We start from the raw sequence: 72,089 nt of genomic DNA on the forward strand, positions 1-72,089 counted from the left end.
TATCAGAAAGAAGTTGTTCTTGCAAATCAACCAGTTTCTTTTCCCTCACCTTTTGAAGGAAACTTGCACCGTCAAAATTATGATGATGTTTGTTGAAAATGGCTTTTGCAACCGTTGTCTTACCCAGTCCGCACATACCCAAAACTCCAATTGTGCGAATATCATTTGATCCTTCAACATTTAAATGCTTACTAATTTCCCGCACACGAGAATCTATTCCAACTAGGTTGGTGGGTACCTCTAAGCTTGTGGTGATGCTCTGTTTTCCAGTGATCTGAGAAATAACGTTCCTGATAAAGTTTCCTTCATGCCTGGTTGTTAAAATTCAACAAAGCAAGAGTGAAAATTTATTATGCAACTTCAAGATTACATCAATCTTTCAGAAAATGACGAGTCAAACTCTCCAGATACCCTTACAATTTCTTAAACTGAAATCTTGGAAGTTAAAATTCAACAAAGCAAAAGTGAAAACTTATTCGGTTTTCACTTTTTTGAAAACTAAAATCTTATGGGAAATTTTATTTGAATCCATACAACCTCTTTCTACACCCATCTTACTCTTTACACCCAAATTATTTTTAATTAAAGAATCAATCTCTCTTTAAACCCAAATTTACTATCTAAACTACCTTTACAAACTCAATTCAATATAAAAAAATTCATCTTTACACCCATTTAGAAAATAAATCCTAAATGAGTGAACGAAGAATTAAGATTTTGTCATGGCAACCAATTGTTATAGATGAATTGATCAACAGCATCAATTTGTTTTTTAAACTTTTGCGACGTCGGTTTGGAGTGCAAGATTGTTAGGAAATGATCTTCGCCAACCTCTTAATATAGTCCAAGTAGCTAGCCTGAATGTGATTCGTGGAACTAAGTGATGAATTTGCAATTCAAGATTACACAGTTCAGTAGTTGCTAGGCAAGCAGATGAAATAGTACTTTTGGAATTTGAATCATGTAAAATTATGTGGACACCTTAGTGAAAGTAAATTTCAGTAGAACTTCTCATCACGTTGTCTTGAAGGATCATGGCAGTAATTTTCATTTGAGCGATATATGCTTTTACAGGCATACATAGTTCAATTGGAAGCAGAACTGAACAAATAACGAGAAGAGAACTCACACTTTAGACATGCACTCGTAATGACATGGAAAACATTTCGTTGTGTTGAAAGCTTTCTGACTTTTTTGTTTCTGGTGATGATATTGTTTGTAATTATTGCTCTTGCCAATCGAGTTAACATGAAGCTAGAGAGGAAATGAAAAGCAACCAGATTTGATTATTAGGTGATCGTAGGGCTTTGTGGCAGCTCTTAGGAATTTAGTCAGAATGAATGTAGGATAAAGATTGTGTGATGGTAGAACTTGATTATTGAGTACGGGTTTATGGATAGATTTTAGTTTTATTCTTAGTTTCATCTTGTTTTAGAATTTAAGTTGGATGTAGTAAGAGGTTAGATGGGTTCAAATAAAATTTCCCAAATCTTATTTGTTAACAACTTTCAATTTTCAGAAAAATGAGAACTGAAAGCAAAAAATAAAAACTGAATGCCAAATTGTAAAAACTAAAACCAAAACGAAAAACTTCCCCTTTTGTTTTTCAGTTTTTATTTTTTTATTTTTATATAAACTCAAAACTGAAAGTAAAAATTAAAAACTAAAACAGAAAATTAAAAACTAAATGGTTACCAAACCAACTTTAAAGCTTATAAGCCTGATTTAATCATTATATACAAAGAGATAAATAAAATGGACGGGAAATTTAAAGCGCACAAAGTAAAGAAAATAAAAGGGAAATAAGAAAAATAATTACCCGTCAGTCTCCCTAAAATTTAATCCGGCCAAAACTCCAGCTTCCCAAAGAGCCTTTCTCCAGAGACATACCTTGTCTTCGTTAATTTTCTGTTCGTATTTCTGAAACGCTTGCGCAAAACTACCACTCTGTTTCCGGACATCTGAGGGATCAACATCAAAGAAAATTGGAAAAAACATTTGACCCAGTGTTTCCCTGCACTCCATGATCTTCACCAGCTCCTTGAGACACCACAAGGACTCCGGATACCCTCTTGAGAAGACGACGACGGCAACCTTAGACCTTTCGATTGCTTGAATCAGATGTTCTGGTATAGCTCCATTACTTTCTTCTAGTTTGTCATCGTACTCGTCTCCGTACATGAATACGTTGACTCGGTGGTCTTTTAATGAACAGTAGAGGTGGTCCGTGAAGGTCCTGCGTGTGTCTTCACCTCCAGAACTCAAGTACACGTCGTACTTGCTATCGTCTTTGGAGGATGAAGCCATCAATTGTTACTCCAGGGATTTCTTGGCAGCACAGATCAAATTTGAGATCTACAGACAACCGTAAAGAAAAGGGTGAACTGGGAAGAACCGAGTCAATTGCAATCGGTCCACCCACCCATTTTTCTTTTTCATCCAACGGTATCAAAAAGCTCAGCAAGGAAGATAATGTTTTCTTTTACCATACGTTTGTTAAAGACAAAATAACAGCTGTCCTTCCTATAGAAAAATAAAATAACATCTGCCACCCAAGGGCCAAGACAAAAGGAAGAAAAGATGCGACAATTGTGAACGGGTGCTAAATCAACCACTTGTCTCAATCGTTATTCGGTTTAGTACTTTATATTATGAATATTTTGTTGTGTGGATACAAGTTGCGTTTCGAATTCTGGCAACAGTAATAGTCAAGGAAGGCTGACATGTTCCTATGTGTGTTCTGGGTTTGTAAATTAATAGAATGTTGTGAAATCATCAGCTAATAATAATTTATTTTTATATATTTTTTTTAAGAAAAAAACTACATAAGAAATGCTCCTGTGTTGGGTTTGTGAACCAGCACGTTGGCTTCTTCCCTCCCGTGACACCCCATTTCCTCGTGTTCCTTCCCTCCCATATCTCAAGCTCTCTCTCTCTCTCCCTCACAATCTCTGCAAAACACCCATTGTTTATTCTCCTTTCTCCCCCCGTGACACATCCCATTTTCGAGAACACCCTCTTTCTCTTCTTCCCGTGCTCTCTCCCTCACCTCACTTCTCTGCAACTCTCACGTTCAAACACACACACACACTCTCTCTCTCTCTCCCCCCCCCCCCCCTTATTCCCCTCCCTCTCGTTCCTATCAACTCTGCATGCATGGCATGCACTGTGGAACAACCACTTTCTGTTAAAGTCCCACGTTGGTGATGGGAAGAAAATCAAATGGGTTTAAATATGTTTACCCCACTCTAACTAATACCGAGATCTTTTATGGTAAAATCTCAACTAATACCGAAATCTTTTATGGTAAAACCCCACACCTGACAGATTGGACATGTGGTAAAGTTGGGGACAATATCAGTGTCGTTAGAGTGGGACGGGCCTGGCGATTCAAAAATTTCAACATGGTATCACAGCCCATAGTTGCGGGCCCATGCAAGCCAACGAGCTTGTGTGCAAGCCAATGAGCTTGTCACCACTAGGAAGGAAACAAGTATGAGCTCTTAACATAGAGACGACTGCTGAGTTCCAATTGAAAATAAGTGGGCCCAACGTGAGCCGACCTATGAGTTTCAATTACTGATGTGGATCTCCACGTGTGAACCACTAAATAAGGTTACAGGTGAGGGTCCCACATCCCACTACTACAAAATGGACTTATTGTGTCACTCGGTGATGTCGCTTTAATATAATATAGTGGCAGACAAGACATTTGCGACACCTACTGAATATGACGTCGGATTTATTGTCGCTTGTAAGCATCATAAAGTTTCTATGTCGCTTTTAACCAATGTAAACATTTAATGTCGCTTATAACCGACGTACATTTTAATAATTTTTAAATAATGGTGTCGTTTTAAAAAAAAAAGTGTCGCTTTAAAAAAATGTTGCTTTTAAGCGACATAAAGTATTGGTGTCGCTTCTAGTCAACACTGACACACCACGACCTAAATCAGGGCGTGTTGGCTGTCACGTGAGAGTGACGTAACCATGTGCACAGTGCGGAAGCAATAAAGATATAAGGAAGAGCGAATAAATAAATAAATAACCAAATCGGCTAGAGTACTAGCTAAAATAAGGTGCACGAGTGAGATTAAGTGTGAAATACACTATCAGAGCATAAATAGCCTAAGTGCAGTCAAGCAAGACAAGTACTAATTATACAACACCCAAAGGTGATCCTACATTTATGATGTTCTATCAGAACCACCGTCGAAATCCTTGTGATCCGCCAAAGCACTCCTACCTAAAACCTGGAAGGGCGCAAAACAGAAAGTGTGAGTGGGTAAAAACAAAGCTTTTCAAAGTCATTTCATTTCTCAAAAGTTCTAACCCCCCGCCGTAAAACCGTATAATTTCCCAGAAAAATAATAATAGTAGTAACATGCTATACCAGAAATCATGCTCAGGATGAAAATCCATAGAAGTATACCATGCCAAAGTATCTCAATGCAATGCCATAAGTAATCCAGATAAAACATATCGATGCCAGATATCACATCAGCCGAATCCCTTAATTCAATCTGTACAACTGAGTCTATAGCTCATAACCAATCTCAACTGTATCAAATCCTGCACACGAGTCGGAACCACCTAAAGTGGTCTGTACGACAAGGCTAGGTGTAAAACAAATATGCTCTAGTGCTACGATCACATGAAGGCTGTGCGAATGATTACGGGTCACCTACGAGTTGGAACCACCTAAAGTGGTCTGTACGACAAGCCTGTGCACCTAACTCGGAATCACGTGAAAGATTGTGCCTTAACTCTGGGCGGGAGCACTAACACTGGGGTGCAGGTTTATGAGCTCTCAATACATCACAACATATCTCGCATAACTGAAGTAATCTCATATCTTTAATTTATGAACTTACCTGGCACTTACCAGTGCGTCCGCAACACCAATCATAAATATATGCAACTATTAATGCATAAGTAAAATAGGCAGATACTTTGCATGGCATTTTAAAACGTATAATCATTCAAATTCATTTTTTGGGAAAAATACCAAGTATATAAGTATATACTGAAAACCAAAAGCTCACCCACTGATATGTTGAAGAGTCGTAGCCCCCAAGCTTCGATTGATGGCACTCATCCTCAGGATATATCTCACCTATATGCGAAATAACTGAATAAACGTTATTTAAAGCACATATACCAAACTAGGAAATAACTTCTCATACATTGCTCAAATGGGGTATTTGAATATACCATCATGACCTACTCAACCTCAGGAACATCCCCAAAATTTTAGAAAAATGTTTCATGACCCCACGCGCCGCCCAAAGCACGGCCAGACAAGCGGCTCATGCACAAGCACGTGCCTGGCACGCCAAATGGATTCCCTAACGGCGTTAGAGAATATTCCGTTAAAAAGTAGCATATGCCGTTAAAGCTACCTGACGGCGTCAGAATATTCGGTCAACTTTGACGGAATATTCTTCTCCTTCTTCCTTGGTTCGTCGGAGTCTGGCGCCGGTCACCGCTGCAATCGCCGAAAACTGGAAAAATTTAAAAACTTCATATCTTCTTCATTGCTCATCCAAAATTCACTAAATTTAAACCAAATTGAAGCTTAAGATGAGAAGAACATATTCATACCACTTTGGGGACCTAAAACCAATGGAAAAGTGCCTGAAAAACCTTCGATATTTCGGCCAAACCTGCAACTCACTAAACATGGGCTTCCTGACGTCCAAAACACTTCAAAATTACTCCCCGAGCTTCATGAAGATGTTTTAAGGCTCCCTATAACCTTAAACCTCCTTAAAAACTTCACGCTTACGTTTGCATGAAAAGTACCCATGATCGGGGTTCCTAGGTTCTTGAGTTTACGAAGGATTCACATTCAACTAAGGGTATGGATGAGTTCCTGAGCTCACCGGGAACACTAATATAGTCTCCAAAACCTCGATCCGTGAAGAAATTGTTTGGTTTGAGGTTTGTCAGTACGTATTGTACGGACAATGGAAGAAACTCGAGAAAGGGAGGAAATAGAAAGGTCAACGGAAGTTGGGTATGGGCGTGAGTGTGTGTGTGGGGTCCAGATTTGGGTTACTAACAACAACTAAACCCACTAACTTTAAGTTCCAAAAACTTAGGAACTAACTAAATTAGTTTAAAACCCAAACTCAAGCCACAACACCACATAACGTACTCGACGTCCAAGGGCAATTTAGTCATTTCATGCCATCGATAAAATAATTCAGGACGGGCTGTCACAGACACTAATTATTATTTTTAAATATTTTAAAGTATGCGTTAGTTTTGAGCGACATAGCTTTTTTTATTTATTAATATTTTAGGGGATACACAAAGACTATCAATCTGTCGCTTACAACCGACACCGGGTTTATGAGGTAGCATGCAACTAGGCCTAGCAAACGGGTCGTGTCTATCGTTTTCGTGTAACACCTGTTATCTTAACGGGTCATGTCGTGTCTCACCCATTATCTTAATGGGTCTTTAACAGGCGACCCGTTATGACCTGTTAAGAAATATATATTTTTTTTCTTAAATTTGCACATACCACACATTGCCACATAAAATATTACTTCAAAAAATTATAACACATTTGTCATTTAAGTATTACATCTACACTCGAAAATAAAAGCCTAACAAACAAATATCCATACACTACTACTCTATTACAAAATGTTAAATGTGCAAGGATATGCAAAATGAAAGAGTTTTTGTTTTCAAGGTTGTGAAATCTTTCTCAAAAGTTTAAACCTTGCCAATGGAACTCAAAGCTTGCATGTTATTCCTTTTACAAAATCCTCAATTTTCATCGATCATCATGACATAAGATTTTGTGGTATCCATTTCTAGAAATATTTTAAATTGATGATCAAATTAGTTCGTTGTATTCATATAGGATCAAGGAGTGTAGCTGTAAAAAATCATCAAAATCGAAGTTAAAATAACTGCTAAATCGTGATTTTTCGTTTATAACTATCGGAAAGTTTTGACTCGTTACTTAATCTCTTAATGTTTGTTTTTTTGCAATTTTTGGCTTATGCGATCTCAAAGCATATATAAACAAGTTTGACGGTTGGATCGTTGAAATTAGTTTCGTAGGATACGTATCCCATCAAAACAATAGATTCACTAACACTTAGAGTTTATTTATACTTTCATTAAGTATAACATAAGATTTTGTGGTATGCATTAGTGTAAATATTTTAAATTGAAGATCGAATTCATTATTGTATTCATATAGGATCAAAGAGTGTAGCTGCAAAAAGTAATCAAAATCGGAGTTAAAATAGCCGCTAAATCGTGATTTTTCGTTTCTAACCGTTGAAATGTTTTGTCTCGTTACTTGATCTCTGAATGTTTGTTTTTTGCGATTTTTGGCATATGCAATCTCGAAGAATATATAAACAAGTTTGACGGTTGGATCGTTGAAATTAGTTTCGTAGGATGCATATCCCATCAAAACGATAGATTCACTAACACTTAGAGTTTATTTATACTTTCATTAAGTATAACATAAGATTTTCCACTAGTGTAAATATTTTAAAATGAAGATCGAATTCATCCATTGTATTCATATAGAGTCAAGGAGTGTAGCTGTAAAAAATCATCAAAATCGGAGTTAAAATAACCGTTAAATCGTAATGTTTCGTTATAATCGTCAAATAGTTTTGTCCTGTTACTTGATCTCTGAATGTTGGTTTTTTGAGATTTTTGGCGTATACGATCTTGAAGCATATATAAACAAGTTTGACAGTTGAATCGTTGAAATTAGTTTCGTAGGATGCGTATCCCATCAAAACGATAGATTCACTAACACTTAGAGTTTATTTATACTTTCATTAAGTATAACATAAGATTTTGTGATATCCACTAGTGTAAATATTTTAAATTGAAGATCGAATTCATTCATTGTATTCATATAGAGTCAAGGAGTGTAGCTGTAAAAAATTATTAAAATCGGAGTTAAAATAATCGTTAAAATATTCATACAAGGGTTGGCATGGAAGAGACTCATTTTCATGAATCATTACCGTTGCCTACCTAGTTCGCTAGTTATGACAATGCCGACGACGACATAATAGATGATGACATGGAATAAATATATTAACTATTTTATGTGCTTTAAGTATTAATTAGACTATATTTTTGTTTTTAATTACGTATTTATTTAAGTTCAATTTTATTTAATAAAATCTTAAATTGTTATATGAGGTTAAAAAAAAAAAAAACTCGTTTTTTTTTTGTATGGGGACATTTAAAAAAAAAAAAAAAAACTATTTTCTTGTCGGTTTTAGGAGACGGCATTGGTCAGATAATTTGAAATACACTAGGCGGGAACTTTTCCGTTTGAATTTAAAATATACTAAATTCGATGTCATGTGAATTTAAAGCTTGTCAGTTATCATGTCATTTTAAATTGACGCCAAATGTATTTAAACCGACGCAAGGTGCACTTCATTAAAGCTTGTCAGACTATGGTGTCGGTTTTAATCGACACCAAGGTTAACTAAAGCGACACCATGTGAATTTAAAAAAACTATGTCAGAAAGTGGTTGTTTGATTTAATGTACCAATAAAGTGTGTCAGTGTTGGTGTCGGTTTAAACCGACACCAAGTTTAACTAAACCGACGTCACTTTTGGTCCAATAAATGTTGTCAGAAAGTTGGTGGATTTAATTCAACATAATGCATGTCAGAAGGGGGTGGCGGTTTCAACCGACACTAAGCCTAACTTATTGCAACGCCAGTGGATTTTAATACGACGTTAGGGACTTAATGTCGATTTCAACCGACGCCAACTGAGCATCCATATTTAAACCCCTTTTTCCCCCATTTCATCTGTGCTTTCATTTTTTCCCTAATTTCAGTCTCTCATTCTCCTTCCCAATTTTGTCTATACTTCCATTTCATATCCGTTTTCACTTTTTAGTTTTTTTACTTTATCTTCTTGCAGATTGTTTTGCTATGGATCATTTTGAAGATGAGCATGCTGACGAAATCCAATTCGAAGAGGAAGAAGTCGAAGGTGGTCCATTTTTAATTTATTATGGTTATTAGTTTTAGTTTTTTGTTTTGTAGTCTAACTAGTATGATGCCCAAATTGAAAATTGTTTTTTGGTCCTTGGTTTTTAATTCTGTTTTTTTTTTTTTTGTATTTATAAGGAACAACTAAACGAGGACGAGGATCCTCAATTCCCAACTGGAAGGAACAACCTTGTTCTTTTGATGCGTCTGGAAAATGCATTAGTGAAAATTCTAATGCTTTTTCAAAACATGTAGCGGCGGAGGTTAGAGATTCCGTTGGTGAGTGATTGGCGTAAGATCAAGGAAAATGGCAGGGAAGCTTTCTGGAATAGAATAAAGGTATAAATATTTTTTGTTACTCTAAGAGAGTATAATAAGTCAATGTTTATAGTAATAATTAATTTGCTTGATTTTTTTTATAAGTATAGGAAACCAGTCGAGGAGCACGAGAACACACCTCTTAATGTGGATCCTCAACAGTGAGCACAAGAACACACCTCCTAATTTATTTTATTATAGCTTGAAATTTGTTTAATAAATTCTTCTTTTTATTTTCTTCAGGAGATTTCTGCAAAAAATAAGCATAATAGGCGGTTGAAAACAATGAACTACACAACTGGTGCAAAATCTTTTGCAAGAGTTAGGGCAGAACTTGTAAGGGTTGTACATTTTCAAGAAATGTAGATAATTTAAATTTAATATATAATTGGTAGAAATTTATTTTTAATTCGATGGTTGCTGAAAATTGTTTTTTTTTATTGACTTATAATTGTAGTGGAAAAACCATGGGAAGGAGGCGGATCCTGTTTCGTTTTTTCATCACTGTCATGACAGATGAGTTTTTGTATGTTATGTGAAATATAAATGTATGTTATGTGAAATATAAATTTTTGTTATGAGTTTTGTGGCTTTGATTTGTGAATTTGGATTTGAAACCTATAATTCTAACACCACAGGGATGCATCTCAAATATGGTTTAAGAATATCGAAATACGCATAAAATGGTAGCGTCAGCTCACTGGCCACGTGCCGCCGCCAAGGTTCTAAAAAACGCTAAGCGCTAGTTGGGAGAAAATGTAATGAAAAGTAAAAAAAAATGGTGGGGACCATTTCAAAGAAAACGTTGCAGCTATAGATAAAAGATGGCGGGACCATCTTAATTGAATCGTGCAAAATCAAGTTATGGAACAGTTTTCTTCTTCACGGAGCCAACTATGCAACAAAACAAAATTGCAAATTCTGGCGTCTTTATATAAGCCTGATTAGTCTTCACCCAGCTTGGCCTAGCCCTGTCCAGACTTACATATCTCCGCCTAGCCACCGGGACACCTGTGAATTTTGTGGCTTTGATTTGTGAATTTGGGTTTGAAACCTATAATTCTAACACCACACGGATGCATATCAAATATGGTTTCAAAATATCAAAATACGCATACAATGGTAGCGTCGGCTCACTGGCCACGTGCCACCGCCAAGGTTCTAAAAAATGCTAGGCACTAGTCGAGAGAAAACGTAATGAAAGGTTAAAAAAATGGTGGGGACCATTTCAAAGAAAACGTCGCAGCTATAGATAAAAGATGGTGGGACCATCTTAATTGAATCGTGCAAAATCAGGTTAGGGAACAGTCTTCTTCTTCGCTGAGCCAACTTTGCAAAAAAAAAAAAATTACAGATTCTGGCATCTTCATATAAGCCTGATTAGTCTTCACCTAGCTTCGCTTAGCCCTGTCCAGACTTGCATATATTTGCCTAGCTAACGGGACACCTATGAGTTTTGTGGCTTTGATTTGTGAATTTGGGTTTGAAACCAAGAATTCTAACACCACATGGATGTTGCGCTCGATGAGAGCTTTCCCTAGACACCAGAATCACCTCGATCGGATGTCGACGGAGGAGTTAGAGCCGGGTCAAGGAACAGGGTCGGGTCGGGTCAGGTTGTATGGATCTAAAAGGATCTGATGCTCCCTCACCTTCCTTTTTTCTCTCCCTTCTTCCTCTGCCCATTGGTCATCTTGCCCTCATTTTCTCTCCCGTATCCCTCATTTCCTTTCTCTCTCTTGCTGCCACTTGGTAGTTTCCACCCATTTTATTCCATTTATTTAATTTTTTTTTCCAACAATGAAAACGTCTCTAATTTCTTCATTATAACATCATTTCACGAACTGCTTTCGCCTACGCACTTATAGGAACGAACTCTATCCATATATGTCAAGAAATACGATAAAATACGTCCTCGTAAAATTACGTTTAGTCAACGAGGGGCATTTTCCACTTATCGAATTTTTTTTCTACATTTTCATGTATTTTAAATTTTCTAGGGCTTTAAAAATACCGAGGCCTTTTGTGGTAAAACTCCACACCTAACGGATTGGGTATGTGGTAAAGTTGGGGACAGTATCTGTGTCGTTAGAGTGGGGTGGGCCTGGCAATCCAAAAATTCCAACATGGTATCATAGCCTACGATTGCGAACCCGTGCAAGCCAACGAGCTTGTGTGCAAGCCAATGAGCTTGTCACAACTGGGAAAGGAATGTTAAAGTCCCACATCGGTGGTGGGAAAGAAAACCAAAGGAGTTTAAATATATTTACCCCACTCTAACTAATATCGAGGTCTTTTATGGTAAAACTCCAAACCTGACGGATTAGGCAGTAGGTAAAGTTGGGGACAATATCGGTGTCGTTAGAATGTGGCGGGCCCGGCGATCTAAAAGTTCCAACATGATATCAGAGCCCACAGTTGCGAGCCCATGCAAGCCAATGAGCTTGTCACCACTGGGAAAAGAATATTAAAGTCCCACATCGATGGTGGGAAAGAAAACCATGGTATGAATAAGGGAAAAACCGTGAACTTTATTCGGTTATGGTTTTGGATATGGTTATTGTAAGATCCCACATCGCCCAAGGGCGAGGATCCTGTAAGTGTTATATGTATATTCCCATCTTTACCTAGCACGAGGCCTTTTGGGAGCTCATTGGCTTCGGGTTCCATCGGAACTCCAAAGTTAAGCGAGTTCGTGCGAGAGCAATCCCATGATGGGTGACCCACTGAGAAGTTGTCGTATGAGTTCCCTGAAACAAAACTGTGAGGGCGTGGTCGGGGCCATAAGTAGACAATATCATGCTACAGTAGAGTCAAGCCCGGGATGCGGTGGGGGCCTAGGCCAGGATGTGACAATTTGGTATCAGAGCCAATCCCTGGACGAAAGTGTGCCAACGAAGATGTCAGGCCCCTAAAGGGGGTGGATTTTAAGATCCCACATTGCCCAGGGGTGTGGATCTTGTAAGCCTTATATATATATTCTCATCTCTACCTAGCACGAGGCTTTTTGGGAGCTCACTGACTTCGGGTTCCATAGAACTCTGAAGTTAAGCGAGTTCGTGCAAGAGCAATCCCATGATGGATGACCCACTGGAAAGTTCTCGTGTGAGTTCTCAGAAAAAAATCGTGAGGGTGTGGCCGGGGCCCAAATCGGACAATATTGTGCTACGGCAGAGTCAAGCCTGGATGTGATGGGGGCCCGGGTCAGGAAGTGACAATTAGGTATCAGAGCCAATCCATGGCCGGAAGTGTGTCGACGAGGACGTCGGGCCCTTAAGGAGGGTGAATTGTAAGATCCCACATCGCCCAGGGGTGAGGATTCTGTAAGCCTTATATGTATTCTCATCTCTATCTAGCACGAGGCCTTTTGGGAGCTCATTGGCTTTGGGTTCCATCGGAACTCCGAAGTTAAGCGAGTTTGTGCGAGAGCAATCCTATGATGGGTGATCCACTGGGAAGTTCTCGTGTAAGTTCCCAGAAACAAAACTGTGAAGGCATGGTCGGGGCCCAAAGCGGACAATATTGTGCTACGGTATAGTCAAGCCTGGGATGTGGTGGGGGCCTGGGCTGGGATGTGCAATTATAAGGATCCCCAATCCATATCCGTCCCCGAATATATATATATATATATATATATATATATATATATATATATAATATAATATAATTTTATTCAATTTACCGAACCCTCCCTATACAAATTCATTATGCATGCATTAAACCCTATACTATCTTTATTATGCACCAAACATCATGATGGGGCATATCAACAACCTCATCAATTCAATACTCTTATTGTTATACTCAACCAAATTAATTTATTGAATCATTTTATATATCAATTATCAAATGTTCCAAGTTTATTAGATTCATCTCATTTTATAGTGCGTCAATCGGATGAATATAATTTTTTTTTTTTTGACGAAAATGGATATAACCGATAATTGATTGAAAATCCGTTGCCCGGTGGATATGGTTATGGATAATCCCCGATGGTTAATTTGTGGTTATGGATATGGTTAATTTTCGTGGTTATGGGGATGGATATAGCATTTCCGTCCCTAAACCAAACCGTTGCCATCCCTAATCATAATCTCCAAGTATACAAGATGGTTCGTACAAGAAATCTAGGATGATATTTTCCCATCTTCATTCGAATACGAGAAGTGATTATAACCACTCGAACGATTTCTTTATTCTTTCACTCGTGATAAAAACAGGTATCTACTTAATGACTACGCAATCTCCTTTTTTCATCTCAAGTCAAAAGTAGAAAGATCGAACTTGGAAATTAGCTAACAAGATTTCCTGATGATCAGTAAATAATGTCACATCAGTACTCGTGAGTTCTACTTAAGGTGGAATAGGACATGCTAAAGGGTATTTAGTCATTCATGTGTTTTTCTATTAAAGTTGTTGATAACTACATTTGCACAACCGGTGTAATACTTGATGGCGTAATCGTAGGCATATATTTGTTTCTTCCATCGCCGCTATCTAAGATTTGTTTCTTTCGGGTGAAGATATACTTGAGAAATTTATGTGGTCAGTAAAGACTTTGACATGTTTCTCCACGGAGAAGTGTCATCGGATTTTCAAGCAAATAAGGTAATCATTGACTCTACGTCAGGAGTAAAATTGTTCACTTCATGCAGTTCCAACCATCGGTAGACATAAGCAATACCCATCATGGTGCATTAGCACACATCCAGAATATTCAATGAAACTTCACTGTAGATATAAAATTATCAATGTCATCGACAAGTGTAAGAACAATGCTCAGAAAGAGACAACACTTCAGTTGTCAGAAACTTTATTCACATTTAACGTCTAAAACTAAACTAACTTTTCTCAATCAACTTGTGAGGAAAACGCTATAGCTAAAAAATCGTTAACAAAGCTTTTAGTAATCGTAAAAAATAAGGGTATTTCGTATTTCACAACACTTTGTTAGGATTTCAGTTTTCTTCCGCTACAACCTTTAGGGGAAATGAAAAGAATATCGTCTGCTGAGACCACATCTTCCAAGAAAGGTACCTAATCTAAATAAAGCTACCATTTGAGGAACTTGGTATAAAGTTGACTATCGTTCTTTAGAAAATTTGATCTGCTTGTTGGAATAGGTAAGAAAGTCGTTCGGAACATAATGGTCATTCAAGTCTTGATCGCAACCTTGGGATCATCAACGCTTCTGATCTTCAACTGGTTGTAACCAGACTTCAGATCAACTCGAATAAAATTCATTCTTTACTGAGTTGGTCGAAGAGACTATCAGTTCGACACATTGTAAACGGTTATTAATTGTCACTCAATTGAACTACCAGAAATCTACGTACAACCTTAAGGTTCAATCTTCATCTTCGCAAATAGGTTTATGATTGCCTAAGATAAATGTTGGGTTGGATAAATCCCTAATCAATAAGCTTTTGTAACTAAGTTATCTCGAACACGCCCCAACCCAGATGTTCAAATGACACCTGAATGGCACTTGTTGGCCGACACTTAAGAGTGGCGAAAGCCACAAATATAAAAATGTGCAAAGACATAAGGAAACATGTAATCGAGAAGTCACACAAGAAACAACAATCATAAAGAATGTACAAACGCTAAAGCAATAATAATAATAAATAAGCGTTAGTCATAGATAAGAAGGATGTCCAACAGTTAACAAACCGAAAGAAATGACGCACGATTATGTTTAGAGCATACTACTAAATGAGAGTGCTAGTGAAACGAAAGTCATTAAGTTACAAATACACATAAAGAAATCGTACGCAGTTCGAAGAACACAAGATCATTGGCAGGGAAATGCCTCGAAACTCGGGTTATTTTCCTCGTCACTTGGTCCTTAAAGGGGCAAAAAAAAATAAAAGGTGCGTAGAACATAGTTTATAATAACCATAATAATAAGAAAGCCATTTTATTTCTGAACATACTAACCCCTTGTTTTAAAAAAAAATTATAATACTACGTGTTTATACCATACTTAGGGCCTCCGTATTTAGACCTCGTATAAATACTCGGGGGACTCAAGTGTAATTATGTAATAAATGAAGGGGCAAATATGTAATAAGTGAGGATCCCTTAGTCTATAAAAGGGACTTCTCACCTTCACAATCAGAGGCCCTCATCCTCACATACAGAAGCTCTCTTTCCCTCACAACCTTCTCACAAATAGAGAAATACAATATCAGTGTGGACGTAGCCCAAACATTGGGGTGAACCACGATACATCTTATGTTCTTTACTTTCTTGCAGATTCACGGTCGGATTTACGTTGTTCCAAGACCTCTCTGATTTTATGCATAAACATTTGGCGTTATCTGTGGGAAATGACACAAAAAACTATGTCGATTCTCTTTCATTTTTTCATCAAATCTCACATTATCGACCGTGAATCGACAGAAACTCAGAGACTACGAACGCTGCTGCCATGAGAGGTTAGAGCAACAGCGGATGATGAGGGCTGAGGGGAATTGCCTCGCTCGACAGGGGTGCGCACGATAAGAAAAACCACCACCGCCACCACCATAATGATGAGATTAATCATCACAATAACAAGTGCACAGCGTTTTCAGACACGACGCACGATAGCAAGAAGGGTGGGTCTTCGTCGGGGAGCGGAGAGGCGGCGGCGGGGCCAGAGATGGTGTGGCCGCCGAAGTTTGTGATTGCTTTGACTAATAAGGAGAAAGAAGAGGACTTTATGGCAATCAAAGGGTCAAAATTTCCTCAGAGACTAAAGAAGCGAGCCAAGTTCGTTCAACGCACCCTCAATACTCTGAAAATCTAATCCAAGCTGAATTCGTACGTCGACCCAAGTTAAAAACTCACAGGTGATATGACGAAAGGTTCCTAGCAACCGGTCTCTCAACTGAACGCCCTCACTCGGCCGGATCGCCACTGCCAGATTTCTCAAAAACTCGATTCCAAATCCTCCGAATCACAGATCCAAACCCGTCGCAGATCTGAATCTCCTGTACGCTGCAATGGCTAGACTGAAACTAATTACAGGTCCAATTCCTCAAAGCTCCTCCAATCTCATCCACCTCACCTGACTCTCCCACCGAGGCTCCCCTTCATGCGAACGGTGCCGTGTTGATCTTGGGGTTTCATGGACGGAGGAAGAGCACAAGCTTTTCTTTCTTGGATTGCAGAAAGCGGGAAAATGAGATGGAAGCAGGATCTCAAGAAACTTCGTGAAGACTCATCCCCCTTCACTGCCGTCTTTGCCAGAGAGCTTGGTTTTGTCCAAGAACTTCTTGAAAGAAACCCTCTGCTTGTTTTCGGGGAAGGAGAATATGGGGTGACTGATATTTTCTAGGTTGCTGCAAGGAGCAAGAATGTTGAGGTTTTCAGGCTGTTTTTTTACTTTGCGGTTTCGCCAAGGTTCCCTCTATCTACAAGTGCAATGGATGCTTTTTGTTTTTCTCATTCTTGCTCCTCGTCTCTTTTGACCAAGCAGGCACTTCCTTCATGCTCTTCAATCAACTTCGCAGTAGAAGTTGGCACCATCTCAGTCCTCCACTTGTCCATGCCCTCCCTCAAGCCTCGAGCTTCTCCTAACTCTATTAGAAAACACATTTTAATTGAGCTCGCCGTCCCAGGATCCGGATAGCATGAACTGACCGTCGGAGGAGAGGACAACATCCTCGACGAAGTGGGAATGTTTGGTGAGAAGAGAATAAACTCTGAAAGATTGGAATTTGACTGGGTAGGACCGCAAGTGGGTAGGGGACAAACTGCAAAGAAGGTATTAATGATTAATTGGGTGCACATGCATGACAGCAACGCAGAGACAGAGACATAGAGAGGTGCGGTGGAAAAGAGAAAGTAAAAGCAAAAGCAGAAAGCAAAAGAAGATAAAAAGAAGCAGACATAATTGCGGTGGTGATGGCATGCAGAAAAGGGAATTATGGGAATGACCCATTGAGCAGAGGGTCGGATTTATTTTTGAATGATGTAATTTATTTTTCTTATCTTTCGGAGACATCTGTATAACCCCATCAGAGGGTAATAAAAAAATAAATAAAAAACGGCAAGCCCAAAATAATGGGCTGGAATGTTATGTGGAGGGCGAAAACCCATATGCCCAAAAGAGCCAGGCCCTCTATTATCACTAACCAAGTGATCAAAAGTACGTCCAGTACTCCAAAAAATTATTCGGCAGCCTACTGCTATTACCACCAACCAGGTGATCAAAAGTACGTCCAGTACTACAAAAAATTATTCGGCAGCTTGCCGCTATTACCACCAACCAGGTGATCAAAAGTACATCTAGTACTCCAAAATTATTCGGCCGCCTGCCGCTATTATCACCAACCAGGTGATCGAAAGTACGCCAAGTACTACAAAATTATTCGACAGCCTGCCTCTATTTTCACTAACCAAGTGATCAAAAGTACGTCCAGTACTACAAAAAATTATTCGGCAACCTGCCGCTATTATCACCAACCAGGTGATCAAAAGTACGCCCAGTACTCCAAAATTATTCAGAAGTCTGCCGCTATTATCACCAACTAGGTAATCAAAAGTACGTCCAGTACTCCAAAATTATACATGTGCATTACTCATGTCAATCATACATAAACATTCATGAGCATCACTCATGTCAATCATACATAAACATTCATGACCATCATTTATGTCAACATTCATGAGCATCACTCATGTCAACATTCATGAGCATCACTCATGTCAACATCCATGAGCATCACTCATGTCAATCAACATAAACATTCATGAGCATCACTCATGTCAATCAGCTTCGAAAGCTTCATTTACAGAGCTCTAGCTTTGAGAGCTCCAGCTTCAAAAAGCTTCATTTACAAAAGCTCCAGCTTCAAAGCTTCACTTGCAAAGCTTCACTTGCAAAGCTTCACCTACAAAGCTTTAGTGCATGGTATACAAATACCGCATCCGAACAACCGCCACTTCGGCCCATACATGGATTGAATTTCAAGTCTCCAGCCAACAACCTCTATTAACTGAAGACTTGGGGGACTACACTATGTACCATATATTGAGCTTCCACAACTGAGCCTCATGAAAAATACTTGGGGGACTCTAGCCCATTATTTATGTACTGAGGAGTGAACCCTTATTCTATAAAAGGGACTCCCTCACTTTCATTAGAGAGCACTGATGCGAATAATATAAGCACACTCAAATTAAACCCTCTTTTTGACAATTGTAGCAAAGTATGTAAGTAGGGATCGTTCTAAACCGGGGATTAGGAGGGCTTGCTAAAACCTCTAAACTGACTCAAAAACAAAAAGAAACAAAGTTAAAAATGTAAACAAAAGATTTTAAAACAAGAAAGTAAAAGGGGGATTTGAGTTTGGTGAAGTTGAAAGTAAAAACGAATGAACTAAAAACTTAAATAGATTTTAAACAAATTTGGGTTGAATGGATAATGGAAGGCTAGCTAAGGGGTTCTTCTCCACACATGTCTTGCTTGCATACAAAATGATTTCCAATTGCTCTTCTATAAGTTATGAATACTCAACGCCCCAAATTAACCGTGAATTGCACTAATTAACTCTCAGTTTTTCAACAAGTTATTAGATTGGATGATTGCATACGACAACCCAAAACATTCCCTACAAGTTCCCTACATGAATTGCATAATAGAGATACAAGCAAGAATCATTAAGTTCTATGAAAAACATAAGTATTGACGAGGCACTCGTTACTATGATTTGCATGAAACTTATGCCAAGAATTTACTTAACGTGATTGTGACTAGCAACCTTCACTACTTGTGAATATAAGTTCATAACGATTAGGTGAAACTCCCTTATATTCTAGCGTCAAATTCATGCATGAAAATTAAGCGTGCACTCTCAACCAACATACACAAATTAGTTTTTATACGAACGGATAAGTAAATTGAATTCACAATTCAAGAAACGCAATTGGAAGTAATCAAATCATATAGCAAGCATTAACATGGTTTTGAATCCCCCCCTAGCCAAGGGGGGTTTAGTTCCTCATTATTACAAAACAAAGATAAACAAATTTAACCATTGAAAAACAAAGGGAAGAAAGCACCTAAACGTTCCAACGATCCATGTTGGATAGCAAGCGCGTCCAAGGACTTTTCTCCTTCTCCTTGCCGCCACAACAAGGTTGGAATGATGTTGAAGGGTTGGTTATTTGGAGGAATGGATGGGAAGGGGTTTAGATATGTAGGAGAGGCAAGGAAAGGCTTGGAGAATGGTTAATTTTTGGATGAATTGAATGAGGTTGTTGCCATGGTATTTATAGGAAAAGGATGGACTTGTTTAACACAAAATTATGGTGGAATTGAGTAGGTGAGCAAGGCAAAGAGTGGGAATTGTTGGTGGGTTAGGTATTGAGTCATCCATTCACATGTCATGGTGAGCTAAGCATTGCATCATCACTCATATTTCTGGTTGCTTTGAAGTAAAAGCCACGGCATTGAGGTTTTTGAGTGAAGTTTTGGCCAATCCTTCTAGAAACCTATCCCTTCTTGCAATTTGTATTTGTTTCACCACATTTTTAGCATGTTCCTAGCCTCATTTGACTTCAAATTCGTCCATCCTCATGTCTCCATGTTTGCACCATCCAATCATGGCCCAAAAATGCTCCAAAATGCATCTTCTTGCATCCTTGGCCCATAGAACCTACAAACACCCAAAAATGGCTTAAACTACTAACATAACTAAGAACTAAGAACATAAATGCACGAAAACAAACATACTAAGTCGCATAAATATGCTCCTATCAAATTCCCCCACACTTAGCTTTTGCTAGTCCTCGAGCAAAACAAAGAAACAAAACATAAGAACAAAACAAAACCTGAACCTTCCAATATTTACCTTAGGGATTTTTAATGCAACATGACATGCAAAAGATCATCATAACCACATATTTTGGCCTTCCCCACCCTTGAGCACATACTTAATTATAGTCACCACATACTAGTTCACATATAACCAATTAAAACTATGTTTTGAATGTAGTAACATGCCTTAGAGAATCTGCTCAATTCCTTACAAGATACACTCTTATTTTCACTCCGATTTTCTGACTACACACCCTACACTAGGTGTATGTGAGAAGATTGATGTAAACATGAAAACGAACACTCACATAAGTTTATAGCAAAGAAAGCAATTTATGGAGTTATTAAGCATGTATAGATATGATCTCATGACTGGAATGCTACTACTTAGATGCGAGAACCATGGACACCATATGCTCGTACCAATCCCAAACTCCACATATTGAAACACATAACACTCAAGATTGAAGTTAAGGGTTGTAACGGGGTTAGGGGTGATTGGCTAACAATGAAAGGTAAGGAAACAAACGTTTTTAAAGCATAATAAGCAAAGTAATGAAATTGATGCTTAGAATTCCCTTTGAATGCAACAACTAACTTTAAACACAATGGGGTTATTCATTCAACTTTTTAGGGCTGATTTCAACTTTTTGGACCCTTTCTACAACAAACAACACTTGTGAGCCTTTCCTCACTTATTTCAAACTCTTTTTCTTTTCTTTTCAACACTTTTTCTATTCTTTTTTTTTCTTTTTTAACCAGTGCCTTATTACTTTCTTTTGGCACACTAAACACAAAAATCTCATTCCCCCACACTTGTTTTCTGCATAAGGACAATCAAAAGGAATTCATTTTAAGTCATGCTTCATTATGCTTTAAAAACAAGGGTATGGATAGTCCTAATCTAGGCTAGGTAAGGGAAATGTGGTTTAACAAAGAAAACAGGCTAAACAAGGCTCAACGGGGTTAAACTTAAACAAATATGCACGGGATAAGCTTTTTGGCTCTAGTTCACTACACAACTTCATCTTGAATATGTGTTATGCAAATCAATGTCATGCTTTGAATGGAACGGGCATAAGTTCTAGTATTTGGAACTTAAATGATGAAACGCCTTCTAAGTAGCAACCAAGCAAAGAATGATGAGATCATGCAACGACTTTAGAAAACAAAAAATGCACAGATTAATAACTCTCCAAAGAACGTATTAGGCTCAAGTCTCTCAAGGTTGTAGTGTTAGTTTGAGTTCCTTCCTTCAAGCATGTTACAAAAACTGATTTTTTTTTTTTTTTTTGTGATTACATGTGAATTCGTAAACTATAACTATAACCAAGCATAAATCAAGAGCATATCAAACTTCCATCCATGTTTATAACTTTCTTTAACAGTCATGCAATTAAAAACCGAATCCTCATCATTGTGTTGGAAAGTACCCTAAGACACAAACAAACACACAAAAACAACTCTTTTTGGGTTTTTTTTTTTTAAACAATTTTTCAAATTTTTATGGGATTTTCGGACTTTTGACTTAAAACACACTAAAACATACCAAAACAGCTTAAAAAGGCTTAAAAACAGTGAAAAACAACATTAGAAATTATGAGTGAGAAAACCCTACAAATTTGCATCAAACACTTTGGTTATCCCCCCCATACTTAAATCAAACATTGTCCTCAATGTTTCAAGCATAGACTAACACAAATAACAAACAAACAAACAAAACAGCAACTAAGCAATTTTAACATGGCATAAACGAAAACAACAACAAAGAGAAGGGTTTAGGAACGCAAATCTGGAATTTGGAGTGCTCTCTAGGTCTTCCTTTGTTGCATGCATGGGTTGCCTCCCAAGTAGCGCTTGCTTTAACGTCGTACAGCCGGACGAAGAACCCATTCACTCCTCAATGGAGTCCACGGCATGCAAGGGAATGTCATCCACGGTATGCTCCTCAAAGTTCTCGTAGTATGGCTTCAAACGATGCCCGTTTACCTTGAATTCATGTCCTGTTTTCAAGCTTTGGATTTGGACTGCACCATGAATAAAAACATTAGTAATAACAAAAGGTCCAATCCACTTGGAACATAACTTACCAGGAAACAAACGTAAACGGGAATTGAACAATAGCACTTTCTGCCCAATTGCGAATGTTTTGCCTCTAATCATCTTATCATGGAACGCCTTGGTCTTTTCCTTGTAAATGCTTGCGTTCTCGTATGCCTCGTGCCGTATCTCATCAAGCTCATTCAATTGGAACTTCCGGTGACTTCCTGCTTCATCGAGGTTCATGTTAAACTTCTTGACGGCCCAATGAGCTTTGTGCTCCAACTCAACGGGGAGATGGCACGGTTTGCCATAGACAAGCCGAAAGGGGGACATTCCAATGGGTGTCTTGTACGCCATACGATACGCCCAAAGTGCATCATCTAACCGTAAACTCCAATCCTTCCTTGTTGGCCCAACGGTCTTCTCTAGGATTTGCTTGATCTCACGGTTGGAAACCTCGGCTTGGCCATTAGTTTGAGGATGATAAGGCGTAGAAACCTTATGATTGACATTGTATTTCCTTAATAACGCCTCAATGGTCCGGTTGCAAAAGTGTGACCCTCCATCACTAATGATCACTCGTGACATGCCAAACCTTGCAAAAATGTTAGTTCTAATAAAATCTGCAACCACTTTAGAATCATTAGTCCGGGTGGCCTTTGCTTCCACCCACTTTGACACATAATCAACCGCAAGCAAAATATATATAAAACCATACGAAGAAGGAAAGGGACCCATGAAATCAATACCCCAAACATCGAAAATTTCAACATTTAGGATAGAAACCTGCGGCATTTGGTCCCTAGCACCAATGTTACCCATTCGTTGGCATTTATCACATGTTAAGCAAAAAGTTCTAGCATCCTTAAAAATACTAGGCCAATAAAATCCACATTGTAATACCTTAAGGGCAGTTCTTTGTGTGCCAAAGTGCCCACCACATGCATATGTGTGACAAAAACTTAAAATTGAACGAAATTCAGAATCAAGCACACAACGACGAACAATTTGATCCGGGCAAAATTTCCACAAATATGGGTCATCCCACACATAAAACCGTGCATCATGCCTAAGTTTATCACGTTGGTGCCTAGTGTAAGTGCTTGGAATTCTTTTTGTCACCAAAAAGTTCACCAAATCAGCATACCAAGGTTCACTAACCTTTATGGACATCAATTGTTCATCGGGGAATGTCTCCAAAATCGGCAAAGCCTCCTCATTATGCACCATTCGGCTCAAGTGGTCAGCCACTACGTTCTCACTTCCCTTCTTGTCACGAATCTCTATGTCGAACTCTTGAAGTAGCAACATCCACCGAATTAGCCGTGGCTTGGCCTCCTTTTTGGTGAGCAAGTACTTCAATGCTGCATGGTCAGTGAAAACAATTATTTTAGTACCAATTAGATATGATCTAAACTTATCTAAAGCAAAAACAACGGCAAGAAGTTCTTTTTCTGTAGTGGAATAGTTCAATTGTGCATCATTCAACGTCCGTGAGGCATAGTAGATGACGTGTGGCTTTTTGTCCTTCCTTTGTCCCAAAACAGCCCCTAAAGCGTAGTCGGATGCATCGCACATAAGCTCGAAAGGTAGGCTCCAATCTGGTGGAACAATGATGGGTGCCGTGGTTAACAACTCCTTGAGTTGATTGAATGATGCCGTGCACTCCTTGGTGAATTCAAACGCCACTTCTTTTTGTAGGAGACGGCAAAGAGGTTGTGCTATCTTCGAAAAATCTTTGATAAACCTACGATAAAATCCTGCATGACCAAGAAACGAACGAACCTCCCTAACCGAAGTCGGAGAGGGTAAGTGACGTACTAGATCTATTTTGGATTTATCCACCTCAATGCCGTTTTCAGAGATAATATGCCCTAAAACTATGCCTTGTTTTACCATAAAGTGACACTTTTCCCAATTTAAAACGAGGTTAGTTTCCATGCATCGTTTTAAGATTAATGTGAGATTCTCCAAGCAACCATCAAACGAATCGCCAAAGACACTAAAATCATCCATAAATACCTCAATAATTTTCTCAATAAAATCTGAAAAAATACTTACCATGCATCGTTGGAACGTGGCCGGTGCATTGCATAAACCGAATGGCATGCGGCGGTAAGCAAAAGTACCAAATGGGCACGTGAAGGTGGTTTTTTCTTGGTCTTCCGGAGCTATGACAATTTGATTATATCCCGAATAACCGTCAAGAAAACAATAAAAAGAATGACCGGCTAACCTTTCTAGCATTTGATCGATGAATGGTAGTGGAAAGTGGTCCTTCCTTGTGGTGTTGTTGAGCTTCCTATAATCAATGCATACTCTCCAACCTGTTTGAATACGGGTTGGTACAAGCTCGTCCTCGGCATTCTTCACCACAGTGACTCCGGACTTCTTTGGGACAACTTGAACCGGTGAGACCCAACGGCTATCCGAAATTGGATAAATCACCCCACAATCAAGAAGCTTTATAATCTCCTTTTTCACGACTTCCATCATTGGAGGGTTGAGTCGGCGTTGAGCCTCTCGAGTTGGTTTAGCCCCCTCCTCTAGAAAGATGCGATGCATGCACGTTGTAGGGCTAATTCCCTTAATATCGGCCAATGTCCATCCGATGGCTGTTTTGTGCTCTTTCAACACCCGAATCAACTTTTCTTCCTCTAATGCCGTGAGTGATGAAGAGACAATGATGGGCAACGTCTCTTCCTCTCCCAAGAATGCATACTTTAAATGATCCGGCAACGGTTTAAGCTCAAGAACGGGGGCCTGAATCACAGAAGGTAACAACGTATTAGTGGAAACGGGAATTGGAATTGGGTTAGACGGCTTACCATGATGTTTTGGCAATGATTCCAAGGCAGCCACAAGCTCGGCATGTTCATCATTTGGTACGGCCATGTTGGGTTTTGTGCCAAATCCTTGTGCAATTGTCGTTTCGAGTGGATCGTCTTCCAACATATCAAGATAATCCTGCGCCAATTCATCCAATATATCAATAGAAAAACAAGAATGATCATCTTTAGGAAATTTCATAGCTTCAGAAATGTTAAAGTTAATAATCTCCCCATCAAATTCCATTGTCAACGTCCCTTTGAACACATCGATCTTGGTGCGTGCTGTTTTCATGAATGGCCTCCCAAGTAGAATCGGCAATGGGGTGACATTTGGTGATTCCTCCATCTCTAAAACGTAGAAATCCGCTGGAAATATCAAGTTATCCACCTGCACCAATACATCCTCCAAAACTCCTTTCGGATATGCATTAGAACGATCGGCTAATTGAATTATAACACCATCGTTTTTAAGTTCTCCTAAGTTCATTGATGCATAAATTGAGTATGGCATGACGTTAATTGAGGCTCCTAGATCTAACATAGCATGTTCAAACTTGGTATTGCCTATAACACATGGAATTGTAAAACTTCCCGGATCTTTGCATTTAGGAGGTAATTTTCTTTGCAAAACAGCAGAAACATTCTCACTTACCTGGACAACCTCTTTGTTTGAAATTCTCTTTTTTGTTGTACATAGTTCCTTTAAAAACTTGGCGTACCTAGGTACTTGCTTAATTGCGTCAAGGAAAGGTATATTGACTTGCACTTTCCGGAACGTCTCTAGAATGTCCTTTTCAGCTTCTTCTTTCTTTGTTTGCTTGAACCTACTAGGAAAGGGGACATTCAAAGGAAAATCATTAGTAGGAATGGAATTGGACACGGTTGTACCTTTATTTGGCAGATTGGATGGCTTAGGAGCCATGGAGACTTGCGGCAAAGGAACCTCTTTCCTTACCGTGGCCAACCCTTGTTCCTCCTCTTCAAGTATCACTTCCTCCACCTTGTTTAGGGCTGTTCCAACTTGTTTCCCGCTTCTTAACATGATTGCCTTGGCAGATTCAAAGCCTCCTTTTGGATTTGCAATGGTTGAGCTAGGCAACTTGCCTTGCTCTCGAAACTGCCCCATGAACTCGGCAATTTGCCCTACTTGTTTCTCCAACTCGTCCACCTTTTTGTCCCTATTTTGCATTCCCTGTGCCATAGAAGTTAGTAAATTAAAAATTTGATCATTATCAATAGACGAACCTGATTTTTGGGCAGGTTGTGCTTGGGGTTGAGTTGGTGCAAACGGCTTTTGATAGAAACCCGGGGGTTGTTGCCTCAATCCGCTTTGTTGTTGGCCTTGTTGGGGTTCTCGCCATTTGAAATTTGGATGATCACGCCAACCGGGATTGTAAGTATTGGAAAAGGGGTCATTCCTTGGTTGGTATTGGTTGCCAAATCCCACGGCATTGAGGGTCTCCCACCCTCCATTTTCTATCAACTGTGGGCACTTGTCCGTAAGGTGGCCTTGCATGGAACACACGCCACAAGCTGCCACGTTTTGCACTTTTGGACCTTCCACTACCTGAGAAAGCAAAGTAGTAAGGTTAGCCATTTGATTTTGAAGTTCGGTTATGGCACTTACCTCATTGACTTGATGTGGTCGTGGGTTACTCCTTTGTCCAACGCCTTCGTATTGTTGAGCATTCAATGCACGGTTGGAAATTAAAGTCTTTGCTGCCGTGGGGGTCTTGTCCACCAAGGCTCCTCCCGCCGAGGCATCTAGCATTTGACGTTCGATAGGTAGTAGCCCCTCGTAGAAGTATTGCAAAAGAAGTTCCTCCTTCATCTGATGCTGTGGACAAGAAGCAACAAGAGATTTAAAACGTTCATAATAAGTAGGAAAAGATTCACCTTCCTCTTGTTGAATTCCACTTATCCTTTTCCGTAGGAGGATGACTCGAGAAGTTGGGAAAAACTTCTCTAAGAAGGCCCGTTTCATGCTTTCCCATGATGTGACGGTTCCGGGCGCCAATTCGTACAACCAATCCTTCGCCTTTTCCAAGAGAGAAAAAGGGAAGGCTTTCATCTTCAAAATACTCCCATCGACATTGACGGGGGTCATGCTCGAACATACTACCTCGAATTCTTTCAAGTGTTTGTTAGGATCTTCCATGGACAACCCATGGTACTTCGGAATGTGGTGTAACAAGCTTGACTTCAATTCAAATTCTTCTGTCTTTCCTCGGGCTGCTGCGGGGTATTGGATACATAGAGGCGCGGCATTGTCCAATCCCGAGGCTGAAAGTTCTTTGATTGTTCGATTGTCCACCTCCATGTCTTTTTCTGCCTCCTCCTTTTCTTCAAATTCGGATTCAGAACTAGAACTAAGTGGATTAGGTTCTGGTTCTTTCCTTTTCCTTCTCAAAGTTCGTTCAAAATTGTCGTCAAACTTCGATATGTGTGCACGAACTGGTTGAGAACTACGAGTCATAAACTAGTACCTTAAATAAACAAAATCAAATAAAATTAAAACTAAAATTAAAACACACAAAAAAGAAATAAAAAGAAACAATGGGGATTTAGCAAAGTTGCTAATCCCCGGCAACGGCGCCAAAATTTGATGCGAATAATATAAGCACACTCAAATTAAACCCTCTTTTTGACAATTGTAGCAAAGTATGTAAGTAGGGATCGTTCTAAACCGGGGATTAGGAGGGCTTGCTAAAACCTCTAAACTGACTCAAAAACAAAAAGAAACAAAGTTAAAAATGTAAACAAAAGATTTTAAAACAAGAAAGTAAAAGGGGGATTTGAGTTTGGTGAAGTTGAAAGTAAAAACGAATGAACTAAAAACTTAAATAGATTTTAAACAAATTTGGGTTGAATGGATAATGGAAGGCTAGCTAAGGGGTTCTTCTCCACACATGTCTTGCTTGCATACAAAATGATTTCCAATTGCTCTTCTATAAGTTATGAATACTCAACGCCCCAAATTAACCGTGAATTGCACTAATTAACTCTCAGTTTTTCAACAAGTTATTAGATTGGATGATTGCATACGACAACCCAAAACATTCCCTACAAGTTCCCTACATGAATTGCATAATAGAGATACAAGCAAGAATCATTAAGTTCTATGAAAAACATAAGTATTGACGAGGCACTCGTTACTATGATTTGCATGAAACTTATGCCAAGAATTTACTTAACGTGATTGTGACTAGCAACCTTCACTACTTGTGAATATAAGTTCATAACGATTAGGTGAAACTCCCTTATATTCTAGCGTCAAATTCATGCATGAAAATTAAGCGTGCACTCTCAACCAACATACACAAATTAGTTTTTATACGAACGGATAAGTAAATTGAATTCACAATTCAAGAAACGCAATTGGAAGTAATCAAATCATATAGCAAGCATTAACATGGTTTTGAATCCCCCCCTAGCCAAGGGGGGTTTAGTTCCTCATTATTACAAAACAAAGATAAACAAATTTAACCATTGAAAAACAAAGGGAAGAAAGCACCTAAACGTTCCAACGATCCATGTTGGATAGCAAGCGCGTCCAAGGACTTTTCTCCTTCTCCTTGCCGCCACAACAAGGTTGGAATGATGTTGAAGGGTTGGTTATTTGGAGGAATGGATGGGAAGGGGTTTAGATATGTAGGAGAGGCAAGGAAAGGCTTGGAGAATGGTTAATTTTTGGATGAATTGAATGAGGTTGTTGCCATGGTATTTATAGGAAAAGGATGGACTTGTTTAACACAAAATTATGGTGGAATTGAGTAGGTGAGCAAGGCAAAGAGTGGGAATTGTTGGTGGGTTAGGTATTGAGTCATCCATTCACATGTCATGGTGAGCTAAGCATTGCATCATCACTCATATTTCTGGTTGCTTTGAAGTAAAAGCCACGGCATTGAGGTTTTTGAGTGAAGTTTTGGCCAATCCTTCTAGAAACCTATCCCTTCTTGCAATTTGTATTTGTTTCACCACATTTTTAGCATGTTCCTAGCCTCATTTGACTTCAAATTCGTCCATCCTCATGTCTCCATGTTTGCACCATCCAATCATGGCCCAAAAATGCTCCAAAATGCATCTTCTTGCATCCTTGGCCCATAGAACCTACAAACACCCAAAAATGGCTTAAACTACTAACATAACTAAGAACTAAGAACATAAATGCACGAAAACAAACATACTAAGTCGCATAAATATGCTCCTATCAAGCACCTATTATTTATGTACTGAGGAGCGAACCCTTATTCTATGAAAGAGACTCCCTCACTTTCATTAGAGAGCACCCACTATTTATGTACTGAGGAGCGAACCCTTATTCTATAAAAGGGACTTTCTCACTTTCATTAGAGAGCACCCATCATTCATGTACTGAGGAGCGAACCCTTATTTTATAAAAGAGACTCCCTCACCATCATTAAAGAGCATGGGCGCCTGCTAAGCAACCGTCTCACCACGAGCATCACTCCTAATCCATCACTTATGTATTGAGGAGCGATCATTTATTCTATAAAAAGGGACTCCCTCACTATCATTAAAGAGCATCGCCGCCTACTGAGCAACCGCCTCGCCGTGAGCATCAACTCTAGCCCATCATTTATGTATGGATGAGCTAGCCCTTATTCTATAAAAGAGACTCCCTCACCTTTAACGCCACAAGCCGAGCCAACCAAGGCAACATAAGCCACAAGCCGAGCAGCCTCGCAACATGTGCTACTTCTAGTTGAGCTTCATTTCACATTGAGCACCGCCTCATATCGAGTATCAGTTCTGGATGACATCTAGTTACTTCGGCCCACACATGGACTGAATTTCAAGTCTCCAGCCAAAAGACTCTCTTGACTGAAGACTTGGGGGACTACTATTTATACCATACTTAGGGCCTCTGTATTTAGACCTCGTATAAATACTCAGGGGACTCAAGTGTAATTATGTAATAAATGATGGGGCAAATATGTAATAAGTGAGGAGCCCTTAGTCTATAAAAGGGACTCCTCACCCTCACAATCAGAGGCCCTCATCCTTACATACAGAAGCTCTCTTTCCCTCACAACCCTCTCACAAACAGAGAAATACAATATCAGTGTGGACGTAGCCCAAACATTGGGGGTGAACCACGATACATCTTGTGTTCTTTACTTTCTTGCAGATTCACGGTCGGATTTACGTTGTTCCAAGACCCCTCCGGTTTTGTGCATCAACACTACGTAATAGGTTTGTCGAAACTCTACATGTTATAAAAAGCATTTGTACGATAAAATCATAATTGAAGTGATATCAAATTCACCTAAAGGTAAAATCCGTAAAAGCTCATAAGTCAAAAACACTAATGTACTCAATAGGGGCATCATATTCGCCTGAAGGCATATCCATCACCCAAGGGTGAAGCTGTATGACACCGGGTTACGCCAGTGAAGAAACATGGTAGATCTATACCCATCTGAGGCCGTGTCATGGTCGGAGTTGGCCCAAAAAATTACATGAAGATGGCCTGACGGCCATGGTTCTACTTTTTCAGAAAACTAGGAAATCTTCCTCGAGGTTTTTCTGCACTTAAACACCACCAAAACATGCATTCAAAATTAAAAATCATCACTAAAGGTAGATTGAGGGAAAAACAATGCTTACCCTAGATCAGGCAGCCGAGAAATCTCATTGGAGTTCAATGAAGAAGACAGTGAACAGTGGCATAAGCCACTGAGCAATGCCAAGCCTTGGTTCAATAATGTTATTTCTCGGTTAGTGGTTCGTGACTGGTCTGTGTTTGTAGTGGAGGTGCTCGTCGGAGTAGTGAAGGTGATGATAGTGTTGTTTCTCTGCACTTGTAGAGAAATGAGGACGAGAAGGAGCTGAGAGAAAGAGAGAGTGTAAAGGGTAGAGAGTAAGGAGAGTTTTTGTGAGTGAGAAGTGAGGGAAAAAGAGAGTGACAGTATGAGAGGGAGACATGGAGAGGGGACACGGGAGATAGGGGAAAGAATGGGGCATGGGCCCCACTTGGCACATAGCTCAATCCACAAAAAGAAGAAACAAAAAATATCTCATGTAAATGTGAAATTACCAATGCTCTTCACATTAAAAAATTCGTAAAATCTTCGTCGTAACTTCTAATTCAGTTCTGCTTGTGCCCACGCGTTCGTATCATCAAGTACTCTAAAAATATATGTGTATCATTGGTTATGCCTAGATAAGTATTAATTAGGCACAAAGCCAAATTAATATAATACTAATGTAGACGGGCCTACTTGCCCACTTGATTAATGAACCCAATGAATAAGCTATTGAAATTACAGTTTGTATCTAGCAATACCGATAACTCACTGTTGTCTCAATAAACAAGTAATAAATTCCTAAGAGTACAAAATTACCATTTTGCCCCTTATTGGGAAACGTGCCTAAATAGTCCAATATATACCTCGTTTGCGCTCATGTGTTTGTAAGGACACGTACTACCTGAAATATGGGCAAGGTGATATAGAGTGTTAAGGACTCAAACGTCCACGTAGGATTTCCACCTATCAGGGGCATATTCATAATTTTACCAAGGTTAGGGAGTAAAATAATATTAAACTCGGGATGGGACGTCACATGGAATGCCTCTATAAGTCTTCTCAGCCCATAGAAGGGAGGAATGCTGTGGCAAGCCACCAGCTGGTCTTAAAAAAAATTAAAAAAAAAAAAGAAAAAAACTGGATAAGCAATTCTCGTCCCTCTTACCAGATACCTTAATGTGTTACTTATGTAATTGCTTTAACATGAATGGTGTTGAATCATAATCTTTGTCATGCAGTTACGTATATATATAATCTATTATGAAGATTATATTATATGAAATTATAGAGCCAAGCGTATTATAACATTTTGTACAGAAATAAAAATCATGATTGTTGGAATCAAATATGCGCACATTCACGGACATAGGTTAAATCTAGTTGGAATTGCCCATTATCTCTAACAAGGAAAGAATATGGTTGATTGGAGGGTGTGGTTAAATCCGAATTGGACTACCTACATATCTCCGGGAGGAACAAAATGTTTTTTTTTTTTAACCAAGTGTTTGTTTAAGACAAAATAATAGAAGTCACCCATGTTAAAAGGAAGAAAATGCGAATCGGTTAACCGGTTCTACAATCATTGGTGCTAAATTAATCAATTATGTCGGAATGGTGTCAGATTAGGACCTTGACCCAATCCTTCTTAGTTTAGTAGTATACAATTATGAATATTTTATTATGTAGATACAAGTTTAGTGTACATGGATAAGTGACTTGATTCCTAGCACTGGTAAATCACACGATGATTGTCAAGGGAAACTAAAATACCTTTGTAAGTCTTTTCGGCCCCTATATGAATGGAAATGTTGTGGCAGCTGGTCTTCTTTTTTAAAGAAAAAATTGGATAAGCGATGCTCGTCCCTCCTATCACATACCCTAATGTGTTACTTACGTAATTGTTTTAACGTGAATGGTACTGAATCATAATCTTTATCATGCAGTTAAGTGTGTGTGTGTATAAAATCTATTATCAAGATTTTATTATGTGAAATTATAGAGCCAATCATGATCTAACATTCTATGCGGAAATTGAAATTATGATTGTTGGAACCAAATATGCGCGCCTCCACTGACGGAGGTGAAACCAGTCAGAATTGCCCATGACCTCTAATGAGGGGAGAATGGAGTTGACCGGAGGGTGTGGTTGAATCCAAATTAAACTGCCTACATATTTGTGAGAGGAAGAAAATGTTTTTTTTTTAAAAAAAAAAAAAATCATTTATGCCACCCATGATAAAAAAAAAGTAAGAAAATGATGCGAACCGGTTCTACAACCATTGGTGCTAAACTAATCAATTATGTGGGAATGGTGTTGAATTAAGCCCTTGTCCCAAACCTTATTCAGTTTAGTATTATATAATTACGAATATTTTATTATGCAGATACAAGTTGCGTTTAAATGGATAAGCAATTGTGGATTCGCTTCCTCACACTCGTAAATCATACGACGATGGTTAAGAAAGGCTGAAATTTCTCTATGAATCTTCTTGGCCCTTAGAAGAATGCTATGGCGAAACCACTAGTTGGTTCCCTTTTTAAAGAAAAAAATTGGATAAGCAATGCTCGTCCCTCCTATCACATACCCTAATACATTACTTACGTAAGTGCTTTAACGTGAATGATGCTGAGTCATAATCTTTGTCAAGAATTTAAGTATATATATAACCTATTATCAAGATTTTATTATGTGAAATATAGAGCCAAGCGTATTCTAACATTCTATGCAGAACTTGAAATTATGATTGTTTGAATCAAATACGTGCACATCCACGGACGGAGGTGAAATCCAGTCGGAATTGTCCACGATCTTTGATGAAGGGAGAATGGGGTTGATTGGATGGTGGTTGAATTTGGACTGCCTACATTTCTCTGGGAGGAAGAAAATGTTTTTTTAACCAAATGTTTGCTTAAGACAAAATAACAAAAGTCACCCATGACAAAAGGAAGAAAATGATGCAAACCGGTTCTACAATCATTGGTGCTAAATTAATCAATTATGTCGGAATGGTGTCAAATTAAGACTTTGACCCAATCCTTACTTAGTTTAGTAGTATACAATTATGAATATTTTATTATGTAGATACAAGTTTGGTTTATATGGATAAGCGACTCTGGATTCGATTCTTGGCACTGGTAAATCACATGATAATTGTCAAGGGAGTCTTAAATGTATTTGTGAATCTTTTCGGCCCCTAAAAGAGTATAAATGTTATGGGAGCTGGTCTTCTTTTTTAAAGAAAAAAAGTGGATAAGCGATGCTCATCCATCCTATCACATAATGTAATACCCTGAAAATTTAAATATATGATTATGTGGAGAGAAAATCGAAAAATAAATCAATTTATGGTTATGAAAATTTAATTGAAAATTTTAAAGTTTTGTTTCTGGAAATTACTATAATTTACGTTGTAAAATTTTAACGATAACGGGCCCTAGTTGGCTTAACATAATTATACGGGGATGCATTTTATCCTCATGTATTTTATCTTAATTCTTGACGTAGTTGGTTTGAGCTCGATCCTCTGAATGCATAGGCGCAAATCGTTCGTGAAACGGAATTATAATGAAAAAGTTATTAACGTTCAAAGTTAGGGACAAAATAGTCATTTAATTGTAAAATTTGGAATGCTCCAGATTTGTGGGAGATTTGATTAAGAGCCACGTGTGTGGCTGTGATGAAAAGAAAAGGAGAGTGCGGGAGAGAAAAGGAGGGGAACGGACCAATAGGGAGGAGGCAAAGGGGGGAAAGGAGAGAAGAAGAAAATGGGGAGAAACGGGCTAACCTGTATACCCCTTCGGACTCGACCTGTGCGCCACCTTTTCGACGCTTTTCCGTCGGTTTTCCAGTGATTCAAAGCCTGCCGCCACATGAAGACTAAGCATCATCCTTCCTTACTCCATCTCCACCCAAAATTAAAAGGAAATTGGTGGTGTTTTTGTAGAGAAATGCATCGGTGGGTGCGGCGGGCATTGGGGGTGATCCACTAAATCCGAAGGTAACTCCAGCAACCACCACCACCTAAAGACTCCCCTCAATCTCAGGAACAAAGCCCATGCATTGGTTGGGGCATCAAAGTTGTTTTGGAGTTGAATCAAGAACATCAAAAATCAAGGGTTTCCTGCGGTTCATGGGAAATTTTGTGTTTCCCAGCCAAATTGGACTTGGCCGCAGGTATGAAACTTGCTCCACTAATTGAGATCTACAACCTTGTAAAATTTGGTAATTTTTTTAAATAGTTGAATTTTCCGAAGAGTCGGGGCGGCCGACCGCCACCCGCGGCGGCACCTGCGGTAGCGCTTTGGCTAGTGGGCCGACGATGCCTTTCTAAGTTCAATTAGATGTCCTGAATCTGTATTTGATATTCGTATGATGTGATTTGATCGTTTGAACCTAATTTCACTATGATACACTACTTGATCAAAATATGAATCGACGATCCGACTGTTGGATCGTCTCCAAACTTTAATACAAAATAGAACGTAATATTTGAGGATATTAGGAACTGATGGATCAGGAATCCGACCTACGGATCTTCCTGAATTGGATTTCTAAGTTTGTAAAACAAATTGTTGATCACCACATAATTCTAGAAATTGACGGAGATCCGACCGTCGGATCGTGATGGAATTTTAGTATGTTGTTTTAGTGGAATAATGTGTATTTTAGAAGATTACGGATCCAAAATCCAATGTGTGGATCTTCTGGATCAAATTACGTAGGGATGAGGACCCCATTGTTTATCGAGAGTTGACTTTTGGTCAACATGTCTCGAAACATTCTAAATACTAAAATTAGTACTACGGGAGACTAAGTGAAGTTTGGGGGGCCTACATCGGTTAGAGACTGACTTGAATATATGTGAGATGGTTATTACCTTAATTTCTTATATTAATATCATTTGTGAATATGACTCGGTTTTATGAATATGATTTCTATTGAAATGTGATTTTTATATGTTTAGCCATAGACCTATGATTATTAAACATGATTTGGATTGTGTATTGATGATGATGATGATTGTGTTATATGTGTGTTCAATTATCTTTTAGTAAAGTGAATGTGAATCTTTTAGTAAAGTGAATGTGAATTACGAATGGCTTGACCCCTCCGAAGGGTATGAGGCAGTCTAACAAGAAGTTAGGTGCATCCATAAAATAAACGAGGTTAAAGAATTGAGAATATAATTGTATGTTTTGGTAAGAGAATTATGGTTATACATCATGTGTGGAATTAAGGAATTTAATTAAAAGATCGCAATTAATGGTAGTAAATTAAACAAGAGTTTAGTTTGGGCCTACCATCGATATTAATTTCTGAAATAAATATTTCGGAGTGGGGCGTTACACATACCCTAATGTGTTACTTAAGTAATTGCTTAAACGTGAATGGTACTGAATCATAATCTTTATCGCGCAGTTAAGGGTGCGTGTATATAAATATATATATACATATATATATATATATATAATCTATTATCAAGATTTTATTATGTGAAATTATAGAACCAATCGTATACTAACATTATGTCCTGAAATTGAAATTATGATTGTTGGAACCAAATATGCGCACCTCCACTGACGGAGGTGAAATCCAGTCGGAATTGCCCATGACCTCTAATAAGGGGAGAATGGGGTTGATTGGAGGGTGTGGTTGAATCCAAATTAGACTGCCTACATATCTGTGAGAGGAATAAAATGTTTTTATTTATTTATTTATTTTTATTTAAAAAAAAAAAACCAAATGTCTGATTAAGACAAAATAATAGATGTCACCCATGATAAAAGTACGAAAACGATGCAAACCGGTTCTACAACCGTTGGTGCTAAACTAATCAATTATGTGGGAATGGTGTTAAATTAATACCTTGTCCCAATCCTTATTTAGTTTAGTATTATATAATTATGAATATTTAATTATGTAGATAAAAGTTGGGTTTAGATGAATAAGCGATTTTGAATTCGATTTCTGGCACTGGTAAATTATATGATAGTAATCAAGGGAGACTGAAATACCTCCGTGAGTCTTCTCGACCCCTAGAAAGGTGGACTATTGTGGCAAAGCCACCATTGATCTCATTTTTAAAGAAAAAAATGGATAAGTGGTGCTTGTCCCTCCTATCACATATCCTAATGTGTTACTTATGTAATTGCTTTAACGTGAATGGTAATCATCATTTTTGTCACGAATTTAAGTATATACATAATCTATTATCAAGATTTTATTATATGAAATTATAGAGCCAGAGCCATGTGTATTCTATCATTCTGTGCATAAATTGAAATTATGGTTCTTGGAGCCAAATAAGCGCACATCCAAAGATGGGGTTGATTGCAGGGTATCGTTGAAATCACATTGGTGCACCCTTCCATTTGAATCCTTGTTCTGCAAGAAAAGTTGCAAAAGAAAAGGAAACTAAATCCTAAAGATTAAAAATCCTAACTTACCTAAAATAAGACTTCAAGAATATTTACAATTAAGACTCAAATCAATAGGTTTAGGCCTTATAATGTATGTGTTTTAGATGTATGTGTGTGAAGAGAGAGCGAGAGAGAGGGGAAAGAAGGGAGAGGGGGTGAGTTTAACTAAAATTTTAGGAAGGATTTCAGGTCATCTGAGGAGGGAGGAAGGGAGGGAGGGAGAGAGGAAAAAGGGCGGAGGGTGCGTGGGTTTAACTGAAATTTTAGGAAGGATTTCAGTTCATTTGAGGATAGCCGAGTTCTGGACTTCATTATCTGTTTAACTACAAGTTATAGTATTCATTTTTCAGTCTTTGATGCTTATATGGTTGAGGCTTTCTAACAGAAACTTGGAGTTGAAGAGAACAAAAACTTGATTTTCCTAGTTCATGTTTAGCCAGGCTATGGAGAGTGTGCTAGTTGGAAATTTGTTGGCGAACAGGACTTCAGAAACTTCAGTAAAATGGATGCACTGAATGTACACGTTTTCCTTATGATCTGAATTGCTTGATCTTAATGTACTCTTTTTTCTTACGATTATGAGCATTTTTGTCATTGAATTTTTGCTACCTTACTAGGTTTTAACGAGGCACCATCCTGGGCTGGTTATATCCTTGTGAGTTTTTCTACTTTCATAAATACGTATAGTTCTAACATTATGCATACTTTTCATATTTCTCCTTAGTCTATAAGTTTTTCTCCTACATTGAGTTTTACCATAGCTAGGTTTTATGAGTTTTACAACCAATGCATCCTTCAATTAAAATGAAACTCAAATTCGCTCATTATGCTGCTGACTTGACCAGCTGAACTTCCTCACTGAAGACCTGATGCAACATTTTGATTGAGTACTTACACACTCAAAGGAGAGTGTTGTAGTTTTAATTAGTTTAAGCATCTGATTGTATAAATCCTATTGGGATTCTATGATATCTTTTAGATAGTGTCCTGATTCAATCGTAAATTAAACTATCGATATTTTTGTTAATGTCGATACTTTATATATGAAATATCTTCTCATAGAGCAGTGAATGAATGGCTGAGATTGAGCTCATAGGCTCTCTCTCTCTCTCATTGTTTGTAGCGACTGTACGCCTACTGTTACATTGTTGAAGGGATATACAGTGGAGAAACACAACTTGTGCTCTAAAAAAAATACCAAAACTTCATAATCTTCCTCCAATTTCATTTCTGAAATTATCTACAAAACACACATAAACACACAATTAAACACTTAATGAGGTCATCACCTAGTCTTGCATACGATTGACATCATTGTCATACTTACTTGAACATGTCATAAGATTGGCTATTTCCATTGTCATACTCACTTGAACGTGCCATAAGATTGGAAAATTTATTGACTAAATTTTCCTGCTCCTGGTAAACCCCTATTTTCTGCACCCTGAGATGAATATCATCAGTACTCCTGTGTCGTGATAAGTGTGCACCAACATTTATCCTTGCCCCACCGTTCACATTGAGCTTATTGTTTGATAAATGTCCCAGCCAAATATAACTTTCATGGCGATTTATTACGGTTGCATACAGAGGGGTTGAAAACTCAGTGTGCTTGGATTTGGAGTCGTCTGAAGAATAAACGACGCACAGAGTCAATGCTTTTGCATCATAGCCAAAACATTGCGGCATAAATATTTCATCCTTCAGGTCAACGCATGTAAACCCTGATGGAAGATCATTTCCGGGGAGAAAAAGATCACCATTTCCGCTCGCGCTCCATTCCTATACCATGGAGTAAGATTTGTAAAAAAAGTTGATACATATAAGCTGTATACAGTTGGGTACAAACCGAGATTATATATATACATAGAGAGAGAGAGAGAGATGACCTGTAGGATTGCTTTTTTAAAAGCAGCAGTGAGATTGGTGCACCCTTCCATATGAATCCTTATCATATTGTTTAACGACTTATCCAAGCCTAGAATCTCAGTGAGTTTGGGGGAGTGATTCAGATGCAGTTCTACCATACTCGACATTTTTGAAAAATTTGGCATCTCTTCCAATGCAATGCACTCATCCGCTTTCAGGATTTCCAATTTTGTTGGTAAATCTGGGATTTTCTGAAGGTTTTGGCAATTCGCAACAGATAAATACTTTAGGTTCTTCAATTGTATTATGGAGTGGTGAATCTTGGACAAACTCTTACAGGCTTCGAGTATCAATCTTTCAATATTTGGGATTCTTGAAAAGTCTGGTGATTCTTTCAGGTTATCACAAGAACCAATATTGAGAAACTTCAACTTTTCAAGTGACTGTGAGACAAAATGGGAAAGCAAATATCAAAATTCAATAGAAGAGAAAAAGCATGATGTTGGTATTTAAAAAATCTGTTGGAAAGAATTGATAGTTTGGTTGGGTATGTATTTTACCACGTTGTCATTCCAGACTTGTATATTGCTACAACTCAGGTCGATGTCAACTACGTTTGGTTGATTAAAATCCTCTGGGATGGCCTGCTGAGGCAAGTCAGACATACTTAACCATCTTAACTCATCGGGAAGATGTTCGCAGTCTCCAGTGAACTTTACGCCTTTTATTTTGAGTAATCTCAGGTTCCGCATATTTCTGAATGTTTCTGTACTGAAGCTAAGCTTGTCAGGTTCTGGAGAATCTAAAGCGATTCCTTCTATTTCTTCCGTTCCCTGTTAGAAAGGAAAAGAAAATAAAGTAAGACAAGGGTTATTTTCTTAGACTTTAACCGGTGCAGAGCACCAATACTGGATCAATGCCATAGAGTTTGTTTAGACATCAGTCTTGTTTTAACAATCTATATTAGTCATCTGTGTTACAGGGATAATTTTCAAATAATTCAGTAAATAAAATCAGCATTTTTTTTCTAATGCAATTTGATTGAGGAAGTACTTACACTTTTTTTCCTCAAAACGTTTATTACATCTTCATGATGCCACAATCTACAGCGACTTTGAAGCTTCTTAGGGGATCTAGCACGTACAATTTCTCTGCCCATGTCTCGAATCAAACGGTGCATCATCATCAGACTACCCTTTGGATCATCAGTTACAAGGCATCGCTCCTTGAGTACTTCAATATCTGTTGTTGGCTCACAGTAACACCCATCCAATATGGCCATGACGCGGTCCTTGTCCATTCCAGTAAAGAAACAGGATACATCAAGGAATATATCCTCCACCTGGGCAACCTTAAGCCCGTCATAACTTATCTTAAGCTTTTCATGAATTTCCGGATAAGGCTGTGATTCGTTCCATTTTTTCAATGCACTTGTCCATTCTTTCGGGGTTTTTTTATGTAGGTAAGAACCTACAGCTTTAAGTGCATGTGGTAAACCCCCACAATAACGAACAGCTTCTCTTGAGACTTTGTGGAATCCTTCATTAGGAGAACTCTTTTGAAAGGCACGCCAACTAAGGAGCTCAAGAGCTTCATCGTCATTCATTGCTGGCAGGGAACATGCCTTATCCACCACTTCAGGTGTCTTTAGCAAACTTTTATCTCTTGTTGTTATAACAATTCTACTTCCTGGACCAAACGAGTCACGTTTTATAGCCAATGTATCTATCTGGGCCACAGAGTCTATATCATCAATAATGACAAGAACCTTTATTTGGCGAAGTCTTGTATTTATCTCCTTGGTCCCTTCATCGGGCATACCCACCTTTCTGTGGCCCAATCTCAAGATGTCAAACAGAAGTTTGTTTTGCGAATCAACCAGTTTCTTATCTTCTCTCACATTCGGAAGAAAAGATGCACCACTAAACCTGTGCTGGTATTCGTTGAAAATAGCTTTTGCAATCGTTGACTTCCCTAGTCCGCCCATCCCCCAAATTCCGATTATGCGAACATCATTTGATCCTTCAACATCTAAATAATTACTGATTTCTTGCACGCGAGAATCTATTCCAACTGGATTTGTAGCTACATTTAAGCATGGTTTCTTCAGTATTGTAGCGATCTGGCCAACAACTTCCCTGATAAAACTTCCTTCATGCCTGGAATGAAAAATTCATAACCAAGGAAAAGTAAGATTTACTATGAGACTGAAGGATTAAAATGTACCAATATACTAGTCATCACCGAACAAACTGATATCAAGTGAGATAGATCAAGCGTTCATATATTAATCCTCATATCAGAGTTTCTAAGCTTTGCAATTAAATTTTGGAAAACAAAATGATTTAAAGAATTACTTTGTCAAAGGGAAATAAGCAAGTTATTACCCGTCAGTCACTTGAAAGTCCTTGCCGCTCAACCCTGCAGCTGCATGAAGGGCATCTCTCCAGATCCGGACCTTTTCCTTAAACTCTTGTTCATCCCTCTGAAACTCTGCAGTTGCCTTAAAATCATTTCCCCACTTGCGGACCATTTCTTCCTCAAACTTTTGTTCATGGTTCTTGAACGCGGTTTCAAAACTACCAGTCTGATGCCTGACATCTGAAGTATCAACATCGAAAAAAATCGGAAAAACATGTTGACCCTGTGTTCTGCTGCACTCCATGATCTCCACCAGCTCGTCAAGACACCATCTGGATCCCGCATACCCCTTTGAGAACATGATGACAGCAAGCCTGGACTCTTTGATTGCTTGCTTCAGATTTTCTTTTATAACATCCCCACAAATCAATCGGTCCTTGTCCCGAAAGACATTGAACTTGTAGTCGTTTAATGTATGGTAGAGATGGTCCGTGATGCCCTTGCGTGTTTCGCCTCTAAAGCTCAAGAACACGTCGTACTTGCCGCCCGCGGTATTCATCTGTTGGCAAGTCAGCGATTCTCTGATGTCTGATGGGCACTGCAAAATGGCACCAGGGGCAGATGGTTTTTGAATTGAACTGGCAAAGTCAACTACTCCTAGTTTCAAGTCCACAAAAAAAACAAAAAAAATGGTGTACGTTGTTAATAAAATGTACAGTACAATCCTCAAATTGAAATATGAAAATTGTAAAAGCTGCTAGACCCATTGAGATCGTCTTCAACCTTTGGTTAAGAGTTAAAATTTTTAACATATAAAATTTAGATTTTGTTACTTAATATTATATTCTAGTAGTATTTTTATTTACTGGTCAGTGATAGGTTTTAAACTCGATTCTCGTCAAAAGCAAATTTGAACCACATTATTACTAGTTTATTATGAGGCTCATCCTTTTAGTATAAATAATATCATTTGTTAGAGAGTGGGGTCGATAGGCCCATCCACTTAGTATAAATAATATCATTTATTGGAGAGTGGGGTTAATTTTGTTGGAGAATGGGATTGATTGGAGAGTGTGATTGAATCGTAATGAGGGTAGGTTTAGTATTGATGTACTTTAAAAAAAAAAACTGTTTTTGTGCTGTGAGAATAAACTTATTTTTGCTATTTCGCATTTTCAGTTTTTTTTTTTTCTTCATACAAAACTGTGAAAATAAGCTGTTTTTAAATGTTTACCAATTACTTTTTTGAGCTTAATTTTTTTTTGATATTCATATTTTATAAAAGTAAATCAGTACCAAATCAGTATTTAAACTGTCTACATATTTCTAAAAGGAAAAAATGTTTGCTTTTTTTTAAGCAAATGTTTGTTTAAAACAAAATAATAGATGTCGCCCCTGACAGAAGGAAGAAAATGATACGAACCGGTTCTCCTACCATTGGTGCTAAATTATTCAATTATATGGGAATGGGGTTAAACTATAATTATAATAAAAGGGAGATGGAGAAAAGATAACGTGTCATGATGATGAACAGGCAACCAAATGGCGATTTTCAGCAGCAGTACTCGCTGTCGTTCACCATGAGCACAGCTGCCATAAATCCTAAAGCCACTCACGTGCCATTCAAACAGAAAAGGCCAAACAAAAGCCTGCTCTTATTTTCTTTGCTGCTGCTGGGCACCGAAAACAGAACATGGGGAACAAGTGGACAACAAGTGGATGAGATGGGAATCAAAAAGAGCATCTAAAGCCTACTGCCAAAACCTCACGTAGCTTTCAAGCAATAGTCACGATTAGTAGTCACTAGTCGTGGCCGTTGTTTTTATTATTATTACTCGCATATGGGGCACATGAAATTTTTTAATTTTTTATTTTTGAAGTAGAAGGAGGGAGGAAGATAATGATAGAAAATGTAGGAGTTGTTGCAGATATAATTTATTGAATAGTTATGGAGGTCATAGAGAAAGAGAGGGGTGCAGCACATAGAGAGAAAGAGAGAGATGTATAATTGAGGGGTGTGTTCTATTTCATCTTATTGTGTCTTTATTTATAACAGTAGAAAAGATTAATTTCTTACCTTTTTAGGATTACAACTCTTAATAGGTAATCAACTCTTAACAAGAATATAAAAGATATTCCAAGATATACTAGGATTTATACAATCACATTACTATTCTAATAGGACTGCAACACTCTCTATTGAGTGTGTAAATACTCAAGTAAATGACGCATCAGGTCTTCAATGATGAAGTAAGTATAGTTGATGAAATCATTGGCACAATGAGCGAACGCGAGTCTCAAATTAACGGAAGAATGCATAAAAAAGTAAAACTCACAAACCCTCGATATGGTTAAACCCAAGGTGGGAGAAAAACCCATAGACTAAGGAGAAAAGTGAGAAGTTGCATTAAGTCAAAACTATACGTCTTTTAGATGCAAGTAGAAGAGCTCATAAGGGTATGATCAGCTCAGGATAGGTGCCTTGTTAAAACCTAGTTAGGTAGCAAAAACCTAGTGGGAAAAATGCTCCTAATCATAGGGAAAAAGAGTATATTAAGATCAAGTGAGTATACTTCTGGATACTCCTCCTGAGTTTGAGACAACTTCCAACTGAGAACTACAAGCACATTGCATATGAATAGTTAGGCATACCAATTCCTCAGACAAGCTTCTGGAAGGTTGACTTCGGTAGTGACTTCGTGTAGAGGTCGGCAAGGTTGTCTAGGATTGGGTTGCATGACTTCAATCTCCTGATGCTGTGCTGATGTGATGTACACGCAATATGTCTTGGTGTTGACTTCATTGATGTATCATGACTTGGTCGAGTTGATACATGTGGCATAATCTTCATGGATCGTCGTCAAGACTCAACGATGGATGAAAACACAACAAGTGCTTTGAATATGCTCAACAAGAACCTAACCATGTCTCACTTGTGGCGTAATGAAGTGAGGTGAGTCTTGGAACGATTCAAAGATTTCGCAACTAAGGTCATATCATGGACCTCCAAGATATTGCGAAATCCCTAACGGTAAAGACATAACCATTCGGGGATTTTACCCTATGCGGGTTTGATAAGTAACATGCGTCAACATAATAAAAAAGGCAAACATCATTCCGAGGATCAGAGGATTGGATCCGCTAGAGATGTGTCAGGATTTGATTTGCTCAAATTCGTAGTACCTTCAGGGTACGTCTTTGATACCAATTCAGTGGTTGTGTGTAGGCGTGGTGCTGCATCTTTACCAAGACCAACAGCGAAGGAGATGTCTTGTCTAATACAATGAGCTAAGTACAACGAAGCGCAAAGTTGAACTCAGATATGGAATTTCAGATTCCATAATCTCTTCAAGGGTCTCGTTTGCATATAACGTATGGACGATCAAAGGTATACTCAAAGGTAACACATTCGGGATGTAGTTTAATTGGTAGACCAAGGTACCATCAGAACAACGCTTGAACTTTAGGTCAAGGCATAAACGAGTTTTCCCAAGATCCTTCATCTCAAATTCCATCTTAAGGTGCGAGACAGTTTTCTCAAGCTCTTCCAGAGTCTTAGTGAGATTCGTGTCAACGACATAAACTATAACTCTAGTAATTCGGAATAAGACTTCATAGTTTAACACGCAAGGGCATAATTCATCCCTGACTGATCAAATAATCACTTAGACGGGTATACCACATCCATCGGATTGTAAGTGAAAGCCTAAAACAAGTTAAGAGGGTGTTTTGTGGTTTGAAACTATTTGAACCAGTCCATGTAATTCTTCGGAAACTTACATGTAAATCTCCATATCAATATACTAACCACATTTCATAATGCTGCTATCAATCACAAGACATTTTAGGAGAAACCTTGCGCTGTAAGGTGTGCATCATATTGCACTATTTCATTCATCTCATAACGCTTCATTTCCCATTTGGAACACAATAGGGTTACCTTGGGCAGTCTAGGAACGACAGGTCCATTACATACTTTGGTAAGGAATTTGACCTGGATTGTAATTTTGGTTGTCCAATCAGTTCTACGTTGTCACTTAATCAACGGAATACAGTTCGATATCGTCGCTTTTCATTTATGTCGATAGCTACCATATAAGTGAAAACATCATCGATGGTAATCTCATTTCAATTTCATTTAGCTCATCAAACTAGTATACTGGACCAAGAACTTCAAGTTTTAGGAGTAATCTGGATTAATCTCATGAGATGGAAATGATTTGAGACAGCGATCGAGTTTAGATTCATTATTGTGTCGTGTCTTCCTCTTCTAGGGAAGTGAATCCTATGAACCGAGTGATCTGTGTGCTCCAGGCTAAGACAAATTGATTGGCTATCCGCCGGTGTACCGGACCGTCTAACAGGGGTATCCAAACCGTCTAACAAGGGCGGCACACCCTACAGGGATGTTGACTCGACGTCCGTTAAGTACGTCTATCCTTTCATGTATGTTTGCAGTTGATATATGATCTCGTCACTTTAGCTAGATCAGAGGAATGAGTCTGGAGCAACATTTTGAAAGCTAGAATTTATCGCACTTGCCTATCACACTTGTGCGGTTTGGGGATTAAGATGAGACATAGTAGGCAACGTCCATGCAAATTCGCGCCGTTCTCCAGAAACGTTGACATTCTTATCTCCCCCTAATGGCAGGAAGACTGTCTCATTAAAGTGACAACTCGCAAATGAGCGATAAAGAGATCGCGTGCAAGGGCTCTAGGAGAGCTAGAGTGAAAGAGAATCATAATCGACAAAGATTCCCATCCTTCTTTGTGGACCCATGTTGGTACGTTGCGGCGAAGCAATTTGGCACATGGAATGCACACCCAAATGCATAAATACGAAAATCATTACGTTCGTACCAGTAACCAACTGTAACGTCAAATAGGTTGGGTGACAATGGGCCTTAAGGTGGACCAACATAGCTGCGTACAATATTGCATAGCCCTAGGCAAAAATTGAAAACTTGGTATGTTCTCCAAAATCCAGGCGATCATTGAAATTGCGCTTTATGATTGCTAGGCGAGGCAATTTGGGGTGAACATGGGATTTCGATGTTCAATTATAAACCCAAAATACATGCAATACTTTATAAAAACCGTTGATATAAACTCTCCAACATTATACAGTCTCCCGGACTTTATGGGATAAGTAGGGTGGTGAACCTTTAATCGGCCATGAGGTTTAGCAGTAATGTATGTGGACAAACATGTGACCAGTTTGTCGATTCATAAACCAAAACCATAAGTATTTATATGGTCTGCATTTTGGTTGGATTAGTCCACATATATTCCCTTGAATCCACTTATGAAAAATGATGATTTTGTATCTTTGCGAGGAATGATATAGAAAATCAATTTTCTTAATGAGCAGGCTTGACAAAGTGTGCTTGTAGGCACAAGATCCTTACTTCAGGTAAGGAGATGCGTCATAGCATCATTGTTCGACCTAAGTGTCCTAAAAAGTCGTGCCAAAGCAAGTAAACTGCTCAATCACCAGACTCTAGGCCTGCCATATGTGGTGTGTTCCCAGTTGGGAGACAACCCATTGGCCCTAAATCAAAGCTTTAGGCTCATTTTTGGAGGTGGTGCAAAGATATTTCATGCTATTTTCTTCAATGGTTCATTTATGATCATTGTTCTATCGAATATCCTTAAAAACTAAACGACATGGAGAATTTAAGGTCCCTTAAATGGTGATGCAATACCATTCATACAACGAGGAGCATGCTAATGCTCTTAATCAAGTTGGATATATACAATTTAGTTAAATAACAAAGAAGTTTACCTAGAACTAGCAATTTTTTTGTATAAAATTAACAAGAAGGTCCAGGGTTCAAAACCTATGTGTGTTTATTTACTTTTCAATTTTTACGAATTTCTTTCGATAAGAGTATACATTTTTAAAATTTGGTCAAATGATCAAGAAATATAACAATGAGCAATGATTTATGTTAGTGTTTATATCACAAATGATCATTGGAATTGAACCAAATTGATCTTTGAAATTGAAAATCAATCAATGTAATCCCTAAAAAATAGATGTCACAAATCAATGTTTCATCATAATGCTGTAAAAAATTCTATTATGTGCTGATATGACACATAAATAGGGCCCACAAGATGTAAGAGTTTTTATCACAAATGATCCCTAAAATTGACCTGCATGATCAAGATGGTCCTTGAAATTGAAAATCGATCAATGTAGTTCCTGAAAATAGGTGTCGCAAATCAATATGGTCATTCTGTCACACTTCTGTAAAAAATTATGTTATGTGCTAATGTGGTTTAATAATTAATTAAAAAAGTTGTCAAAACACACTTCTGCACATTGAGATTATCTCAAGGTGTAGCTCGACTATTTCCGCGTCACCAAGATCACCGAGGGAGCACCTAATAAGCTTTCAAAGATTAAGGTTATAAGGTTGTCTATAACAACCCGTCCCAGGATTTTCGAAACTGGATAAGCAATGCTTGTCCCTCCTATCACATACCCTAATGCGTTTACTTATGTAAGTGCTTTAACGTGAATGATGTTGGATCATATTCTTTATCACGAATTTAAGTATATATATAATCTATTATCAAGATTTTATTTTGTGAAATATAGAGCCAAGCGTATTCTAACATTATGTGCCGAACTTGAAATTATGATTGTTTGAACCAAATACACACACATCCACGAACGGAGGTGAAACCCAATCGGAATTGTCCACGATCTTTGACGAAGGGGAATGGTGTTGATTGGATGGTAGTTGAATTTGAATTGGACTGCCGACATTTCTATGGGAGGAAGAAAATGTTTTTTTAACCAAATGTTTGCTTAAGACAAAATAACAGATGTCACCCATGACAAAAAGGAAGAAAATGATGCATACCGGTTCTACCATCATTGGTGCTAAATTAATCAATTATGTCGGAATGGTGTCAAATTAAGACCTTGACCCAATCCTTACTTAGTTTAGTAGTATACAATTATGAATATTTTATTATAAGTTAGGTTTATATGGATATCAATTATTGGCACTAGTGAATCACACGATGATTGTCAAGAAAGTTTAAAATGCATTTGTGAGTCTTTTCAGCCCTAAAAGATTGGAAATGTTAGCCACCGGCTGATCCTCTTTTTTACAGAAAAAAATTGGATAAGCGATGCTCGTCCCTCCTATCACATACCCTAATATGTTACTTGCGTAATTGCTTTAATGTGAATGATACTGAATCATAGTCTTTATCATGAAGTTAAGTGTGTGTGTAATCTATTATCAACATTTTATTATGTGAAATTATAGAGCCAATCGTATTCTAACATTTTGTGCGAAAATTGAAATTATGATTGTTGGAACCAAATATGCACACATCCACTGACGGAGGTGAAATACAGTCAGAATTGCCCATGACATCTACCGAGAGGAGAATGGGTTTGATTTGAGGGTGTGGTTCAATCCAAATATGATTGCCTACATATATGTGAGAGGAAGAAATTTTTTATTTTTTTTCCAACCAAATGTCTGATTAAGACAAAATAATAGATGTCACCCATGATAAAAGTAAGAAAATGATGCAAACCGGTTCTACAACCATTGGTGCTAAACTAATGAATTATGTGGGAATGGTGTTAAATTAATACCTTGTCCCAATCATTATGTAGTTTAGTATTATATAATTATGAATATTTAATTCTGTAGACAAAAGTTGGGTTTAGATGAATAAACAATTTTAAATTCGATTTTTGGCACTGGTAAATTACATAATGGTAGTCAAGGGAGGCTGAAATGTCTCCGTGAGTCTTCTCAGCCCCTAGAAAGGTGGACTACTATGGCAAAGCAGCTAACTGATCCCATTTTTAAAGAAAAAATGGATAAGTGGTGCTTGTTCCTCCTATCACATACCCTAATGTGTTACTTACGTATTTGCTTTAATGTGAATGGTGCTAAATCATCATCATTTTTGTCACGAATTTAAGTATATACATAATCTATTATCAAGATTTTATTATGTGAAATTATAGAGCCATGTGTATTCTAACATTCTGTGCAGAAATTGAAATTATGGTTCTTGGAACCAAATACGCACACATTCAAAGACGGAGGTGAGATCCATTCAGAATTGCCCATGATCTCTGACGAGGGGAGAATGAGGTTGATTGCAAGGTATCGTTGAAATCGCATTGGTGCACCCTTCCATATAAATCCTCGTTCTGCAAGAAAAGTTACAAAAGATAATGAAACTAAATCCTAGAGATTACAAATCCTAATCCTACCTAAAATAAGACTCCAAGAATATTTACAATTAAGAATCAAATCAATAGGTTTAGGCATTATAATGTATGTGTTTTAGATGTGTGTGTGTGAAGAGAGAGAGAGAGAGGGAGAGAGAGAGAGAGAGAGAGAGAAGGGAAAGAAATGGGAGAGGGTGAGTTTAACTAAAATTTTAGGAAGGATTTCAGTTCATCTGAGGGAGGAAGGGAGGGAGGGAGAAAGGGAAAAGGGCGAGGGTGCGTGGGTACGTGGGTTTAACTGAAATTTTAGGAAGGATTTCAGTTCATCTGAGGATAGCGAAGTTCTGGACTTCATTATCTGTTTAACTATAAGTTATAGTATCCATTTTTCAGTTTTGATGCTTTTTTTTTTTTTGAAAGGAAGTTTTGATGCTTATTTGGTTGAGGCTTTCTAACAGAAACTTGGAGTTGAGGAGAACGAAAACTTGGTTTTCTTGGTTCAAGTTTAGCCAGACTATGGAGAGTGTGCCGGTTGGAAATTTGTTGGCGAACACGACTTCAGAAACTTCTGTAAAATGGATGCACTGAATGTATACTTGTCCTTACGATTTGAATTGTTTGATCTTAATATACTTTTTTTCCTTACAATTATGAGTATTTTTCTCATTGAATTTTTGCTACTTTACTAGGTTTTAACAAGGCACCATCCTGACCTGGTTATATCCTTGTGAGCTTTTCTACATTCATAAATACGTATAGTTCTGCATTATGCATACTTTTCACATTTCTCCTTAGTCTATGAGTTTTTCTCCCACACTGGGTTTTATCATAGTGAGGTTTTGTGAGTTTTACTACTAATGCATCATTCAGTTAAAATGAAACTCAAATTTGCTCAATATGCTGTCGACTTGATTAGCTGAACTTTATCGTTGAAGACGTGATGCGACATTTTCATTGAGTACTTACACACTCACATTTTGATTGAGTATTTACACACTCAAAGGGGAGTGTGCAGTCTTAATTAGTTTAGGCATGTGATTGTGTAAATCGTATTGGGATTATATGATATCTTTTAGATAATGTCCTGATTCAGCTGTATATTAAACTATCGATATTTCTGTTAATGTCGATACTTTATATATGAAATATCTTCTCATAGAGCAGTGAATGAATGGCTGAGATTGAGCTCACAGGCTCTCTCTCTCTCTCTCATTTGTTTGTAGCGACTATATGCCTACTGTTACATTGTTTAAGGGACAGACAGTGGAGAAACACAACTTGTGCTCTAAGAAAAATACCAAAACTTTGTCATCTTCCAATTTCATTTCTGAAATTATCTACAAAACACACATAAACACACGTTTCCAAAAAAAAAAAAAAAAAATAAACACACACACACACACACACATAAACACACAATTAAACACTTTCTTAATGAGAGTTGTTTGGGTTAATATTTGAATATTGGGCGTTAATGAAGGAAAGTCGGATGACTTACCCGAAGCCCAATATCAAGCCCAAGAGCAAACTGACGCCTTCTTAAGCCAAAACACAATCCACGTGTCTATAATTGAAATGATAAGTGATGGAGATTAACCTATATCTGCCAAAAAACGTTTTCCAGTGGCATTGCTAGGAAAAAGTTGATGACTCACTACCCTTCAAGTGCTTTCGGGCAAGATCAAAAGCTACAGCAGTCGGGCCAAACTGCCTATAAAAGGTAGAAAAGACAACGGGGACGAGGATACTCAACCAATCAAACAAACAAATATATAAACTCTGCTCTCAAACCAGATTTGCATTCAAAAGCTAAAATCAACCCAGATTCAATCATTTTCGCGATAGTTCTCTGAAAAAGCTATCTCTTGTCTAGTATAAAAGCTCTGCTACCTCCCATTAGTGTTGTAGTATCGATTCTCTCGTGTAAACTTGTTTACCATCCATCCCTTTTTAGCATATAAGCCTTGTAAATTCAAAGAGAAGTGAGTGCAAGAAGTTCAACCTTGCTAAACAAGGTGAAATCTTGCCTGAAGCTCTTTGTTTGTTTTCTAAATTAATAGATCTATTGCTTAATGCACTCTCCAGTATGTATTCAAGTTATTTCCACCTGTTTTTCTATTTTAAGAGTCTCATTTGCGTTTGGATCTGGTTAGTTTGGTGGATATGATTTCATTAAAAGTAATTTGGGACCAAACAAATGACTTAATGAGCTCTGGACTCCCTTCATTTGAACATACAAGACCATGAACTAAAAGTCCTTGTTTACAAGGCAAGAAAAAGAACCTAATACAGACTTAATCCATCTGTGATAATCATTTGATAACAAGAAGTCTGAGTAACTTGGGGCGCAAGTAATTGACTTAAAACATACTTGTTCTACATCTGCTATACTAAGCAGTGGCACGCCTAGCACTTGATTAGTTTTGATTGCGAGCCTCAAGGTCTACACCTAAAGCCCCACAAAGGTACCTTTCGGAACTAACTTTATTCTCTTCTTGTAGCATTTCAACAAGCAAGAGCCTGACTACACACCCAAAGTGCCAATCCCTTGGGAAGTTTCACTAAGGTTCGAGGAGTCTTCTCCAGAGAAATCTTTGCCCAAACATAGTTTTGGCACGCCCAGTGGGACTCATTTAGTCTTGTATGCCAAGAAGGAAGAAGAAGGAGCGAACCTTCAGGTGGAACACAGAATAAGGGCCATCCCAGTATCTAGTAAGATCAAGCATGACAGATCATCCAGAAGACTTCCCCTCCATACGAGGACCAACTATTATGGGAAGCCCAACTTCATCTAAGAAATCATGAGGGAAAGTGACCAATGAAGACTTGCAAACCACCATGGTGAAAGTGTTGAAAAGTATGAAGAATATCTCTTTGGAGACCAGAGGAGAAGTAAGGAAACTCTGCTCCTTAACATGAAGTTTGTAGATAAGACTAGAACTTGAGTACTCTACTCCAAAAGGCAGCTATGCTCGAGAAATGATAAAAGAGGCAAGTTCTGAGAAGGAACCAGCTATTCCCCTATTTCCCTTACTCGAGAAGGAGAAGGAAAAAGAAAAGGAGAAAGTAGGGCCTAGGGCTAGCTAGCCAATATTAGAAGAAATCCTGGAGACAGTGTTGCCCGACCCACTATTGTCCTCACTAGATAGTAAGGGGCATGTCGAGCAAGAAATAAAGAAGTATGGGATACCCCAATTAATTGGAGAATCCAGCGGGAAATATGAGTTCATAACTGCAGACAAACTTCCCTTTTATAGGCCACCACTGTTGGCTAATAAGGGAGGAGAGGCCAAATAGAGGAAGCCCGAACAAAAAAAAAGAAACTTTATCGGACAATGATCGTAGCCCGAAGTGGAAACCTCTTTATACCCTACCTAATAATACAGTCAATTAGCAACTCAGAAAAGAGTTAGCCGAGCTAAGAAGGATGGTGATCCAGAATGCTCAACCTCAAGCTTGCCCGCTGTTTAGGGTCACCTACCAGAAGCCATATCCTGAATAAATTGATGAGTATATTCCTTTTCGCCTCAACTTCAAGATGTTCGCGTTTCCCACTTTTAGTGGAAAATATGGCAGTGTGTCGTCTAGAGATCACATTTTCAAGTTCTCTAACCATTGTCTGGCGTTTGAAGACAATCTTAACTATAAGTTAAGATTGTTTGGGAACTCGTTGGTTGGCCTAGCATCTCAATGGTATTCTATGTTGCCCCCCAATTCCATCGCTAATTGGGGGCAAATGGAGATGGCTTTTCATGAATAGTTTTATAGGGTGGAGCCCAAGATGACTATCAATGATCTAGTGGAGGTAAAACAATATAAGCATGAATCTATGAAGGACTTCATGATGAGGTTTATAAAGACAAGGATGAGGTGCCAATTCCCTATCAATCATGACCAACTTATATCCATTGCTCAAAAGGCGTTGAGGTTGCCTTTGAGAAAAAAAGTTTTATGATGTGCAGTTCAATGAACTGCAAGAGTTGGTAAGTGCTGCCACAAAGTATGAGAAGCTGCTAATTGAAGAACAATAAGTGAAACACTCATCTACGATGCTTCATTTCTATAAGAATAAAGTTGCAATTCACCAAGTAGAGTTTAAAGAAGGAGAGCCAGAAGGAAGCGGTGATAATGAAGGAGAGGGAATATAGATGTGTGCAACAGAAATGACCGTTCCCTTCAAACCTTTAATGGTGAAGGGATTGGTCCAGCCAGTCAAAGACCAGAAAGTGGTAATGAATGATGGCAGTTTTGTCCCTATGAAATTTGATTTGACTAAAGCCTCAGAAATTTGACTAGTTATTCTTTTGATTTGACTAAAGCCTCAGAAATTTATGAAGAGTTGGTGCAGGTAAGAGTAATTGTGCCCGACAACACTAAGAAGAAGCCTAAACCAAAAGAATTATACCTTCAATCATTCCATAACTAACAGTGTTCAGTTCAGGGATTGGATACAAGACGTCATAGTCAAGGGAAAGTTGCTTTTAGAAAAACCCTAGGCGAACATGATAATTGATACAGATCCATTCCTAGAAGCTCCAATAAACATGATCATCCTGACCTGGGATGAAAAAGGGAAAGGAAAAGCTACTTGAGAAGTAAAAGTAGAAATAAGGCAAGATGATAAGCATACAGAAGGAGTTATCAAGTTGTCCGAGAGCCCCAAAACAGCCATAGTTAAAGGGCTGGTGTTGTGTAATAAGTACCAGTGTGAATGTGAACTAGAAGTGCCAGCATCAGGAGGAGTTGTTATTGATCAAAAGTTGATCAGAAGAAGAGAGAAAGAAGAACAAGAAGCCTGTAAAAACATCATGCAGGTAGCTGAGAAAGAGACTTCCAAAAATGTTTTCCAAAGATTAGAAGGAGATTCTGAACCAAAAAAATTGTTCGAGGTATTTAGGAACCACGAAACCTTGGAAGAAGTGGAAGATAAAAAAGCTAAAATACCAAATTGGGTGGAGGTTAGGCTGCCCTAGTCGAGTTATGAAGGTGGTGATGTCAGGATGAGGGGAAGAACAAAGAATATAGTATCCCCAGTCACTAAGAAGGGTTGTGCCCAACTTGGGCAGAAATGGTATGTAATTGGAAAAGATAGGAGACCTATTAAGGAAATGGGAGCTTCTATGATTATAAGAGTCCAAAGACAGCACAAAGGCAATATGAACTCACTAAAAGTTTTTGCTACATCATAAACCTCTGAAAATGTAAAGTTTGAGAAAGTACCTAATGGGGGAAGAAAACAACCTCATTAGATGAGCAAAAATGAGGTAGAAAAGACGAATAGCAAGATTGAGAGGGAGGGAGATCATGTGCCACAAAACCCTCATCCGGGAAAGTACAGAATCTTGAGGAGAGCTTAAGAGGATATGGCAATGATGTCAACCCTAAGATGGAGCCCATAACCCATATGTTTTGGACCTATCTTGCCTGAAGGGAGAATGCCTTCATCTTTGCTAGTTGATACTCTTTGTGAAGTCCCATAACAGGTATAGAACTTTAGTATAACTCGGGAGGAAAAGTTGATCAAGCTAATGTTGCCAAAAGAAGCACATGCCTGGTTAGATGAATTCATAGACCACATTATGGGCAAGAAAGAGGATTTACTTAAACCTAGCAACTTCCACGTAAACATGACATATGTTTTATCTGCCATGTTTTGCACCGAGCCTGATCAACCAGCCACAATGGAAGGTGATTACTTGGCAACAGAACTTATGATGACACATGTTAGTGTTGAAGAAACAGGAAAAGAAGAATCCAGCTAGACAGGTTTGCCGGAACACTTAAGGAAAGAGCCTGAGAAAGTGTATTCTGACAAAATGGTCTTTAGTTGCCCGAGTATGTCCTTAGCTAATCATATTAAACCTATATACGTAACCGCTCATCTGGAATAAGTGCCATTCAAGAGGATTCTAGTTGATGGAGGAGTTGCGGTCAACATAATACCATTGAAGTAAATGAAGAATTTAGGAAGAAGTGAAGAATATCTCATTCCTACGGAATGACTGTGTCTAGCTTCTCTGGAGCTATTACTAGAACACATGGGATACTGCATTTGGAAGTTGACTTGGGATCCAAGCAAATCATGCTAGTTTTCTTTGTAGTGGATAATAGTTCCACTTATGGAGCTTTGCTTGGCAGGGAATGGATTCACCAAAGTCTATCTACACCATCTACATTACACCAACATATTACAGTTTACCATGAAGCCAAAACCAAAAAACCAGAGTTTGGGAGATGGTAGAGGCCGAATCACAGCCATTTCTCCCTACTACCAATGTTGCAGAAGCCAGCTTTTATAATCCTATTGTTGGGACTCTGCAATGCCTAGGAACTGATGAGAACAGCCACCCAACTAAAGTGATAGCCCAAAAGCTCTTGAACCAAGGATTGTTCCTCACTAGGGAGGAATGGGATAAACCCAGATCATCCCAAGTTCCTAACACTAGTAATGTCAGAAGAAAGAAGGAATGACCAAGTAGTTGCAGTCAGGTCCTTAATCAAGAGACTGTTAGTGTATGAGAGATAGAGAAAGCAAGAAAATGAGAGCTCGGCCAAAGAACAAGAGGGATGGAAGGACGAAGCATCAAGCAGCTAGACCAAGGGTGAAGAAAAGTTTTTTGGAAAAGAGTTGGAAGCAGCACGAGAGTCCGGATTTAGTCAAATTTTTGTGTGCAAAACCTGACAAGCCAGCACCAAAAGTACAAAACTTCTTAGAAACCATTGATTTTGGAACTGAAGGGGATCCAAGGCCTATACAGATCAGTGCCCTATTGGAAGTTGAAGATCGGGCAAAGATAATTAGTCTTCTGCATGAGTGCAAAGGCGTTTTGCTTGGCATTACATTGAGATGCCAGGTTTAGATTCAACCTTAGTAGAACACAAAATGCCTATTAATGAGGGATATAAACATGTAAAGCAAGCACCATGAAGGATGTCAAAAGAGATCGAGGAAAAAGTCAAAGAAGAGATTGAAAGGCTGGTAAAGGCTGGATTTATTAGGCCTGCCAAGTATGTCGAGTGGTTGGTCAACATTGTACCTGTATTAAAAGCTATAACTAATGCAGTTCAGTATTGTGTTGACTATAGAAACATTAATGGAGCCACGCCTAAAAATGAGTATCACATGCCCATGGCTGACTTATCCATAGATGCAGTTGCAAAACACAAAATCCTATCTTTCATGGATGGGAATACTGGTTATAATCAGATAAAAATGGCTAAAGAAGATATACATAAAACAGCTTTTAAGTTCCCAAGCCATGTTGGAGCATATGATTATTTAGTCATGCCATTCGGGTTTAAAAATGCTGGTGCAACCTATCAAAGAGCAATGAATGCCATTTTTCATGACTTGATTGGCCATAGCATAGAAGTATACATTGATGACATCGTGGTGAAGTCTAAAACTGAAGAACAACACCTAGTAGACCTCAAACAAGCCTTAACAAGAATGAGGACCCATAAGTTGAAAATGAATCCTAATAAATGTGCTTTTGGGGTAAGGTCGAGCAGCTTTTTGGGATTCCTTGTTCATCAAAGAGGGGTGGAGGTCGACAAAAATAAAGCTTGGGCAATAATGGAATCACCTCCTCCTACTACTAAGGTAATTACAGAGGCCACTAGGGAAAATCAACTTCTTTAGGTTCTCCAAAGAAAACCCGTAATTAGCTTTTTGCCTATAACTTTCCTTCTACTCACTTGAGGTGAGTGGCAAACTTAAAATTATGCAAACTTCCTCACCATGGCCCACCTCTGTTGGTTCCTTTGGCTAATTCCCATTTTGTTTTAGTTGTCATACAACTTAAACATAATGGGCCTCGGGGACCAAAACCCTTTTGAGCTACGAAACCTGAAACTAACTTAAAAGCCCAATAGAACCTTTCGTATAATTAATTAATCTTAGCCATTCTCAATTAAATTATTTAATTGCTTATCCATCTTATTTATATTTGTTAACGTTCATCCTTACTTGGTGTACGATCCATTAGGTTCCATTTAGCAAAGCAATGGGCAATTATTACTCTTAACAATTGATTGTGAATTGAAATCACATTTCAATTTTTTGTTTGATGAAGATTAGTAATTGCTAATCTTCAGGGCTTCCACAAACCATAAGTGTCACCTAACAGTATTTCATGGGTACCCAAGCTAAGTAGAAGTGGTTGGAGAACCTATCCAGTTACAACTACAATGCAATTCGGTCATTCTTTAATACAATACTCTTGATCACATTGTTTACGTGATAGTTTGTTTCATGTCCATTATCCAATGTGATACTTCTCTATATGATTCAATTGAATATGATTTGGAACATTCTTCCTAAGTTATATTCATATGCTTTGTCCAAAGACTCCAAAATCATATTCAAAGTATTCTCCTTCTACCATGGAAGGTTAGAGATCCCTTGTGCATTCACATGCCTACATGACTACATAGCTTGACCCCAACAATGTCGTGGACACTCTCAATGGAATGCTTTTGACATAGTAGAAGATCAAGGACCTAACCATCAGAAAACTATGATGCCTCATGTCAAATGACTACTTTGCATATTGCAACTTATTAGCTATTACATGACATGTATGTTCAAACTCTCTTTTGATCGTTGTTCAGTGTACTCGATTACCCTTTCGAGCACCTATGTGTTTGTCTTAGTGTCCAACACTAAATGACTTAAGACTAGTCATACTCACGCTTGAGTCAACATAACACATACTAACCTTAGTGGATTGTCAATGCCCTATTGGCAATCCTATGGCTAGGAATGTTTTAGGAATGAACATAAGAGAAATGTCTCGTTAATCTAACTTACTTAGATCACTTTTCTCTTAGAACGAATACACTTGGATTCCCCTATTGCTTACAGTGATTAACAATAAGCTTTGCTCTTATTAACCAAATAATAGTTTAACATATTGAGTATTTCAAAAGCTATTACATCAAATAAGTGGCATTTGTGGGCATGCCTCCAATATCTCCAATGCCTAAGTTAGTTTCTCTGAAAAGAGTGCGTGTTTAGGGATTTCTATGTACATAAAAGCTTACCCATTTTTGGTGGAGAAATGGGGTTTTTATAAGAGAGGTGGTCAGCCTTTAGGGTTAAATTTGGTGAGAATATTCCCAAGATATTGTGTAACTAATATCTTGGAATAATTGTGAAGATATCCCAGAATAAACGTGATTGGGATTACTCACTTAATAGGGTTTGTCTTCAATTGGGAATGTTTATTTAGGGATAATGCAACCTTTGATTTTTTTTTCCACGTGCAGAGGAGCTCTGAGTAGTCGTAGTTCGCTGCCTGCATATTCTGGGATGTTAAGCTGCTCGTGGAGAATTTAAATATGCACTGCTCATTTAATAAGGGCAATCTTGTCTTTCTTGGCTAAAAGTCCACGTGTCGCCTCCAGGATTTTTGGAATTATTTTTAGCTCACAAACATGAATCTCATTGAGACTTCCAAAGAGCTTGAGAAAATTGCCTCGCACTTAAAAGCATAGTCTGAGATGAAAGATCTTGGAAAAACTTGATATTGTCTCAACTTGGAGATCCAGCATTGTTCAGAGTGTGGCCTCGTTTTAATGAGGATAAAGCGAAGTCTTCAAGTACTCCTATAATCGTTCATACGTTAGATGCAAAACGAGATCCTTTCTGAAGGAAAAAATTTGTCCTAGCTAAGAACAAGTATGAACATTTGAATACACATGCAAGCTATTAACACTTTAAAGTAGGCATGCATCCAAAAACAATTCATAAAACCCATGACTTTCAAAGCCTAGTATATGGTGAACCAAAATAAACTCTTTAACAACATTAAAGAGAAATAAAGATTTAGTGATTCTTTACCCTTGAAGCTCATCCTTGATTACACAAGGGATTCACCCAAGTGGAGGGCCTTCAAGTCACCTCCAAGCTCCTTGAATCCTCCTTGTGTTTTCCTCCCTTTAGTGCTCCTTTGATGATTTGAGGAAAAAGGATTTGTTCTCCAAAACACCAAAAGCTTGATGTCTCTAAGTCTCTTCACCAAGGATGTATCTTGTGAAGATGATATGGATGACTAAGGAAAGAAGAGATTGCTAGATGTCCCTTCCCTTAGTGGCCGGCCTCCTTAGAAGAAAATGGAGAAAATGTCTCACCCAATTTCAACAAGAAGAACCCTAATGAGAAAATAGCTATAAAGTTGCTTTTATAACCTTTTCTTTGGTGAGTGGCAAACTTGTAATTAAGCAAACTTTGCCAATCCACCCTAATGGCCGGCCATCCTTTGTTATTGGGCTAATTTGCCCATTTTGTTTTAGTTGTCATACAACTTAAACATAATGGGCCTTTTGGACCAAAACGCTTTTGGGCCCCGAAACCCAAAACCAACATATAAGCCCAATACGAACCTTTCGTAAAATTAATTAACTAATTAATTAATCTTGACCATTCTTCAATTAAACCATTTAATTGCTTATCCATTTCATATAATTTCTTCACATACATCCTTACTCGGTGTACGATCCATTAGGTTCCAATTAGCGAGGCAGTGGGCGATGTTACTCTTAACTATCGATTGTGAATTGAAACCACATTTCAATTCTCCCTTTAATGATTAGTGTTACCTAATCATTTGGACTTCCACAAACCATGAGTGACACCTAGCAGTATGTCATGGTTACCCAAGCTAAGTAGAATTGGTTGGAGAACCTATCTAGTTACAACTACAATGCAATACGGTCCTTCTCTAATACAATACTCTTAATCACATTGTTTAAGTGATAGTTTGTTTCATGTCTACTATCCAATGTGATACTTTCCTATATGATTCCCTTGAATATGATTTGGAACAAACTTCCTAAGTCATATTCATTTGCTTTGGCCAAAGACTTTAGAATCATATCTTAGAGTATTCTCCCTCCACCATGGAAGGTTAGAGATCCCTTGTTGTGCATTCATATGCCTACATGATTAGATAGCTTGACCCCAACAATGCCGTGGACACTCCAAAGGAATGCCGTTGACAGGATCAAAGATCAAGGACCTAACCATTAGACATCGATGATGCCTCAGGTCAAAGGACTACTTTGCATATTGCAACTTTAGAGTTCATACATGACATGTATGTTCGAACTCTCTTTTGATCGTAGTTCAGTGTACTCGATTACTCTTTCGAGCACCTATGTGTTTGTCTTAGTGTCCAACACCAAATGACTTGAGACTAGTCATACTCACGCTTGAGTCAACACAACACATACTAACCTTAACGGATTGTCAATGCCCAATTGGCAATCCTATGGCTAGGAACGTTTTAGGAATGAACATAAGAGAAAGGTCTCGATAATCTAACTTACTTAGATCACTTATCTCTTAGAACAAATACATTCCTTGGATTCTCTTATTGCTTAAACACGTTATACAATAAATAGTGATTAACAATAAGATTTGCCCTTCATTAAACATATAAAAGTTTAATACATTAAGTATTCCAAAAAGCTATTACATCAAATGAGTGGCTTTGTGGGCATACTTCCAACACTTTCCATCCTAAAGAGGATAAGGATGAGGTTTTAGAGCCTGGATATTCATACTTTACTGCAATTGACGCTTTATTATACTTAACATAATGCACTAGATCATACATCTCTTTCGCTATTAATCTTTTGACAAGGTATAGTAATGTGCGTACACGCATACATTGGGCTGGTTATGTATTTAACGTTATAGACACCTCTATTTGTACTATACTTGACCAATCCTGAAACTACTAAGCATCGGTCAATGTTATACCGTCAAGGACCCAGAAGACTTTCCCTCCAACCAGGAGGCCAATCATAGCGGGACACATGTCGATATCAGAAGCCAATCATAGCGCGACACGTGTCAACATTAGAAGCCAATCATAACACGACACATGTTAATGTCAAAACAAAGATAGAAACTCTCTTTTATAAAAGTAGATCATTTTCCCACAATATTTTCGAATGTCATTTGTTAAATCATTCACTTGTACTTACTAAAGGAGAGCTTGAACTTATGTACTTATGTAAACCCTTCACAATTAATGAGAACTCATCTACTCCGTGGACGTAGCCAATCTGGGTGAAACACGTACATCTTGTGTTTGCTTCCCTGTCTCTATCCATTTACATACTTATCCACACTAGTGACCGGAGCAATGTAGCGAAGGTCACAAACTTAACACTTTCTGTTGTACCAAAGTCCTCACTGATTTTGTGCATCAACATTTGGCACCGTCTGTGGGAACAACACTTATTCCCACTCTCTTCAGCTTTATTAAGCTGGTTTCCACCATTCATACACTCTCTTTTGAGCAGGCAACCCTTTCCAACATAGGGAGCGAAGGAAGCCACAGCATACAGAATGACATCCCTCTTGCATCTGGTGCGAAGCAACGAAAAAAGGAACAAAAGAAGTTTGTTATTCAAGCTAAAGTTGATGAGCTAGAAGCTCAGAACAACAAGATAGCAATGAAGAATGAGGTCCTCCAAGGGCAGTATCAGAAGCTCTTTGAGACGCTCCACGAAAATAGGCGTACTCAAATACGCGAGCTCATTGCCCCTGTGGACATCAACCATCATCTGGGTGTCCCCCAACACAGAAGGTCACCTTCCTTCGACATGGGTATCCCTGATGAGGAACGAGCTAATCATTAAAACATTGATCAACATAAGACTTCTCTCAACCCAGTTGCTTCAACCCGAAGCATGAGAAGTGGAGGAAAACACCTCCTTGCAGAAGGGTTGGAAGGATCGAAAGCCGTTTATCGTGACTGCCGAGACTTCCTAAAGCAACGTCGAGAGAATCCCCTCCACATATGCTCGAAGATCAACAACCCAAGGTTTCTGAAAGACTCGGTCCTCTCCCACGACCCAGGCCAGGTGCCAATCTAAGGAATGAACGACAGGTCCCAGAGGAACATGAAGGTACAGGGGACTCTGAGGTATTCCGACAGACTCGCCCTAGAAGTTAGTACGGCGAGTCCAAGGAAAAATCACATGCCCTTGCTCAAACTTTCCTACTTCCAAAATGCGATGAAGACTTACGAAAGAAAATTCCAGTGGTACATGACTCCACTCAAGACCCCGTGTCTTACAGCTCATTGAGGAAGGAAACAAGTTGAAGGCCGAACGTCAGGCTAAGATACCTAACTGGAACCAACCCAGGCCTGGCCCTTTCACAAGGAGGATCCTCGACACCCCTTTCAAATGAAGATAAAACAAAAGCTTGGTTTACAACTCTATACTGGAAGGGAGGACCCAATTGAACACCGTAACCTCTTTAAGTCCACCATGGCATATCGGATGCACACCGACAAAAAGCGATGTCTTCTCTTCCCTTCCACCCTCTCTGGCGGAGCTCTAAACTGGTATTGCAGTTTTCCACCTGAAACAGTAGACTCATTTGAGGAGCTGAGGAAACTGTTTGTCTTTCAACACATCTTCCAGACTGATCATTTGCATTCTGCAGATGACTTGTACACTATTCGCCAGAAGTCGGACGAGTCACTACAAGAGTATGTCGGTCGCTTCAGCCATGAGTATTCTCGCTGTGCTGAGGCAGATGATAAAACCGCCCTAAAGGCCTTCATGGCAGGCCTACGTGATTGTTTCTTCCATGATCAATGCCAACACTTGGAAGACTTACTCTAAGGTGATGGCACAGTCTTACAACCATGCCTCCGTTGAGGCAAGGACATATCAAGGGAAACCCCCCACAGCCACCCCTTATCAGCAAGTAAAGAATAGAAGCCAGATCTAACCAAATGAGAAGACCTTGACCTTCCAAATGGCAGCGGTGCCTCCCTCTGCTTTACTTAATACTTCGCCAAGTCAATAGACATATCAATCTCAGGGTAAAAGGAAAGATTTACATCCTCACCAGTCTCATTTTAGTAAAAGGAGTAAGGGACACTATCGCGATAACCAAAGGTATCACCATGATAATGCCCGCCCCCAGGCAGTCAACACAGTGGGCCAAGCATGTGTCATGATAGGCCCTACCCCGAGGTATGAGACATACACACATTTGAACACCACATGCATGGCCATTTACCCCAACATAGCACACCTGATACCGAAGCTAATACCTAGGCAGTCAAGTTACAAGCCCCTGAAGAACATGGGCACGTTTTGCTGCCACCACAAGCATAACGGCCATGACGGCGAAAAGTGTATCACCCTTCGTGATCATATTGAAGCTTTGGCACGTCAAGGAAAAATTGATCAATTCCTCCGTCACCCTCCAAGGGGTAACCGCAACCAACGCCAGGTGAATGTGATATATTCCATAAATGGTGACACACCATATCTAAATCTTCCAACATGGCCATGAAAAATAGTGAACGAGCTTTAAGGTCTGGCCACCAAGTGTTTCACGTGGAAGACATCAGGGGAGGCAAGTATCAAAAGCCTAACTAGGATCCAATATGTTTCTACCCAGAGGAAGAAAAAGGTATTATCTACCCTCACAACGACCCACTGATCGTGGAAGCTCATATAGCCAACTTTGAAGTACGACGAATCCTGGTAAACACGAGGGCTTCGGTCAATATCATGTTTACTGAAGCTTTTAAGGGCATTTAATGTAGCTGAACACTTGCTCGATCGCTCGATTTCTCCTCTGATAAACTTCTCCAGTGATATCGTGCAACCTTTAGGGAGCATACACTTACCTTTCACCATTGGTACATGCCCTTAAACAACTACTATTACAACTAACTTCCTAGTGATTGATTGCCCAACGGCATACAATGTAATCTTTGGACGCACATGCATCAATGATCTCAAGGCCATGGTATCCACACATATGTTGTTGATGAAATTTCCAACCCCCTATGGCAATGGTTACATCAGAGGAGATCAACTTAGTACACGATCATGTTACAACACTTCGGTCAAGCAACAGCACCTACCTGTGCCCAAGAAAACACTTTCTATACATGACCAAGTTATAAAGACCAGCCCAGACGAAGCCAACTTGGATCTTCACAGTGGCAACAGTCAACCTGATGATCTTCGAGATGACTTTTTCACCCAGCAAGCACAACCCGCTGAAGAGTTGGAGAAGCTCTCTATCTTAAAAGATTATCCGGATCGCATGGTGAAGATTGGCACCACCTTGTTACCACCCATTCGGTTGTCATTGATCTATTTTTTTACAAGAGAACACTGAGGTCTTCGCCTGGTCATACGAGGACATGCCAGGCATCCCTCCCGATATCATCTGTCATCGCTTAAGTATTAACACCAAGACCAAGCCAATGAGATAGAAGTTAAGATCTTATGACGCTGAACGGTACGAGGCAATGAAGGCAGAAGTTGAAAAACTCAAAGGCATAGGCTTCGTCCACGAAGTCAATTATCCAATGTGGGTAACAAATGTTGTCCTTGTTAAGAAGAATCCGACCAAGGAAATTCTCCTGCTCCAAAAGGTTTTGTGGAGAATGTGTGTTGATTACACTGACCTAAACAAAGGATGCCTAAAGTATAGCTTTCCTCTTCCTCTCATAAATAAACTTATAAACTTTACGGCAGGGTGTGAACTCCTGAGCTTCATGGATGCTTACTCAGGATACAACCAAATCCTCATGAACCCTCCAGACCAAGAACACACAGCCTTCACTACTGACAGAGGACTATATTGTTATAAAGTCATGTCATTTGGCCTAAAGAATGCAGGAATGACTTATCAGAGACTGGTCAATTCAATGTTTGCCAAACAGATTGGGAAGAGCATGGAAGTGTACGTTGATGATATGCTAGTTAAAAGAAAACATGCTGACCAATATATCGCTAACCTATCTGAAACTTTCACCATTCTGAAGAGGTATCGAATGAGGTTGAACCCCAACAAATGTGCCTTCGGCGTAGGCTCTGGAAAATTCTTAGGCTTCATGATTAGCCAACAAGGCATTGAAGCTAATCCCGAGAAGATCCAAACAATCCTCTACATGAAGGAACCGGTAACTTCAAAAGACGTACAGGCTCACTTGAGGAATGTTACCTACAAGCAGCACATCTCCAACTACTATGACTCAAAGGTCAAACCTCGTTCTTTCAAAGTAGGGGACTGGGTATTGAAGAAAGGATTACTTTACGACAGAGTCTCGAGTGAAAGAACATTTAGTCCAAATTAGGATGGACCGTTTGAAGTTGTTGGTATCAATCGCCCTGGCTCCTACAAGTTTAGAAGCTCTAATGGCAAGACCTTTGGCCATCCATAGAACGCTGATCACTTGAAGTACTATTACAAGTAAACTCACATTGTACAAGTGTTGAGCTTCAGCCATTCGGCATTCTATGTAACGAAGACTATTTGGCATGAATTCAATAAAGAGGTGATTTAGATAACTCGGTCCAAATCCTCTTACATTCCTAGCAATGAAACACTCGGGTTCAAAGCTTCAACATGAATGCTTCTAACATGAAACAAAGTCTAAGTATATGTCAACAAGACTATACAAATAAACGAACAACTTCACAATATATTCGTTCAATCATACATTCCAACACATTCATACATAAGCCAACTGTGCTTCAAAAGGGTTCAACATACTTTATGTCATTCGACACTTGCTACAATGTGCCTCAACACCTTGCCATTATTCTCACCAACCAGGTGATGAAATGTGAAGAATGAACTCAACTTCATGCCACCAACCAGGTGATGAAATGTACAACCCGTACTCTCCTTCATGCCACCAACCAAGTGATGAAATGTACAACCCGTACTCTCCTTTATGCCACCAACCAGGTGATGAAATGTACAACCCGTACTCTAATGTCATTTGGCAACTTGCCACTCATGCCACCAACTAGGTGAAGAATGAACTCATCTTCATGCCACCAACCAGGTGATGAAATGTACAACCCATACTCTCCTTCATGCCACCAATCATGTAATGAAATGTATAACCCGTACTCTAATATCATTTGGCAACTTGCCACTTATGCCACCAACCAAGTGATGAAATGTACAACCCGTACTCTCCTTCATGCCACCAACTAGGTGATGAAATGTACAACCCGTACTCTAATATCATTTGGCAACTTGCCATTCATGCCACCAACCAAATGAAGAAGGAACTCATCTTCATGCCACCAACCAGGTGATGAAATGTGATGAAAGGTGATGAAGGAACTCACCTCGTACCACCAACCAAGTGATGAAAGCAACTCACCATTCATTCCACTTACCAGAAGATGAGTAGTACAACTTGTACATGTGAACTCCTAACATTCACAAATAATCAAAAACCCTCAGCTTGACAACTCAACTAGGGGAGCATTTATGCCCAACAAGAATTATAGTCACCAACAAAGTCGTATTGCAAGCCAACAACAACTTCAGTGCATGGCATACGAAGATCAAGCTATTCAGCCCTCTTGCATCTGTTTCAAACATTTCTCCTCTGTAACAATGCAAACACTACAACTCGTAGAAAGCTTCACACATTCTTGATCAAGACAGTGTGAAGGAAAACCAATTTATGGTGCCAACAAGAGCTTCATCAATGGAGGGCAACCACAATTCTCAAAAGCTTCACACACTCTTGATCAAGACAGTGTGAAGCAAAACCAATTTATGGTGCCAACAAAAGCTTCATCAAAGGAGTTCAACCATAATTTTCAAAAGCTTCACACACTCTTGATCAAGACAGTGTGAAGCAAAACCAATTTATGGTGCCAACAAGAGCTTCATCAATGGAGGGTAACAACAATTCTCAAAAGCTTCACACATTCTTGATCAAGACAGTGTGAAGCAAAACAAATTTATGGTGCCAACAAGAGCTTCATCAATGTAGGGCAACCACAATTCTCAAAAGCTTCACACACTCTTAATCAAGACAGTGTGAAGCAAAACCAATTTATGGTGCCAACAAGAGCTTCATCAAAGGAGTTCAACCACAATTCTCAAAAGCTTCACACACTCTTGATCAAGACAGTGTGAAGCAAAACCAATTTATGGTGCCAACAAGAGCTTAATCAATGTAGTTCAACCACAATTCTCAAAAGCTTTACACACTCTTGATCAAGACAGTGTGAAGCAAAACCAATTTATGGTGTCAACAAAAGCTTCATCAATGAAAGGCAACTACAACTTATAGAAAGCTTCACACTCTTGATCAAGACTGTTCGAAGCAAATTCAATTTATATGGTTCATCCAAACCTTCGACTACTTCAATTTGTATATGTTGTCTCTTCCATATTTTCAAATTTCTAGTTTCCCAACAAAAAAAAATGGGAAATTCAACAAAGCTTCATCAATAAAGGACAACTACAAATTCTCAAAACCTTTACACTATCTTGATCAAGATAGTGTGAAGCAAAATCAATTCATGGTACCCAACAAAGCTTCACCACAAAAGCTTCACCAACAAAAGCTTCATCAATGGAGGACAACTACAAATTCTCAAAAGCTTCACACTATCTTGATCAAGATAGTGTGAAGCAAAATCAATTCATGGTACCCAACAAAATCTTTAACTCCAAAGCTTCACCTACAAAGCTTCAACTCCAAAGCTTCACTTACAAAAGGTTCAACACAAAAGCTTCACCTACAAAGCTTCAACTCCAAAGCTTCAACACAAAAGCTTCATCCACAAAAGCTTCACTCACTAAAAAAGCTTCACCTACAAAAGCTTCACCCATAAAAGCTTCACCAACAAAAGCTTCACCCACAAAAGCTTCACCCACCACAAAAGCTTCACCTACAAAAACTTCACCCACCACAAAAGCTTCACCCATAAAAGTTTCACCAACAAAAGCTTCACCCACCACAAAAGCTTCACCCACAAAAGCTTCACCTACAAAAGCTTCACACTATCTTTATCAAGATAGTGTGAAGCAAAATCAATTCATGGTACCCAACAAAGCTTCAACCTCAAAGCTTAACCTACAAAGCTTCGACACCAAAGCTTAATATATATATATATATATATATATATTCAAAAATTCAAAAATTCGAAAATTCGAAACAAAAAATTGCCTAAGCTTCCTCTTCTTTGGGCCTAACAACTTTCATAACAAATATATATATGAAGAAGGAGTTTTAGGCTACCACTTAGAAAGGAAATGCCTCATTCGTCAACTCCCTCGACCGGAGACTTGGGGGACTCCTACCATATGCTACTGCACTTTGATACTCGAAAGTCTCACGACCACTCAGTGACTTGGATTTTTCAAGTCTCCAACTGAGAAGTTTTCCTCACTTGGGAAATTAAGGGAGCACTACCTCAACATACATGCTTCACTCACAAAGCTTCAACATACAAGCTTCAACAAAAGAAAAAATTCAAAGAACTTAGTGAAGAAGGCCTTGGTGTATTTAACACAATACGTTGAAATGAAGCAAAGCTTGTTTATTGATATCTTCGATAAGTTACAAATATGTACATATACATGAATAAAAATAAACAAACAAGAGGGAGCCTTCACAAAGGTTGCTCAGGAGAAGTCTCAGCAGTCGGCAGAGCCCCAGAAAGAGGAGGCACCAAAGGGTGATTATTTGAAGCCTCAATACTGGGCAGAACCCCAGAAGAATGAGGCACCGAAGGTTGATCATTTGGAGCTGCATTATGCGGTACAACCCTAGAAGACGAAGGCAATAAATTTCTTTGGAACAAACCCACAAACTTCTGATGATCAAGTAAAATCTGACCATCAGATTCGTGCAACTGGTTGAGCTTCCTCTTCATGTTTGTAGCATAGTCATGTGCGAGCCTGTGCAACTGTTTATTCTCATGCTTGAGCCCTATGATCTCTTGTTTGAGACTTATCACTTCAGCCGCCAATGATTCAACTTGGTGGGTTAGACACAGAACCTGCACACTGAACACTGAGAGCCTGAGAATCCTTAACAGCCAACTCATCAGACCGTTTGGAAAGTAGTATGTTATCTTTAGGAGTGAGAAGGTTCATGGCTACCACTGCAGCGGTCATATCATTCTTCATCACAGAGTCCCTAACGGTAAAAGAACCAGTAGGGGATAAGAAGGATGGGCGCCATATGTTGTCTTGAGAAGGCATGGCTGCCTCTTCACCAAAGTTCAAGTCAAAATGACGGTCGGATGGGCCAGACATTCTCAGAAACGATGAAGGAGAAATAAGGTGCAATAAATCTCTGAAGTACAAAAATAAAGGGAAAATTTATGCAAGTAATAACTCTCTGAACGTACTTCTTGCACACAATTGGTGCCCCTATAAAAGAAAGGGCAACATGGCCGTTGGTTCAAAAATCGAAGAGGCACCACTCTTCGGATTTCTAGAAGCAAATTTTCCTGAGTAAAATATGTCGACAATCCCCGCACGCAACATCAGCTCCTTAGGTACCACAGATAACTTTGCCAAAGATCTCTAACAAAGTTTAGACATATAAATTTAACCCTACTATTACCCACAAAGGTAAAGGAACAAACCGCTGCTTGATAACTAAAAAGTCCCTATGTGTGTCGACCTCCGTGCTCAGTGGCAAGGCAGACTGGCAAAAATGCCCAACCTTTACTCACATTCGAGAAAACATTCCCAATAAGGTTACTTGCTCAAATATCGAAGAGGCACCATTCTCCGAATCTCAAGAGCCAGACTCCCAACAGGATTATTTGCTCAAAAATCGAAGAGGCTTCGCCCTCCGAATCTCGAGAGCCAGACTCCTAACAGGATTACTTGCTAAAAATCAAAGAGGCATTGCTCTCCAAATCTCAAGAGCCAGACTCCCAACAAGATTACTTGCTCAAAAATCGAAGAGGCATCGCCCTTCGAATCTCGAGAGCCAGACTCCCAACAAGATTGCTTTCTCAAAAATCGAAGAGGCACCGTTCTCCGAATCTCGAGAGCCAGATCCCAGACATGATTGCTTGTTCGAACACCGAAGAGGCACCGCTCTTCGAACTTCGAGAGCCAAATTTCTTAGATAAAGCTTGTCTGCAATCTTCACACGCAACATCAGCTTTCCAGATACCACAGACCACTTTTTCAAAGTGCTCTGACAAAGTTAAAACACGTGAATCTTGCAGCTTCCACTACATTGCTATGATCGAGAAGGGTAAAGGAACAGCGTTACCACTCGATTTTGGGACAATTCCTATATATGTCGACCCTCTTCCTCCACATCCAGGCAGACTTGCAAATAAAAAAATGTTCAACTTTTCTTCACATCCGAGAGGGCACTCTCAGCAGAGTCTCTAAAAATACTCAGCTTCTTTTCCCCCCGATAATACCTCTACAAACAAGCCACACCAGAGCAAGAGTATCTCATATCATCAGGGTTAAAAGCAAGAGTATCTCATATCATGCTTTTTCCTTGTCTTTTCCTTTGGCCTTGTTCTTACTTGCAAGATAAGGAGAAAGAGAGCAATCAATCAACACTTGGAATCAAGCTTCCAGTTAGGAACTGACTGCCTGGAACCCCTTGCCTTATTACTTACATGGCATTGCTCTCGAGTACTCATTTTCAACATCTAATGCTTCCAGAGAAGATACCACATATGCTTGAGGAACAGATAAGGCAAGTGAGAAGGATACAAGGAAGTATGTGGAGACAAGCGTAACAAAACACGTGCCGATACATCCACTACTTTGTCAACAGCAAAAGTATCCCATATCATCAAAGTCGAACGTACTCTAGATTTGATGGACTTGTTTTGACCCTCAAATTCTTGAGTCGGCCTTATACTTTGGAGGAAACCAGAAAACCTTCCAGCCTAGTTCAAGAATAAGCCTGTGGAAATTTACTTCTTCAAAAGCAAAAGTATCTCATATCATCTTTTCTCTTTTTTCTTCTCTTTATCCTTCTTGCTGCCTGCAAGATAGGGAGAATGAGAACAATCAGCCAGAACTCGAAATCAAACTTCTGATCTAGGACTGATTACTTGGAACTTTGATTGCTTACCTTGTCTGTCACCTCTTTCGGCAAATCTCCTAGCTCGACGGCTTAGGAGACTCCTACTACATGGTTTGTATCGTGCTTGACCTAGCCTGAAACTACAAGTAAGCTTCAAGTCAAATTGATACATTACCTTGTGCATCTCCACCGGTTAAAGATACCACCCCTGGATGGAGGAAAAGTACTTTCAGAGAAGATGCCACATCTATTTATGAGACAAATAAGGCAAGTGAAGACGATATCACACTTCGATACTTAGAAGTTTCATGATTACTCAGCGGCTTGGATCTTGCAAGTCCCCAACCGAGGAGCATCCCTCACTCAGGAACCTAGGGAAGCACTGTTTGTACCATACTTGACCAATCCTGAACTACTGAGCACTGGTCAACGTTATACCGTCAAGGACCCATAAGAGTTTCCTTCCAACCAGGAGGCCAATCATAGCGCGGCATGTGTCGACATCAGAAACCAATCATAGCGCAACACGTGTCAACATCAGAAGTCAATCACAACACGACACGTGTCAATGTCAAAACAAAGATAGAAACTTTCTTATATAGAAGGAGATCATTCTCCCACAATATTTCCGAATGTCATTTGTACTAAATCATTCACTTGTACTCACTAAAGGAGAGCTTGAACCTATGTACGTATGTAACCCTTCATAATTAATGAGAACTCCTCTACTCCGTGGACGTAGCCAATCTGGGTGAACCACGTAGCTCAATATTGTGGAGGTCAACCAAGAAGACCTTAGTTGCAACTTTTTCGA

At 38.9% G+C, this 72,089-nt stretch overlaps 3 protein-coding genes across 4 annotated transcripts in view; all 3 read right to left on the reverse strand.

The window, feature by feature from the left end:
- Positions 1 to 2,575, reverse strand: part of LOC103417012 (disease resistance-like protein DSC1) — a 10,127-nt gene extending 7,552 nt beyond the window's left edge. For both annotated transcript variants that reach the window (XM_029109412.2, XM_070806916.1), the window contains exons 1-2: positions 1,820 to 2,575; positions 1 to 311 (exon numbers count right to left, since the gene is read on the reverse strand). The exon at positions 1 to 311 is cut by the window's left edge and continues 785 nt beyond it. In XM_029109412.2, the coding sequence (XP_028965245.2) occupies positions 1 to 311; positions 1,820 to 2,307 (799 nt within the window). In that variant the 5' untranslated portion in view covers positions 2,308 to 2,575. The remainder of the gene's footprint in view (positions 312 to 1,819) is intronic.
- Positions 2,576 to 22,030: 19,455 nt separating this feature from the next.
- On the reverse strand, positions 22,031 to 22,537 carry LOC139188505 (uncharacterized). The gene is made up of 2 exons (XM_070806088.1): positions 22,228 to 22,537; positions 22,031 to 22,164 (listed from the first exon to the last, which is right to left on the reverse strand). The coding sequence occupies exons 1-2, from the start codon at positions 22,535 to 22,537 to the stop codon at positions 22,031 to 22,033; spliced, it is 444 nt and encodes a 147-aa protein (XP_070662189.1).
- A 15,463-nt stretch (positions 22,538 to 38,000) lies between these two features.
- On the reverse strand, positions 38,001 to 41,921 carry LOC103429682 (TMV resistance protein N-like). Its single transcript, XM_008367814.4, has 6 exons — positions 41,240 to 41,921; positions 39,910 to 41,011; positions 39,413 to 39,685; positions 38,873 to 39,295; positions 38,311 to 38,765; positions 38,001 to 38,223 (listed from the first exon to the last, which is right to left on the reverse strand). The coding sequence occupies exons 1-6, from the start codon at positions 41,770 to 41,772 to the stop codon at positions 38,220 to 38,222; spliced, it is 2,790 nt and encodes a 929-aa protein (XP_008366036.1). The 5' UTR covers positions 41,773 to 41,921; the 3' UTR covers positions 38,001 to 38,219.
- Positions 41,922 to 72,089: the final 30,168 nt, after the last annotated feature.

The sequence above is a fragment of the Malus domestica genome, chromosome 10, assembly GCF_042453785.1.
Source record: "Malus domestica chromosome 10, GDT2T_hap1".
NCBI classification, from domain to species: domain Eukaryota; kingdom Viridiplantae; phylum Streptophyta; class Magnoliopsida; order Rosales; family Rosaceae; genus Malus; species Malus domestica.

Bases quoted from the DNA above. Each gene is read 5' to 3' on its own strand.
- LOC103429682 (XM_008367814.4), bottom strand. From the start codon at position 41,772: ATGAATACCGCGGGCGGCAAGTACGACGTGTTCTTGAGCTTTAGAGGC. The intron at 39,686-39,909 runs GTAAGTACTTCC...CCTTTCTAACAG, and splicing joins ACGTTTTGAGGAAAAAAAGT to GGAACGGAAGAAATAGAAGG. The intron at 39,296-39,412 runs GTAAAATACATA...TTTGTCTCACAG, and splicing joins AAGTCTGGAATGACAACGTG to TCACTTGAAAAGTTGAAGTT.
- LOC139188505 (XM_070806088.1), bottom strand. From the start codon at position 22,537: ATGGCGTACAAGACACCCATTGGAATGTCCCCCTTTCGGCTTGTCTAT. The intron at 22,165-22,227 runs GTAAGTTATGTT...TTCATGGTGCAG, and splicing joins CCGTTTACGTTTGTTTCCTG to TCCAAATCCAAAGCTTGAAA.